This window comes from Prionailurus viverrinus, chromosome A3, assembly GCF_022837055.1.
Source record: "Prionailurus viverrinus isolate Anna chromosome A3, UM_Priviv_1.0, whole genome shotgun sequence".
Classification (NCBI taxonomy): Eukaryota; Metazoa; Chordata; class Mammalia; order Carnivora; family Felidae; genus Prionailurus; species Prionailurus viverrinus.
Genome location: NC_062563.1, coordinates 128,233,922 through 128,306,010, shown reverse-complemented (window position 1 = coordinate 128,306,010; position 72,089 = coordinate 128,233,922). Strand labels below are relative to the sequence as shown.

At 39.6% G+C, this 72,089-nt stretch overlaps 1 long non-coding RNA gene across 1 annotated transcript; it reads left to right on the top strand.

The window, feature by feature from the left end:
• The first annotated feature begins 37,515 nt into the window (after positions 1 to 37,515).
• LOC125162346 (uncharacterized) lies at positions 37,516 to 46,901 on the top strand. The gene is made up of 4 exons (XR_007151004.1): positions 37,516 to 37,755; positions 38,278 to 38,369; positions 40,085 to 40,253; positions 45,183 to 46,901. It is a non-coding gene; the product is annotated as an uncharacterized LOC125162346 (long non-coding RNA).
• Positions 46,902 to 72,089: the final 25,188 nt, after the last annotated feature.

The following is a 72,089-nucleotide window of genomic DNA, read 5'->3' as shown; positions in this document are numbered from 1 at the left end:
CTGAAGTAAAAAGCGGCTTCTCTGCCATCTGAAAATGGAGCATTGCCAGAACCAGAAGGAGTTCACAACCGGAAGCAATTAATTGGTGGTGTTTTCCTGTGTTTGTGGGAAGAAGGGGATGGGGATCTCCAAGGACCAGCAGAACAGCTGCCAAAGCTTTCGCAAACAGTGGCTCAGCTCTGATGGGGCTAGCCGGTGATCTGCAGTACCAACAGGAGAATGTGACTCACACTCAGGATGCAGGCCTAGGCCACTCCCGTCACATGAGGCACGGTGGAAGAGGCTCCCTAGCAATGGCCTTGACCGGTGGGTTGAGAAGGCACACGGGATTACTCACACTCCAGCCCTTCCTCCCGGATTCAGCGAGCGTGGTCGGTTAAATCACAAATAAAAAGAAACTATCCATTTTCTGCATGAACTCAATAATATCAAGTCTTTTATTTGCAGTTCTGCTGATTTTGAAAAGCAAATAGCAATGCCTGTGTCAGACTAAAGCAAATTAACTATTTTGGATTCAACAGCAAAGCCTACCCCTGCGTGAACAAATTATAGTTATGTCTGATTAAAATAAAAAAAAAAAAGAGCTGTTGACTGGTTGGTGAATGATTCCCTTTCTCCCAAAATGGGCCTGAAATTTTATTCATATTCTCAAAATTTGCAGCAAGACCCACTCCCTAAAAGTCACCCCATTTATTTGCATTAATATATTCACATGCTTTACCTCACTCATATTGCCAACGTGCACAAATGCATGTATGGATATATTCTCATATAAAAGTCAGCAGATTGGATCCACAACCCACCACTGTATGATGAGTGCCCATTACTAGTCTTGGCTGAGCATGCCGGGATCTGTCTACACATTAATTCATAGTGACAACTCACAAGAGTTCCCTTAGTGAACCTGTCACTTATCCATCCCATAAGGAAATCAGGTTGTCAGACCTGATAGAGGAAATGTATAACAGTATCTGTCAGAAATCTGAAGCTACCACTCTCAAATAGACCTTCCAGAAAAACAACAGCCTTCAGGCCTAGAGGCCACTAGGAAACCAAGACATGCTTTAGGTAGTTTCTTGCGGAGAAGCGCTGTGCCTCCCCTCAAGACAGCAGCAGCCTGTGAGACATTAAAGACCACAAATATCTTAAAGAAACTCTCTTTTTAATGTTTATTTATTTTTGAGAGAGAGAGAGAGAGAGGGAGGGAGCACGCGTGTGCACACACACACACACACACACAGGCACTCTTGTGGTGGGGGTGGGGCAGAAGAGAGGGAGACACAGAATACAAAGTAGGCTCCAGGCTCTGAGTTGTCAGCGCAGAGCCCAACGCGGGGCTCGAACTTACAGACCACGAGATCATGACCTGAGCTGAAGTTGGACGCTTAACCAACTGAGCCACTCAGGCACCCTAGGAAACTCTCTTTTTAAATAGCTAATTACTGATATATAATCTACACACCATAAAAACCACTCATTTAAAGTATAGTTCAGTGTTTTTTAGTGTCTTCACAGAGTTATGCATCCATCACCACTATCTCATTTTAATCACCCCTGAAAGAAATTCATACCCATTAGTAATCATATCTCATTCCCGATACTCACCCCCCCCAGCCCCAGGCAACCACCATTCTACTTTACATTTCAATGACTTGTCCATTCTAAACATTTTACAGAAGTAAAATTATACAATGCGTGGTCTTCTATCAATCACTGGCTTCTTTCACTCAATATTATGTTTTCAAGATCTATCCATATTGTAGCATACATATATTAATACCTCGTCTTTTATTGCCAAATTATATTCCACTATATTGATCGACTACATTTTATTTATCAATTCATAAATGAATGGTCATTTGGGTTGTTTCCAGTTTTTGGCTATTATGAATATTACTGCTATGAAAATTCATGAACAAGTTTTTGTGTGGGTGTTTTTCATTCTCTTGAGTATATATCTAAGAGGGGGAATTGCTGGGTCATATGGTCATTATATGTTTCGTATTTTGAGGAACAACCTAATGCTTTTCCAAAGAATTATCTTACATTCCCATTAGCAATGGATATGGGTTCCAATTTTCCACATCATAGCTCTTATTACTGTGTTTTTTAAATTATTATTATAGCCAACTTGGTGTGAAATAGTGGTTTTGATTTACCTTTACCTAATGGATAATGAATGAAGAAGAAGAATGTTGAGCCTGTTTTCACGTATTGTATTGGCCATTTCTTTGGAGAAATGTCTATTCAAATTATTTGCCCATTTTTGAATTGGGTTGTCTTTTCATTATTAACTTATAACAGTTTTTATATATTCTGGATATAAGTCCCTTGTCAAACGTATGACTTGCAAATATTTTCTCCCATTCTGTGGGTCATCTTTTCATTTTCTCTCGTCTTTGAAAGACAAAAGTTTTCAATTTTGATTAAGTCTAATTTATCTATTTTCTTGTCTCTCTTATGGTTTGAGTGCTCTTAAATAAGAAACTATTGCCTAACCAGATGTCCTAAAGTCTTACTCCTGATTTTCTTTTAGGAAATCTACTGTTTTAGCTCTTAAATTGAAGTCTCTGGTCCTTTTTGAATTAATGTTTGTGTATGGATGAGGTAGGGGAAAAAATCCATTCTTTCGCATGTGGGTAGCTGGTCGCTCTGAGCACCATTTGTTGTTTGTACAACAACAGATATGGATAACCTGAGTTCCTTTTGGGGAAGAGGTAGAACAGTTAATTCATTGTAGGCTTCTTAAAGTTTACATTGAAATTTTAAATCATATGAACCAAGTAATGGAAATACACCAATGAATAAATAATTTCTAAGCCAACAGTTGCCAAAAAAATTTAAAAAGATCATTCTAAAAGGATACAGAAATGGGGAGAAATAAAAACCAAAGAAGCAAGATAATAGTAAATAGAAGACAGACCTTAATAAAGACAAAAGCAGAAAGTTAACAGAGAAAATATAAAAGTGATTTACGAAACAAAAAAATGCTGGGTCATAAAAAGGGGACAAAGGTGTATAAAAATTGGTTTAGAAGAAAGATAAAGTAATAATAATTAATGTAAACAATTAAAAAGAAGTATAGAAAGTTATAAATGTATAAGTGATAAAATTAACAATTTTCTTGAACATTTTAAGTTATCAGAGATGACTTTAGAAGAAGTAGACAATATAGATTGACCTGTAAATAGCTAATAAATTGAAACAATAGAAAATGTCCCTCACTCAAAAGCAAAGAGGCCCATTTTACAAGGCAATGTCACTGCATCTTCAAGGAATAATCTCTCTTATATACTTTTTCTCAGCCTGAGGCCAGATAAGTGTTTTATATAAGCTTACTATCAACACCTGATAAGGCAATAGAAAAGAGGAACACTGTCGACCAACCATTTGTAAGTATATAAATATAAAATGTCTCTATGTTGACAGAAAGATCAAATGTATCACAGAAATGCGAAGATTATCCAGTATCAGAATGTCTTTTAAAAAAAGAACTAAATGAATTGCTTATTTCAATGTATGTAAAAATTATTGTAGACATAAAAATGCTCTCATTTGAACAAAGATAGAAAGGTATTTCTGTTACCACATAAAGGCTCTGCAGCAAAAATGCACATAAAAATTATATTTAGTGAAAAAAACTTTAAAAGCATTTCCATTACAGTTATGGGAAATATATGCCCACCTTCACTGCAGCTATTCAACACATGTTGTGAGGTTATAACCACCTACTAGGTGAAAGAAAGAAATGAGAATAAGGGCCAGAAAGAGACAAAAATGCTGTTATTTGCCAGATACTATTTTCTACAGGGAAATTCAAAATTCTACAAAGTACTATACTTAAGAATCTTCAGCTGGTTTTCCAAATAAAAAGTTAATAATAAAAATGCACTGTTTTTTCTTCTTTTTTTGTTATCAGCAATAACCAATGTAAAATACTGAATATTTTAAAGACATCAGAACATCAGTAAGTTTATTTTATTTTTTTAAATATTCCTCCCTTTTCCTTCCCTTTCTTTTCTTTTCTTTTCTTTTCTTTCTTTTCTTTCTTTCCCTCTTTCCTTTTCTTCTTTCTTTCTCTTTCCCTTTCTTTCCTTCTCTTTCCTTTTCTCTTTTTCTTTCTTTCTCTTTCATCTATCTATCATCAACCTATCTATCATCTATCTATCTATCTATCTATCTATCATTTGCATGTTCCCTTCTCAGTCATTACCAGGAAAGACCCTGGAATGAGCATGAACTGTGTGCTTGCCTTAGGGGATAATAGAGGGGATAATAGAACTCAGGCTCAGGAGGAGGCAAATCTCATAGGAGAGCGGGAAGGAGGCCGCAGCAAAAGAAGCACTAGGAGCCTGTGCTGAAAGCAAAGCTCTCATTCCTCCAGGACCTTGTCGTGCTCCCCCTGCAGGCCAGTCAGCTCCCTGCAATGCCTGCCATGGAGTGGATGTGAAGGAAAGGGGAGCTGAGTAGACTGTGCAGCCTCCCCTGTGACAGTCCTCTGCGTAATTCTGCCCCGACTCCTAATGAGAATTAGCAGATGGAGGCTGGGAACACATTTCCTTAGGTGTTTAATTTACTCCTAATAACCATATTGCAGACATCTTGGGCAAAAATCAATCTCCTTTCTGTTTACATCAAAACCCCGATCTCAATTCACTGTCTTAAAATCACCGGAGCAGAACTTTTATATCCATATCTCATTTTGTTTAAAAAAACCAAACAGCATAAAATCGTTTCTGCCCATGTGACATATATTTTTGGGAATATTCTGTGAAGTAAAATTCTTTAGGTTAAAGGTATCTCAGGAGTGTCTAATGTAACTAAGAGCAAAATTCAGGCCAAAAACATAGCCTCTCTCATAATGCCAAAATGATGTTCAGCAAATATTTACCTGAAAATAAGTAGATTCTGCATGTATTTTTCAAAATCAAAATCTCATTATGACCAAAATAGATGTAACTTTGGTTGAAAATGTAATCAATTATTGGCTTGACAGCAATAAAAATCATACTGAAATAGACATAACCCTATGAATCGGGATAAGGATAACCAACCTGAGTTTTATATATAGGGATCGTTAAGCAGTTATTGCAGTGGGAAAGAGAAAGGGAGGACCTGGGATTTGTATCAAGCTGCCCCTGGATTTTGGTGGTAGAGGGGATACCAATCCAGTCCTATATGGAGTAATAACTAATGAACCTCATCTGGACTCAATGTCTCCAGATGTTGCTGGTGGATTCAGGGTAACAGTCAAACTCAGAGGTCACGTGGAGAAATGAGAGAAACTTACTCGCAGTGATACTTGGACATGTGGCTAGACCTAGATCTGTCTACAGGCAGAAGGATCTCAGCCTGTGAATTAGCATTTCAATTCCAGAGATCAAATCCCTGGCTTGAGGAAGACTAACAAAGATAATGGAGTCTCTAGTATAAGCTATACTATGATCAAGAAAAACACGGGCCCATCAAAAAGACTGGGGCCACTCACCATATATGGCACAAGGTGGATCTTGAAAAAGGTAGTAGCCCCATTGCCAGATATATGATCAAGGTCAAGAACAGGAGAGATGATATGGATTTGGTGCTATGTATTAGACCGTGAGGCTGAACTCATACATGATTTTGACTGAATATGGTGTGGGGATTAGGGAAAGCTGGGAGGAAGAGCCTGGTGCCCAGGACCAAGTAGAACCTGCAACAGTCTAGTTTAGAGTCGCTTAGGAAGATTTGACTCTGTGCTTACCTTCATACTAAATGCATCAGACTGACTCTTCATCCTTTCTGAGAAATTCTAAGGTTATTTCCTTATTGACCCCTATATTTGGAAGCTGGCAAGTAGGTTCTGACACGAGGAAGAAAATACATTTCTGGAGAGATGAAGATATCAGATGAATGGTTGTTTCTCTTCTCTTCTGTTTTTTTTTTTTTTTCCACCCACCAGGGTGGGGGGTAAATTCTGGCCTGAGGAAGAAGTGTGGAGAACAAGTTTTGTCTCACTGGAGGTATCTGTGAGGAGGGTAAGTTACCCTCCGAATCTAAAAGTGCCAGGCCCATCTCCTCATCGGTGATTTTGTGGTAACAAACATTTCTCTCCAGAAACACGAGTGAAATGTCAGAAGCTGCAGACGTCAGCTATTTCTATTTCATGGATGAGTACCTTTCTATTTTATCACCTAGTAGAGAGTGGTTTCATCACTTTAAAAACAATTAGAATTCTCTTTTTCCTCATGCAGTTTAAACCTTTATGGCACAGCCTAAGAGACACCCCCTCTTTTCCTGCTCCCTATATAGCCCACATACCAGGTAATCCTTCACAAAGGACTCACTTTTGAATTCACCTATGGACGTGGAACAACTGATAAGCTAGAAGCACCTTTTGAAAGCCATGGAAAAATCCTACTGTAACTGAGTCCATTCTGCATTGCATATTCGTGGGGTCTGAGTTCAGTTATTTGAAAAGATTAAAGGTTTCCTTGCAGTATTTTATGAAGTCTGGACATTAGGGATGGGATGCAATGGATGAGCTGTGTGAGACCACTGTGGTGGAAATAGTTTTAAATGAGGTCAGAAGGCCAACTGGATGCACATCGCTGCAGAAGAAACTTCCTTGAGGATCTTTTCCTTTCTCTGCTTTCTTCACTGTATCTCATTCCACCAGGGGCATCCCCTGTGTTGAGCCAGTTTCCTCCAAGTGAACTAAAGGGAGCCCAGGTTAGTAGCATGACCTAGATACCGAAAAAACCCAATGTGTGTCTCCTAAAACAGTGTATAACTAGACTGGTTTCTGTTTTAAATCTGACCCAGCAATTTATTTTAACTTGTCAGTTTAACCCATTTAAATTTATGGTGATCGGTATATTTGGACTTATTTCAAAATCTCGCTCTGTCATTTTTGTCCCTTTGTTGAACCTAGATCTCATTTGTCTCCTTTCATGCATTTGAAAAATTATTTTTATTTGTCATTTCTTTTATTCTTCTCCCTCCAATTTAGAATTTATGGAGTCGTCATGTGATTTACCGTGTGTATTTTTAAAAGCCTGAAATTAATGAGGGTCACACATCTCCCACTGATGCTGAGCAGTATAAGAAAGTCAGGACTTTTCACTGCACTCTCCCCCAAATTTAAATTGTGCCATTTTACTTCTATGGTGTAGCTAATATTACTATATATTAATATTAATATTGTTATCTTTATTAAAAACGACAACATTCAGTAAGTTAACCCACCTATTTACCAATTTCTTTGCTCACACTCTTTGCATCTCAGAATTTCCTTCTGGGATAGTTTTTCTACTTCCATAGTATATCCTTTAGAAATGCTTTTTATGAAATTCTGCTGGTGAGATACCATCTCGTCTTTCCTTATCTAATAGGTCTTTATCTTACTTCTTTCTGTTCTTGAAAGATTATTTATTGGATACATAATCCTCGGCTGGAAATATATTCTCTCAGCTTTTTTAAAGTATTATTCCTCCATTTTCTGACTTCTATTGTTATTCTTGATTAATTAGCCATGTGTCAGTTTAATTGATATTCCTTTGTAGATGATCTATCTTTATGTTCTGGCTTTTTAAACTAGGTGTTCTCTTTGGTTTTGAGATTTTATTTAAAAAAAATTTTTTTTAACGTTTTTATTTATTTTTGAGACAGAGAGAGACAGAGCATGAACAGGGGAGGGGCAGAGAGAGAGGGAGACACGGAATCGGAAGCAGGCTCCAGGCCATCAGCCCAGAGCCCAACACGGGGCTCGAACTCACGGACCGTGAGATCGTGACCCGGGCTGAAGTCGGATGCTTAACCGACTGAGCCACCCAGGCGCCCCTGGTTTTGACATTTTAAAGTTTTACCACAGTATGTCATTGAAATTTATTTATTATTTTTGAAATAATGATTTTTAGAAAAATTTTTTAATGTTTATTTATTTATGAAACAGAGAGAGACAGAGCATGAGAGGGGGAGGGGCAGAGAGAGAGAAGAAGACACAGAATCCGAAGCAGGCTCCAGGCCCCCAGCTGTCAGCACAGAGCCCGACGTGGGGCTCGAACTCGTGGACCGTGAGATCGTGACCTGAGCCGTAGTTGGGCGCTCAACCGACTGATACACCCAGGTGCCCCTACCTTTTTTTTTCAATCTGACTATTTTAATACTTTCTATTTTAAATTCCGTAAGATATTATCGTCAATATCTATTTAGATTTACCACACAGATACCTTTTCGTTGCCTTCATTTCTTTGTCCATCGTTGATACTTCCACTCAGCGGCATTTTTGTGTGTGTGTCAGAAGGACACCTGTTAATATTTCCTCCAGTGCGTGTCTGCTGCTGATGACTCCAATGTGTGCCTCTGTCTAAAAAGTCTTTATTTAACTTCCTTTTTGAAGGCCACACAATTCTACATTGGCAACTATTTTCTATCAGCACTTTGAAGATTCCTTATGTTGCCTTCTGGTTTTCATTATTTCTACTGCAAAGTTATTTACAAACCTTCATGTTGTTTCTTTGAGGGTGGCATTACCCCCCGCCCCCACTGCATGCCTACCCTTGATTGCTTTTAAGCTTTTCTGTCTATTTTCCAAGAATTTTTATTAGATTCAACTTGATATTTATTTCTGTGTATGTCTCTTCGGTTTACATACCGCGCTATTGGTTTTTTTCTATCAAATATGACAATTATTGCATTTTTATTTTTTAAAAATATTTCCTAGTTATCTGCTGAAATTCTTAATTTCACATCTATTTTTTAATATATTAATATACATTTTAGTGTTATTAAATTTATTTTCCGATAGCTCAAATATCTGGAATATCTGTTGTCTGCTGACCATTATATGTTTTTCGCCTTGATTTTTGATGAATTTTTATCCTTCTGCATGCCCAGTTAACTTTTTTATTATATGCTGGACATTTCATTTTATATATGAAACATATAGAAATAATTTAAAGCTCTCAATAATATTATTGTTCTCTAGGAAGGATTTGTTCTTGCTTCTCACAGGCTATTGGGGTAGGAGTAGCTCACCTTGATCTAATCAACAAATGAGCTTTAATGCTGGACTTTATTTTTTATGGGGGATGGTTTACTTAACTATAAGTAAATTCCTAAACTAGAGTAAATCCCTAACTCCTTGCATCTTAACTCCATCAAGAGTCCCACCTGAAAGCCTAGGGTGTTTAAGCAACATCTTCCTTTTGGTGGGCCAAGCTTCATTATTTTCTATTTTAGTTCCATGAAATGGCCAAAACCTCTAACTGGAGTTTTAGCTACATCCATAGATGAAGGAAAGAAGAAGGAAACGAAGGAGGGAAGGAGGGAAGAGGAAAGGAAAGAAGGAAGGAAGGAAGGAAAGAAGAAAAGGAGGAAGGAAGGAAAAATGTTTCTCTTTCCACAGTATTATTATTTCTAAATTTCACTTGTTAATTAATATTTGTAAAACTGCCTTCAAGATGAAAGAAATTATCTGAATAAGAGTCATGTAGGGGAGATTCAAAGAAACTGCTGAGAGATCATCCCCTTTTATTAACAATATTAAATCCTTGGTACAATATGCCCCTTTAATATGTAAGCTGACTGATATGTCCACGTGGTGCTAAAATACAACAAGAAGATACAAGCAGCATGGTCCAGTCTGTTGACATGTGCCCAAAAGAATCAAGAAAAGACCATTATTTTTACACACATTCATGAAAGCCTTCTCCTGGGAGCTGAGGAAATAGGCAGCTATTGACTGTGACCGTCTCATACCAGGGTTGGAGAATTCATTGTCAACACTTGCAATAAGGTGTGAAGTAGAGAAAGGTCACAAAAAGTATCCTGTAAACAGGTAATTCTGTTTCTGGTCAGAGATAGGGGCAGCAGTGCCTACTAGTTCAGGAAGTTAAGTTCAAACACTCATTCCTACCCTATTTGTCTATTAACTATCCAATTCATTGTCATTGTTTTATGCTCACAAAATCTCTGACAGTTATTGTCACTTCCTCCCATTTAAAGATAAAAAATTTAAGGCTCACGGAAATTAATGATCTCCAAGTCAAACAACTAGTAAGTTCTGGAGCTGGAACTGAGCTCACACAGTGTTCATCAAAACTTTCTCTTTCATTGTTGTAAAGCCACCATCCTTCCCAATTCCCTGCTGGGGTGATTCTCAGCAGTGAGTACATAATTTTCATCTCTGGCAAGGGTTGAGGTACTTGGTTTTCCGCTTTAGTACCTCTCTCTATAGGACTGAGGACAAATGGCTGAGGAGACATGGTGAGGGGATTGGAGGCCCTCGAGAATGGTAAGAAACCTGAGCCCTAACCCCTAAAATCTTGAAATGAGTTTGGACATGTCTCAAAATGAACATATTTATACCTAACTCTTAAGAGGAAGGAAGGGAAAAAAGGATGCAAGGAGGGAAGGAAGGAGACATATTGAGAGAGACAAAGACAGAGAGAGACAGCGACAGAAAGAGACAGAGCGAACCCAATTCTTGATTTTTAGGCTACGTTTCTTGGTGAACAGACCTTTATCCTCTTGTTCTCAAGATGGTTTATAGCTTCATAGCTCCGTGAATCCACTGTGCAAGCACATGAATCACAGAACTCTTTCTCACTAAGGTTCTGTCCCTACGGAGAAATCCTACAGTAACTGGAGTTTTGAAAATAGAGCATTTAAATCATCTTTCCAAAAGTGCGAATGGAAATAGTCCCAGAGCACCCAGAACCTTCCACAAATGTTGAGACAAAGCTAACTGAAAAGATTACCAGGGAGAGTAAATGTGAGAGACGTGATTCCCCTTCCCGTAAATGCTTCTCTGGGAGAGGCACTCGTTAACTCCCACTGCAAAGTAGGCCTGCTGTCCAAGTCAGCAGTGAATTACAGAAGAAATGGTGCAGAACTTCACAGCCTGGAGAGAAAACCCCAGCTGCCCTGAAGTGGAGCTGTGAGATGATTCCTATATTTCAAGGAGAATTATTTTCTTTCTGCCAAGTCACTGAAATAAACAATCACAGTTCTAAACTGTGAAAAACAGGAAGAAACACACTTGGAAGATTTATTATACCCATTAGTACTCCCTGTAGCATAATGAAGGTAGTAAACATCAGCGCATTTCCGTAACACCCAAAGTTAATAAAACCATTTCACGTGTGTCGTCTTTAAGTTTTCCAACAACCTCTGGGAGAGAAATATTATGTTTTTTATATTATAGATGAGAACCAAATGTTCAAGTAGTTTTAAGTGACTTCTCTATGGTCACACAGATGAAAAACAAGGATGCCAGACTCAGGGTCCCTATCTTCTCAATTCTAGTCCCGGCTTTTAAATCCCAGTCATCGCTATTGCAGAAATGTCTCAGAAGCCACAACTGTGTTACCATAACCTTGACTACATTCATTCTTTACCTGGGTCCTTTACTGGCATTCCTTTAGGATTTTCCTATTTCTGTAATAAGTGTCAGAAAATATTCACTATGTATTTCCATATCTGGTATTTTACAGCACGGGGTTCTCCCACTTAAGAATTTGGGTCTTGGAGTCAGTATGTTAGAATCTAGGCTTTGACTTTCACTAGCACTGAAAACCTCACTCAACATCCACAGTCTTTGCTCAAATAGGAACAATAACATTTGCCTTAGAATTCTCCTGCATCTCCAGGCCTTGCGAGCAGTGTGTGTTCAACAAATGGCAGCTTTTATTTTTGTTTCCACTCTACATGTGATTATACATTGTACGCACACGGACCAAGGGTAGTCAACAGAGAGACTAGAAAGAGATGAGGACAGTACAGGGAAGCAGTGGTAACGAGTACCACAGCTGACGTACCACTGCCCCCCTTCAGACTCTCGCAAGTCAGGATGGGAGATAAACAACGCGGTTCTCATTGACAGTGTTAGGACCCCTTCTCCTGCACCCAGTACATCTCTCACTTCATTTGAGACCTTCTCCCCTCAATTGTTTTTGTTTGTGGTGTGTGTGTGTGTGTGTGTGTGTGTGTGTGTGTATTTTATTGATGTTTTGTTCTGTTTGTAATTCCCATAGTACTGTGAGCTCTATGAGACCAAGAATGTTTTCTTTTTTCTCTTACCAGCAGGTAGAAGTGAGCACTTGTCATATTTTTTAATGCTTCTTTTTAATTTTTTAATTTATTTTTTGAGAGAGAGAGAGACAGACAGACAGAATCTGAAGCAGGCTCCAGGCTCCGAGATGTCAGCCCAGAGCCTGATGTAGGGCTCGAACACATGAACCGTGAGATCATGACCTGAGCCAAAGTCAGATGGTGAACCAACTAAGCCACCCAGGCACCCCAGTACTTGTCATATTTTGACAGCTCAATACCCACTTCTCCTTCTCAACAGCTCTCTCCAATTCACAGCCCCCTTCTCATGTGGTATCTCAGTGGAAGTTGGATCTATGTTCCAACATTTGATTATGTAAGCCTGAGGGCCAAATGTTTCTTCTCCTTTCTGCCTTGGACACTGGGGACAGGTGTAGAGTTTAAAGTCAGACAATGAAACATTCTATCCTGGAAGTCTGGACTCTGAGTACATGTCCCAAATCCACAAAAAATATTAGAATGTATTTCTCCCTCAGGAAGTGTGTCCTGATTAGACTTGTTGACCGCTGTGATACCATGGCTTCTGTTTTGCTTACAGCCCTCCAAACAGGCACTGGTTTCTGCCTCTGATACAGTCGGGGCATCCCCACCGTAAGTCAGATTTGGTTGCTAGTGCTCGAAACCAGTGATTCCAAAACAAGAAGGTGTCAATATTATTTGAATTACATTCAGTTTAAAAGCATCACCTACCAGTTTACCAGAGAAGTTCAAGTTCTACAAACTATTTATAGTCACTTGGTAGTAGCTGGTGGAAGATTCTTTTGTATACCCATTTCTGATATCAAAGCCTCAATAAAACCAGAGGATAAAATGTTGAGTCCTAACTCCCTGGGGGTGGTTTTATCAGAAGTTAAATTAATGAAGTTCAGATATACCGCTTTGTTAACAGCTGGTCTGCTGGCACACAGAGTTTAGAAGAGCTCAGACTTGTTTAGAAGTACCATTTCCTCAGATGGCTTTTCAAAACCTTTCAATAGTGCTTTTGCCTATCGTTCCATAGCAGTCAAGTCAAAGCTGAAATTCCCTACTTAACACACTGAGTGGAAAGGCATTTTTATTTATTTATTTATTTTCTTAGGATTCTGTTTTCTCTGACTAGATCCTCTCAACTCTAACTACTAGTGTAGATCAACCCATGATGATAATTGATTTCTCAAAAAATATACACAGAAACATTCTTGTTGAGACTCAGCATCTCTCCTGGAAAGACAGCATAAATATGTTGGTTGACAAATAGTCTCCTCAACATTTGTAAGAGATGCAGGATACAGAAGCCATTCCCCTCTGCCAAAAAGGACCTTATATTAGGAAAAGCCAACACTTTATTGGTTTGGCCAAAGATCAAGGCAATAGTTTCAGGACAAAATCATAATGTGGAAAATTAAAAAAATATAGAATAACGTAGAATGTTACCAATACGAGTGAATGTAATTTCAGGAATGCACAAATAAAATCCAGAGATCACTGTGATGTTTACTGTGAAGGTGTAACAGAACCTGGTTAAAAATTTTAAAGTAAATAATGCAAGAGGAAAATATTTTTGTAACTTCCTATCATACCCAGAATGATATTCCTGGAAATATTACCAGACTAGGAACCAAGATATTCTGGTTCCAGTCCAGGATTTATTATGTGTCTCAAATTTCCCATTCATAAAATAAGAGGGCTGTACATACTGATCCTTAGTTTTCTTACACTTCCAATGTTCATAGACACATATATGTCTCATGATACAGAAGAGGACATTGCTTCTGATAGGTGCTTTCATAAACACTACTGAGAACACAGTGTGGATCAGACACTGCAATAGGCTTTATATTTACAAAACAGCTCTTGGCAAGGTTACATATTCCAGGGAAAAATTACTACCAAGTAACAGTTACTATAAAAGAGAATGTCCTGATCGCAGACATAGAGGTAACCATAGGGCATGGTAGTAGCACTAAGGAAGATCACTTACCCAGGCTCAGGGTCCAGAGAATGTTCCTGGAAGAGATAATGTCTGTGCTGAATTTTAAAGTATGTTAGCCAGGTAAAGAGGAGGGACTAGAGTGCACCAGGCAGAAGAAACAGCTTGAGAAATACACAAAGTGTGAAAAAGCCTGCTGTGCACAGGAAAAGAGAAGTAGCCCAGTGCTTCACAGTATAAAATGCAAGGCTGAAAGTGGTAAGACATAGAAGAAGCTGAGAGGTAGGTGGCTTTTCTGCATGTGGCATATTCTATCATTAAAGCAATAAGGAGTAGCTGAAGGATTTTTATAGAGGACAGCAAAATGGTTATATTTGTATTTATATTTTAGATCAGTTATTCACGTGGAGAATTGATTTGATGATACCTAGACTAGAAGCGGAAGGTCCACTTAGAAGTCTTGATGGCAAAGTCGCACCAGATGGGTGTGAGAATGATACAGAGGAGTCAGTTTCTAGAAGTTGGAGGAGTGCTCTTACAAGAAAATACAGTTGATGGTCTGTACAGAATTGATAACTACATGGTACATGGGGAAGAACCCCAAGCATATAAGACCAGTTTTGCTGAGCTGAGTATCCAAGGATCAGATTTCAGTGAATACTGAGGCATGGATGTGATTTTTAGGGCTGAATACTGAAGAGGAAAGTACATGCAGAGAAAAATCCCCAGAAACTACTACAGGGATTCCCTTGAGTCTCTGGCTAAATACTCTGTTTAGGGTTAGACTCATGAGACTAGATAAAAGACAACTATCAGAGAATGAGAAACTACTGGTGACCAGTAAGCTGGGCAAAACTAAAACTAACACAGGGCTCACAGGTGTTCAAATTTCAACTTACCAGACTAGAAGGCTATGCTGTATTCATTATGGGCCCTGGGAGAATCACATCTTATTACACCTTAGAAGTAAAAATAAACTAGGTGTAGGATGGACCACCTTAACAAAACTTAAACTCAAGTTTCGAAAGGATGAAGTTGATCATTCAGTAAATTAACTGCTTGCCAAAAACAAATTTTAATATTCTTTAAAGTAAGACAATAAAATCTAGACACTCTCAAAATCTAAGAGCATAAAATGCACAATGTCCAGCATCGGATCCAAAAGTATGTAATCATCTCGATAAAGAAAAAAAACCATATTTGATACACTTCAAAATCTACTCTTGACACAAATAGGAACAGAAGCAATCTTTCTCAACATGATAAAGGGTACTTATAGAAGCCTACAGCTAAAACCATCCTTATTAATGATAAACCAAATACTTTCTATTAAAGAATGCGAACAAAACAAGAATTCAGTTGTCTCTTTCATTTAACATTATACTCGAGGTCTTATCCAGTGTAATAAGGCGATAGAAGAAATAAAAGGAATTTAGATTGGAAAGAGACAAGTAAAACTCTCTTTCTCCCATATTTACTATCATAGACTACACCATAACCCTGAAAATATCAACCAAGAACCAACAGCAGGGTGTAGTCTATTAACTTACTAGCTTTTAAAGAATAAAGAAAAATCCTTTTCTTCATATAGATAAAATGAACAATATTAAATTATAGTATTTAGAATGTATCCTGGTAGAATATAACTATAAACAAAGACAAGATAGTGGTTACCATTAAAGGTAGACTACCGGTTAATTCTGGAGGGAGAGAGGAGAGATTGGATGAAACAATGGAGGGGCTTCTGAGATGGTTGACAAAGTTCTATTTCTTTAAAAAAATTTTTTAATGTTTATTTACTTTTGACAGCGAGAGAGACAGAGCATGAGTGGGGGAGGGGCAGAGAGAGAGGGTGACACAGAATCTGAAGCAGGCTCCGGGCTCTGAACTGTCAGCACAGAGCCTGACGCGGGGCTCGAACTCACAAACCACAAGACCATGACCTGAGCCGAAGTCGGACGCTCAACTGACTGAGCCACCCAGGTGCCCCAACAAAGTTCTATTTCTTGACCTGGCCGGTGAGAACAAGAGTATTTATCTTATAATAATTCACTAAAATATGCATTTATTTGTGTGGTTTTATGTATCTGGGTTTTCTTTTATAATAAAAATGTAAAAAAAAAGTGAAGCTAAATACAACAAAAATGTGCGTGTATTTTATTGATATTTTAAAAAGCAGAAGAAACATTTGGATCCATTATAGGTCCCAAATATGGGGAATTTTATATCTTGAACCCAAACTGTTTTATGTATTATCTCTAAATGATAATGTGTGATGTCTTAATTAATTAATTGATTTTTAAAAAATGTTTATTTATTTTTGAGAGAGAGAGAGAGAGAGAGAGAGAGAGAGAGAGAATGCAAGCAGAGGAGGGACAGAGAGAGAGAGGGAGACACAGAATCTGAAACAGGCTCCAAGCTGTCAGCACAGAGGCCAACACGGGGCTTGAACTCACAAACCGTGAGATCATGACCTGAGCCAAAGTTGGATATTTAACCAACTGAGCCACCCAGGCGTCCCAGTATGTGATGTTTTAACTACATTCATTCAACAATCACTTGATGAATATTGAGTATCTGAGGTGCAGATAGAATGATGAATGAGCATATTAAATATGCTTGTCCTCGTAAATAAAGACATGCAAATTAAAACCATACAAGACATTAAGTGCAGCAGGGCAGTACACATTAGAGAGTTATAATAGCAACTACATGCTTGAGGACACCTCAGAAAATTTACACTGATAAAATGATAGTTGAAGTGTATATTAAAGAAGAGGAACTTTCTGGGAAGATAAGGGAGCAATATTCTACACGAATGTGGTTTGAAATATCATGTGGTGCTTTTGGAAAACACAAAACATACATATAGTTGGAACACACAGTGTGTAGCCTGCCAGGGGAGAAGACGCAGCTGGTGAGAAAAATTACAGTGACAAAGGATCTTGTGTACTATGCTAAGCAGTTCTGGAACTATCCAGAAGAGAGAGAATTTCTAAAGGATTTGAGAGTCAGATAATCATTACTGTAACAATAACACCAGTATGAAAAGTGGGCTGGGTGGCCATTCGGAGGTCTACACCCGGCGGCAGCAGGCAGGGTGGAGAGGAAGATGATTTTGTTTTGTTTTGTTTTGTTTTTACCTAAGGCTTAGCAATAAGTACACTGTGGACTTAGAAGAGCTAAGACTGGTACAGTCTGAATTTTTAGTTTCCATAGTGGAGATGAAGTTTGGAAGACACAGTACATTTGGATGAAGTCTCTGTGCTACTACACAGGCACTAATACCAGAGACTTGTAAAAAGCATGACAAAGATAATGAATACCCTTTTTTAAAAAAAATGTACCATCTTTCAGGAAGAAAGCAAAAATGCTGGTCTCTTCAAGGTGTGTTTATATTTTGGTAGAACATGTATAATAGAAATAATTAAAATACTCTAGCTTGCATCTATAACAAAGAATGAATTCAGCAGTTCCCTGATTTCTACAGTAACAGGGTCTCCAAATAATGTCACATGCCTCAAAGAACTTGACTATCCAGGGGAACAATGCTACAATACAGCATGATATCGGAGATAAGGAGTTCTCAGGACTTTCAAATTAATGGAACTAGAACATAAATCCATCTGACATTTATTAAAATACACTTTCCAAAGTATACTTTCCTTTGTAAACTCTTCTCTGGTTTCCTGCCATCAAACTATCTTAATTCTCACATTACTTCATTTATGTACATTAACATTTGCCATATTTTATTCCAGTTATTGGTGTTCATGGCTAGTTCTTTTATAAAGGCACATATTATATAATTAAATGTCTATGTGTGTGTATATATCATATACATGTAAATATACAATTATATAATCATCATCATCATCATCATCATCATCATAAACAGCACCTAAAATATATAAAGCTTTTATTCTGTGACAAATATTTTTTGGAGCCACTTATTTATTTAATAGTCATGAGAACCCTATGAAAAGGTACCAATGTTAACAACTTCATTTTATAGATGAGGAAACTGAGATATAGCAAGGTTGAAGATCCTTCCCCAGATCACACAGGGAATTACCATTTAAACATAGTCCTGATCCAGAACATCTGCATTTAACCACTGTTGTATTCTCTCTCATGGTCCATGATCTCCCACAACACTTCAGAGAGTACCAGATGCACAGGGGAAATAAACATTTAATTAATAATTGAGCCATTAGCAGAGGATAGAAATTGTGGAGTCTGTCCTCGCCAGGGGGAAAGATGATAGCAGCCTGGAAGCCCTAGGTTTCTAGCTCTCAGCCATCTCCTGGGGACATCTGATATTTGAAGTAGGGATTTGCAGACCAAAGCTTCAAATCTCACCTGTCCCCCAGGGGAGCAATGAGAATAGGAATAAGAAACTGGCAAGGAAAGTTGGAAAAAGATGCTGTTCTCCATTAGCTTGACTGTAGCAGGATTCTCGCACAGAGGGATGGGACACCAAGGCCTTTCTTTCCAAGAAGTAGCTTTATTTGTGCTAGCACAGGCTCAGCAGGTTAAGACCCAAAGGTTGAACCCTGAGCGCAATGAGGTGTAGCACTTTATGCAATTTCTACTGCTTTGTCTCCCGTGTATGGTGACACATACAGTCTGATTGGACATAGTCCAAGTTACAGAGTCATGTCAGAGCTATGCATATGTGTATAGAAGTTGGCTGGGCCACGTTGCCTTCCTTTGTTCTGAGAAGGCCCCCACCACATTCCTTAGGGAAGGGCTCTACCTCTACCACATGACCATCTGCCCCAAATTATGAAAAAGGAAAGTGTTCTTCAATCCACCTGGCAAGTCACTGAAAGAGAGAGGAGCACAGGTGGCTCAGGAAGGCATGCCATTGAAATAGTGCATGTATAAATGGAACCATCATTAATGGGATATCTCAGGACAAATAATTTCCTTGCAGACACAAAGATCTGCCCCATGCCTTTCTTCCCCAGTGCAACTCAGAGGGCTCTATGCAGTCATTCTGCAGCCAGAAGCCAAGTGGATGAATTAACTTTGCCTTCCTGAAAGCTGACCCAGGGTATGGAAATATAGAATGGAACCTTGGAATTGGAGGGACTTGTGGAGATGATCTGGTCCCCATCTCGGAAAGGAAATCTACTCAGAATGGGAAGTAATGGCTAGGTACTTGGCAACGTGAGTGTGCCCTCGCTGCTGAGATTCCATGTGTACAAATAGCGTTGCTGTCAGAGAGGCTGCATCCACGCGCAACGTCCCACTGTCCCCCTCCTGTCATAACTGCCACTGGTATTTGATGGCTCTCTTCTCCTTACATAGAGGGGAAAAAAATTTTAACTTGAAAACCACTTGTGTCAGTGCTATTTGTGGGCAAATCCAAGTTTTCTGTTGCTTACCCAGTGAAGTTATTTCCTTCACATGGAGCCCAAGTTTGCATTTCAGCCATTCTGTCTTGTACTTTACAATCATATCAGTTATGTTAACTCACTTTTCCCCAATACACTCTTTCTTACCATATCCCTCTGCAGAATGTTGTCTCCATGCCCTTCCTCTTTTTATGATTGTCAAAATTGGTCTTACCTGTCAAAAGCCCACTGAAATATCTCCTCCTCTTTGAAGGTTTTTCCTTCCTGAGTGCCTTTTTCCTTCTTGACTCTTCAGTATCTTGAATCTGTAATACAACACAGCAGAGTCAAATATGTCCTTTGTTCAAGTTGTCTGCCTCTACCGGTATTTTTTTTTTCTCTTAGTGCATAGCTTGGTTTATGGAACATGGTATTGGACCAGTCAGGGTTTGGTAAATTACACTCAATTGACTCATAGTTGCTGGGAGATTGTGTAATATAATGGAAAGAGGACAGAATTTGAAATTGTAACGTCTGTATCCAAATACCATCTTCAACACACTAGTTATGTGATCTGACACAAATTACTTAGTCTTGTTAAACTTCGGACTTTTCATATGTAAAATCTTATTAAAATGTTTAACACACAGATTTATTGTCCAGACTAACCAAAATACTATTTGCAAAAAAGTGTATTGTAAACTGTAAAGTTATACACAAATCATTGTTGTTAAAAGCTCCCAGTTGATTTGCGATCATGTTTGACCAAGAATTGTTGCTTCATGGGCCAATATGCAGCTTTATGCTGTTACTTCAAACGAAACAAGCTGGCCGTATCTGCTTCCTCAGACAGACCCCCCACTCACCATATCACAGCTGGATAGAGCTTGCTTTCAGATTCAAAGCCTTTTTATAGCCACTTTGCCCGCAAGCCAACAAAACAGAACACACTCTTCCTACTGCTAATCAATGCCACATGGAGTACAATGAGCAATTAAGCCCAGAAAAAGGAAGAGGACATTGATAATAGAATGCTTGATTACTGAGAGATTAGAACCTGAAATTGTGTTTGCGTTCTCTGTTGGAAGGTATAATTTAATTAGCTAACTTGGAAAGGTTGTAGATGTGACAGAAAACTAATATTCTGCTTCTGCAATTTCATAGCCGTTTTCTTTCAGAAAGAAGAAAAAAAAGTTTCTGGATGGAGTCTCTAAACATACAGATGTTGGTACCTCCATTTATCTACACCTTGGATCCTGTATTATTATAAGAGCTCTCACCACCCTGGCTCTGACTCTGCCACATCACCAGAGCAAAATCACCCCAGGAGCATGCCAGGTTGGATGCCCCCCTTTCTGCCAATTGCTCTACTAGAACAGAGTTGGGAATGATCTTTCACTAATTGCTATCACCTGGCTCCAAAGTCAACCATCAGGCTAGCTCTTCTGCACAATAAGGACCTTTTGAGTCTTCACTTCCCTTTGTCTTTCTAAGCCAGTCCTGGATTCTGACAACACGCCTGTTGCAGGTACACTGGGTGGCCTTTGGCTAAAAGTGCAGAGTAAAAGGCCAGCTTTGCTCAACCAAATTCCTATTCACGTGGTGGGAATGGCATAAATCTTTGTTCACACCCCACATGTTAGGACTCTGGGTGGGAAAGGCCGTGGGTAATTTACCTTTCGGGGAGTGGAATGCAAAACCTATCAACTTCCTTGGGGGTTAAAAGCATGAAGTGGTTCACTTCCTGGAAAATTTCACACATAGCAACAAGTTGGCTTTGGAGAAGCTAGTTCCAAATGGCTGTTTCCAAAGGACAGGACCAACAGTCCTCAGCTTCATGGCCAGAGGCCAAGACCCTCATATTCTAGTAGTTCACAGCAACTCCTAGAGAGAAGGAAGAGAGAAGTGGGCTTGAGTTGGGTTCTAAACATTGCTAGCTCATGAACAGGAAAAGAGTCTCGCTGTGGTGCAACTCTTGCTTATGATTAATCCCATTTTATGGAAAAAAGCATATGGGAAAAGGAGCTGAGAGAACTTTATCCAAACCACCAGCTTTAGGGTATTTCATTGCTTGAGGGTAAACACCAGTAAGCCATCTTTTGGGGAGCTTACTTAGAGAAGGTATTGGGAAATCCCAAGTTTTCATTATGAAGGCCTGTAAAGAAACCCCAGAGGGTTTAATTTAGTTGGCCTTGCCCATCATAACTGATAAAGATCTCACAGAAATTTTCTGACTTTAGCAAGAATAGTCAGCACTGTCCAGCTATAAAACATCTAAATAAGGAGATCCATAAAGCAGGGTGGCAGTCGTGGGTTGGGAGTAGGGTTGCCTAAATAGATAGGTAGATAAAATACAGAACACACAGTTAAAATTGAATTTCAGATAAACAGCGATTTTTATTTTTTAGGATCAGTATGTCCCAAGTACGCATAAGACACAATTTTCCTAAAAACTATTTGTTGTTTACCTGAAATACAAATTTAATAGGGAATCTTACATTTTCAATTGGGAAATCTGGCTTCCTTACTTGGGGAAATTCTTCTGTCCCAGAAGGTTGGAGGCTCTTATACTTGTTCTCTATTAACACCTGAGAATGGATTTTATGTCCTGCCCTTATCAACAATCTCAGAGTCACTTAGGGATCAGACTTTCTGGTTTTGGAATCCTATAGCCCCAATACCAGCTTATAACTTTGGGCAAGTTAATTTTTCTGGCTTTGCTTTCTTCATCTATACAATGGGAATAATAATAACTGAGCCTGTCTTATACTGCTGTTGTGAAGATTAAATTAATACATTTGATGTCTTCTGAACAGTTCTAGGAACACAGTAAATACTCAGTAAATATTTGTTAAAAATGTGACTATTTATTATTATTATCATAGCTAAGAGTAGTAAGGAAAAGGATGTTAGTATAGTAGACCATTAGTATTCTTGCACAAGGATACTGACCTCCACATCCCATGACCTTGGCCTACCAATACAAGAGCTTCTAATAACAAACTAAGTCATGGCACCATGAACAGATATTACACTCACATCTGGAAGGAAGCTGGTGCTTCTGTTAAGGCAGCAGCTACTTCTAATGCAAAAGCAGCTGCACATCGAACAAGAAAATGGAAACTAAAGTCACAGCTGAGAGGACATGGCATGGATGGAGAACAGGGTAATCTAGACTTTTCTTTAATGGTACCATTCATTAACCACCCTTCCAGAAAATCTGAAATACTGAGGTTCTTTTTTTCTGTCTTTTAATTAAACGTGTGCAGATGATTGAGTGACTTTCTCAGCCCAGGCTGACCCCAGCAATCTCCACTCTCCCCACCTCAGGTGAGGATCTCCACTTGCCTTTTGTCTTTACAGCAGCTTCCACTTTATCCATTCCTAAAGCCAACCTGTGTAGGAGGATACACTCTCCCCAGTGTCTTGATTTAATATTATTTCTAAAGATAAGCACATATGGTCTTTGGGCTTTTAAGAATTTTAGATTAACTCTCTAGGGAGGACTGAACAACAGAGCCCTGTCGCAGCGCCACCGTTGAATGACTGGAGCACCAGAGCTGACAGCTGCAATATGGGTCTGTCATCTGTCTCTGTCACCGACCGTGATGTGCTGTGTGGCCTGGCTGGTTAACCAAGCTGGGTCTTAGTTTCTGCACCTGTGAAAGGAGCATAATTCCATTCCTGCCGCTGCCCACCGCAAGGGGTTGTTTTGAACGTCTAGTCTAATGGAATAATACACGTGGAAGAATGGTGCAGACCAGACACCAAAATGTTGTTGCTTTTATTGTTATGAACTCTCACAGCCTGTGAGAGACTGGAAGCTTGTGTGTGAGACGTTGCCATATGCTCTCTCACACATTAGATTTGGGGCACTTATTCATTGCGAGAGCAACATTCAAATTAAAATTTTAAATTCGAGAGTGAACTGTGTTGTTTCTGAATCAAATATTTTCATTTCTATGGCCTGAGTGCGATCCAGGATGTTGCCCTTGAGAGAATGCTACTTCCTCTAAGTGGATTTGCCTGGCTCATACAGTGAGATCGGAGTGACAAGTGGCTATATGATAAAGAAGTATAGAATCTCGGTAAACTGTCCAGTAAGTCTCCCAAGATGATGCTCTAATTTCCGGTGGCCAAGGGTAGCATTCCCCCAAATACCTTCTTTGACAGAACTCCCAAGAACGCTAGAAATACAAGCAGAGCTAAATCAAAATTTTAATTGAAAAAAACAAAGATTAACTTGATGACTGGTTCACACAGGCTGTCAAAACTTACTTTGCTTCTTCCCTGAGCTGCTGGCTTCACTGACACCACGAGGGTTTATTTCTTACTCACCTCCCGTTCGCTCTCACCTGTCCCAGAGGACAGCACAGCGGGCTCCTGCCTCTCTCTGTGTCTCTTCAGCTGAGCTGTGCTCAGTCTTTTGTGTCCCTTGGCAAAAACATACAGATAATTTCCAGAACTCTTCTCACATCTGTGAGATGGGAGAGACTGTAGTTTTTGCTTGTTTGTTTGTTTGTTTTTTGTTTGATTTTTATGTTGCCAATGCTCTTTTCTTTGAGGAGTCTTATTGATCTCTTTTGGAGCATTTCCTTTCCTTCTATCTCCTGAAATCTTCTGTCACTTTCTTATATTGTAATCATGGGAAGAAAGAAGGAAAGGAAGGAAGGAAGGAAGGAGGGAAGGAAGGAAGGAAGGGAGAGAGAGAAAGAAAGAAAGAAAGAAAGAAAGAAAGAAAGAAAGAAAGGAAGGAAGAGGGAGAAAAGGAAGGAAGGAAAGAAGGAGAGAAGGAGAGAGGGATGGAGGGAAGGAAAGGAGAAAGGAAGACTTGTTGGAAATTTTTGACATTCTTCTGGGGTCACATTTTGAAAAATATTTTATTACTAAAAATTGTATGTATCTAATGTGTACAACATGATGATTTGATGTATACACACATACATACACACACAGTGAAAATATGATTACAGTAAACTAGTTAGCATACCATTTCCTCACATTATTACCCTTTGTGTGGGTGATGAGAACACCTGAAATCTACTCTCTTAGCAAATTTCTAATATTCGATATGAAGTTATTACCTAGGGTAATCATATTTTGCATTAAATGTCTAGACTTATGCATCCCACACAACTGAGACTTCATACCTTTTGACCAACATCTCCCTATTTCCCCCCTGCTTCCCCCATAACTACCTGTCAATTGTCTGCTTCTAAGTTTTTGGCTTTTTTAAGATTCCTCATGTAATATCATGCAGTATTTGTTTTTCCATGCCTAGCTTATTTCACTCAGCATAATGACCTTTAACCTCTCATTATAGGCACCTCATCCATTGTGGTATTACTTGGACATAGTTCTCTGGAATACGGACTGGTTTTCCAGTGTGGCCAAAATGCAGAAGCTTTAGAAGCAAGCAAACGACTCCTCTGGTCATGTTACCATCCTTGTGCTTAACATGCTCCCATGGCTTTGTAGAGGAGCCATTCGCCAAAACAAGTGGCATAGTCAGAGGTAGGATGCTTTCCTCCAAACGTATCGTATCATTAGGTATGACACAGAGTCTTTATGGTCTGAGGTGGGTCAATGTTAACGAAGCTTGATTCTGCACCACAACCCTAGTCTTAGTCTATTTATTTCAATGGCAGATTGAATTCGACAAGGCTCCCTTCTAGACTGAACCCTTTCTGGATACTCCCAGGAGGGAATCTGGCACCGAAAATTAAAAAGCACAATCTGGGGCGCCTGGGTGGTGCAGTCGGTTAAGCATCCGACTTCAGCCGGGTCACGATCTCGTGGTCCATGAGTTCGAGCCCCGCGTCAGGCTCTGGGCTGATGGCTCAGAGCCTGGAGCCTGTTTCTGATTCTGTGTCTCCCTCTCTCTCTGCCCCTCCCCCATTCATGCTCTGTCTCTCTCTGTCCCCAAAATAAATAAACGTTGAAAAAAAAAATTAAAAAAAAAAAAAGCACAATCTGTCTCTCACTTGCCTCTCAGCACTCATATTCAGTGCTGCAATGTGACTGTCACTCAATGGATCCAGGGGGTGGGACTGAAAAAGTGGGAAGACCCTGTCTGAGTAATCAGTAAACTGTTGGTGCAGGCGTTTCGGGACACACCTAAAATTGGAGCACTGGCGGCGCCTGGGGGCTCAGTACCTTAAGCGTCTTACTTTGGCTCAGGTCATATCTCACAGTTTGTGGGTTCGAGGCCCGCGTCTGGCTCTGTGGTGACAGCTCAGAGCCTGGAGCCTGCTTGGGATTCTGTGCCTCCCTCTTTCTCTGACCTTCCCCCACTCACTCTCTGTCTCTTGTCTCTTAAAAATAAACAAGCATTAAATAAATAAATAAATAAATAAATAAATAAATAATAAAATGGGAACACTGGATTATGAAGCAGAAATTGAACTAGTAGGTGAGCAGAGATGGTGTGAGACAAAGAAGGCCTCTCATAAATTCATGGATAAAATCCCAACACAAATTTATAAATCTGAGAAAGTCAGGGAAACTCAAAGTCTCAAAAGTCATTATTCAGAGATAAGGAGATTAAAGAGCCGCCAGGTTTTTAGAGCAGATGACCGGGATTTCCGTTCTGTGTTAACAATCGCTTGGCCTATTGAGTATTTTGGAAAATGATTGCCTTTCCCACAAGAAGGACACATATGCAAGGAAAAAAAGTACATGTGGACACACACACGATATAAGGAAATAAACAAACCCATTTCACTGTCCTAGGAAAAGAGGTCCTCAGACCCAGGTGGGCTGAAACTAGGCAAACAAACAAAGGAACAACCACCACCTTGTTACTTATTTTCCAAGTGTGTGTCTTTAGGGCAGGCCTGGTTTCTAACACCTCATGCTCATCTCTTCCCTGGTTCACCTTCTGAGCTTTGAGGATGAAGTAAACATCTCACTGAAGTATGTTAACTGTTTAGTTGGCCTGGAGGGGAGGGGAGGGGAGGGGAGGAGAGGGGAGGGGCATGGGATTCTCCACAGACACAGAGATTTCCTCTCTAATGGAGAAAACCTCATTTTTATTTTGACTCAAATAATTCCACTAGCTAGTGGCAGAGAACATCTCCTGCTTCTCACTGAGCTACTAGAGATGGGCTCTCTGTGACTCTCAAAATTTCCTTCTTCCCTTTACTGGGAGAAGAGCACATCAATCACCAGTGGCAGATATTATATGATAAATTCATGACTCCCGTTTTTTGTTTTGCTTTTATTTATTATTATTATTATTATTATTATTATTTACAAAGAGTTGAATCTAATAAAGCAGAAGAGAAGCCCACTCTTGTAACCAAACTAACACCTACTTCCACTTAGCAGTCAGGATCTCCTCATAAACATCATCATGCTTAACTCATGTTTGCAGCCACTGAACTAGAGTTGAGGAAACAGTGGGTTAATTGTACCAAATGCATAATAATGATAGTTCCTTCTACTTGATCTGCCCCATATCTTCATGCGCAATTGTTAATTGTTTTTCAAGAATGAGCACAATTGGCACCTTCTTTAGGGATCTTGATTTATTGACTCTGTATGTGGGCAGAGCTCTAAGCAGCCAGGTCTCATGCTGAATGCCACAAGAGACTGATAGATTTCCAAAAGAATGGAAAATATTGCTCAGGAGAAATAGTCTTAGAAGATAAGGTCAGAGTGGCAGGCCAATTTCTCCATGGATAATGTCTTCAGTTGACACGATGGTAGAGGGTGGCTGCAATTGGAGAGAATTATGACAGGAGGCAGTGGAATAAAGTCTGGACCTGGCTTTCATGAGCTTTGTCTAAGGTGTTCTTTTGTGGCCTGCCATCATTCTGTGTGCTAGAATTATCTGTGTCTCATCTCTATATTGATCCAGAGGGAACTGTAATGTGTAATAGCTACCTGAAAAGGTAGTCTACAGATAACAAGAAATCTTCCCTTTCTGTTTATATCGTTCAGCTATGCTTGAAGTTATTCTTTATAAGGTGCTACACAAAGATTGACTAGCAAAGAAGTTGCCTCCAGACAGGGCAACCTCGCAGTCACATCTCACTCTCTGCTCTAGTAGAAAGGTGTGAAAGCGCTTCAGTGGGGCAGAATATATCTGGGCTGTTTTCTCTCTCTCTCTCTCTTTCTTTCTTTCTCTCTCTTAAGTTTATTTATTTATTTTGAGAGAGAGAGAACGAGAGAGAGAGAGAGAGGGAGAGAGAGAGAGAGGATGAGAGAGAATCCCAAGCAGGCTCCGTGCCGTCAGCACAGAGCCTGACATGGGGCTTGAACCCACGAACCGTGAGATCATGACCTGAGCCATAATCAAGAGTTGGATGCTTAACCTACTCAGCCATCCAGGTGCCCTTGGGTTGCTTTCTAAAGAAGAAACCACTAGTCCTGCTCTCTGCTCAAAGATAAATAAAACCTCCTTAAAATAGATTAACAAGACTGGAACAAGGACTTGGAAAAAACAGTGCTGGGTATTTTCATTCAGTTTTAGTAAATTTCTTGTTTCTCATAAGAAGCTAAATTCAAGATGGAGGAATTGTTATGAATGTCTTTTTATTTTTATTTTTATTTATTTATTTTTTTAATGAGCTGTTCAGCCATGTGCTCAGAGTAAATGCTTTCAAAAAGCATTAGTCAACTGGTTCATTGATTAGGAATGGAAACAAGAGTTCACACCAACACCAACCAGTACAATTCCCCCATCAGGATCCCTTCTCTGTCATGGTACCCTCTTCCTTTGGCTCCACTCTACTCCCATAATATCACCCTGGAGTCACTTGGCTGCTTTTTCAACTTTCCTCTCTCTGTCTCATTTCTCTGTGGTGAGGCAAAGGGTGAACATCAATCTGTTGTTTGTGTTTAAAATCTGCTAGCTAGGAGCCCACTTAAGGAGCAGATTAGAGGGTCTTCTGGCTTTTCTGGATCAGAGTCATACTTCTCAAAATTCTAATAGGACTTGTTTCATTGTTCAGTGAGACCCAAACATTCTCAGGAGGCTTGCACCATGGTTGGCAAATGAAGTTAAGCACAGATATATAGGGAATGTCTGAATTCCCAATCAGGGGGAAAGAGCACTGGAGGAGATCAGACTTTCTGGGGCATGACTCCAGCCCTGGAATTAATATACTGTGTGATCAGGAGTGAGATCCTTCCCATTTCTCTAAAAGGAAGAGGCCAAAGAGATTATTTCTAAGCATTATTCTAGCTTTGATATTTGTGTCTAATTGTAAGCTTCTTGGGCCAAGTCAATAACTTATTATTTTTTCTCAAATGACAGGATCTAGCAAATGGAATGCTTTCAATAAATATTTATCAAAAGAGTGAATGAAAAATGGAATTTCAAGTGATAATGGTATAGTAGCACTATCTGCCTCATTGTTAGCAATCTGATCTGTGGCCTATTGGCTGAAAATACAGCTCTGGTTTAGAGAACTGTTTCCATCCTTTAACTTTTTGTTAGCTCTTAGGGGCTACAGCTGTATATACAGATCTGTGAGGGTTAATTTTACGTGTCAAATGGCAAGTCTACTGTGCCCAGTTGTTTGGTCAAACAGCAGCCTAGATGTTTCTGTGAAGGTATTTTTTAGATATGATTAACATTTAAACCAGTAGACTTTGAGTGAACACATTACGCTCCATAATGTGAGTGGGCCTCATCCAATCAGTTGAAGGCTTTACAGCAAAGTCTGAGGTTCCCCAAAGATAAGGGAATTCTGATTGCAAACTGCATTCAAACTTGAGCTGCAAAATCAACTCCTCCCTAGACCTCCAGACTGCTGGCCCGGGCTTCAAATTTCAAATATTTCCCCCAAAATGAATCAGACAATTTCTTTTTTTTTTTAATAGTTTTACTTTATTTTTATTTATTTATTTTTTTATTTTAGAGAGAGAGAGAGCACATGCAAGTGGGGAGAGATGGGAGAGGAGAGAGAGAGAAAAAGAATCTTTAAAAAAATTTTTCTTAATGTTTATTTATTTTTAAGAGAGAGAGAGAGAGACAGAGCATGAGCAGGGGAGGGGCAGAGAGAGAGGGAGACAGAATCTGAAGCAGGCTCCAGGCTCTGAGCTGTCAGCACAGAGCCCAATGCGGGGCTCGAACTCACAGACTGTGAGATCATGACCTGAGCCAAAGTCGGACGCTTAACCAGTTATGCCACCCAGGTGCCCCGAGAGAGAGAGAGAGAGAGAGAGAGAGAGAGAGAGAGGGAATCTTAAGCAGGCTCCACTTTTAGCACAGGGTCATACGAGGGGCTCAGTCTCACGACTCTGGGATCATGACCTGAGCCAAAATCAAGAGTCAGACACTCAACCCACAGAGCCATCCAGGTGCCCCTCAGCCAATTTCTTAAATCCCCCCAACATACATTCTCTAATAGGATGTGACACATCCTATTACCTTATTGATTCTGTTTCTTTGGAGAATCCTGACTAATAAAAGCACCTGTATATTTCTGATAAGAGAGGAACAGTTGGTAAACGTCCTTATTTGAATGTCCAGTGCATCCTGCTAGCTTTAAAGGTCATCTTCAACTCCTATAGCATCTTGCTGCTATATCCACTTTCTGGTTTATGACTATGTTTTAAAGCCAATGATTCCAATATTTTCTACCTCATATATTCTTGTTTGTGCAAAATTAACAGGTCACTCTAAGTTGGAAAAGTCTGGCAAGATCCTCCCTTGAACACCAGTGACAGTGTGTTCAAGGAATATAAAGTAGGGGTTCAGTGACCTATGTCTCTGTGGTCATATGACATTTAATTCCACGTCTGCAGCATCAAGTTGCCTATGAGGTGTAGTGGGTTTCTCCCTAGACTTTCCCTTCTTCTTGCCTCTTCTCCACATTTACTCCACAGACCTTTCCAGGATAATCTCAGCTACCGAACACATAGGCTTGTAATTCCAGATACTCTTTCCATTCACACCTCTCTTAAGAGCTTTATACTCCCTAGGGACCCCCAACACTTGAATGGAGTTCATCACTACCTAGCACTTGCACAGTAAGCGAGGGCATCTCTGTATCTCTGATTATTATATTCTGCTAATGGTTTACATCTCCTGCCCCATTACCAGAGTGTGTTTTCCTAGCAGGTAAGATCGGAGTTGATTTTCTATGTCCAGGATCTAGCACAAAGTAAGGTTTATTAATGGATGTGAGATAACTGATTGGCTATATGAACTTATTATACCCACATGTTCTGAGCTTTCTTTGGCAAACAAAAGACTTAATGATTATGTATTCTAGGCGGAAACAGATTGATACATTTAATGAACACAAGTCACAGAGAGTCATGACAACTCTTATTTAAAATGTAAAAATGGATGAAGTACAGGCGTGATTATAGCTATAAATAAAGCTCGCAATTCACGCTTAAATCCACTCCCTTTGTACTGCTCCAATAAATCTAGGCACTAGATGAATGCTAAATAAAGGTACCGTTTGGGATAAATGGTCTATTATGGAAAGGGCATTTTGAAGGCTATACCTAGCTTCCCAGGAATAACCTCACCGCTCGGGAAGGAAACATTTAGCACAGCACTAGTTGCTTCATGCACATTATCTGATTTATTCTAAAAACAAGCCTCAGAGGCGGTAGGTACAATGCCCCTGTCGAAATCTGAGTTCCCGCAGTGCGAAAAGGCTCACACATACGGTCTGATACTTACCGATGGTGGGTTGGGCTCTGAACCGTTTCCTGCCTGACATCAGAGACTGAGACGGCCCGTTCTCCTCAGATGCATCATGAAGATACAGTTGGGGTTGCTGCTCTTTTACAGCCCTTGGCTCCACGGGGACATAGATTACACGCTTCTTTTGTTTTCCCTCCGTCACAGCGCTGGGCACAGTGCCTGTGTTTGGGAAGCACTCAGAAATCCTATCACACACTTCCAGGTCTGACGGACCCAGGGCCACCTTATCAAGGTCGCTCTCTGAACGCTATCACATGTAGTATTTATTTCCTATGGTTGCTTACTTTTGATACCGAACGATCCCTTTTGAGGAAGCCTCTTACATGTGCACGTGTTATCTTTGTATTTTCCTGTTTACACGTTATGTGAGCCATGCAAATCTAGCAACGGGAGCGGAAGGTAAGGGGTGGGCGACACACTGTCAGCTGGCAGAAAGTGGGACCCTTTGGGTGTCCCGGTGAGAGAATATGGAGTCACTTCTAACTCCCTTACTAAGCTGCCGGTTCTCAGTAGAGAGCAGGCTTTCCTGAACCAACTTACTTTGAATCTGACAGATTAATAACGGCCCAGCCACAAGTGCTTCCTCACATCCTTTGACGGTTACTATTCTCTCTGCCTGGAGACATCTGCCCTGAGATGTTCACGGGGCTGTTTCTCTCAGTTCATTCAGGTCTCTGTTCAGATGGCACCGAATTAGAGAGGCCTTTGTTGGCCACACTTATTCAGTAGAGTCCCATCATTTTCTTGCCCCTTCCCCAGCTTTATGTTTTGCTGTAGCACTGCCTAGGGTCTGATATATATTTATGTGCGGACTTGTTTATTATCTGGGTTCTTTCACTGGAACACAAGCTTCCTGAGAGCAGAGCGTGTGTGCCTCTCATCAGTGCATCCTCAATGCTGAAAAGACTGTTAGTACTTAGTAGGTGTTCAATAAATATTTTTATTTAAAAAATTGTTTTAATTTAAATTTTAGTTTGGTAACACACACTGCAATATTGGTGTCAGGGGGAGAATTCAGTGATTCATCGCTTATATAGAACACCCAGTGCTCATCACAAGTGCCCTCCTTAGTGCCCATCACCTATCTGGCCCATCCCCCCACCCATCTCCCTGCTGGCAACCCTCAGTTTGTTCTCTGCATTTAAGAGTCTTTTGTGGTTTGTTTTTCTCTCTCCTCTTCTCCCTGCCTTCCCCTATGTTCATCTGTTTTGTTTCTTATATTCTACATCTGAGTGAAATCATATGGTATGTGTCTTTCTCTGACGGACTTATTTTACTTAGTGCAATGCATTCTAGCTCCATCCACATCATTGCAAATGGCAAGATTTCATTCATTTTGGTGGCTGAGTAATATTCCATTGTATCTATATGCCACATCTTCTTTATCCATTCATCAGTTGATGGACATTTGGACTCTCTCCATAGTTTGACTATTATTGATAATGCTGCTTTAAACATTGGGGTGCATGCATCTCTTAGAATCTGTATTCTTGTATCCTTTGGGTAAATACCTAAGAGTGCAATTGCTGGACCATAGGTTAGTTCTATTTTTAGTTTTTTGAGGAACTTCCATACTGTTTTCCTGGGTGGTGGCACCAGTTTGCATTCCCACCAACAGTGCAAGAGGTTCGTCTTTCTCCTCATCCTCTCCAACACCTGTTCCTGTGTTGTTAATTTTAGCCATTTTGAGAGGTCTCATTATGGTTTTTATTGTATTTCTCTGATGATAAGTGATGTTGAGCATCTTTTCATGTGTCTGCATATCTACTTTGGAAAGGTTGTTATTCGTGTATTCTGTCCATTTCTTATCTGGGTTATTTGTTTTTTGGGTGTTGAGTTTTAAGATTTTGGATACTGACCCTTTATCAGGTATGTAATTTGCAAATATCTTCTCCCATTCCATAGGCTGCCTTTTAGAATCACGGTCAACTCCAGCAACCTAAAGTCAAGTATTTGATGCTTAATAACCCATACCACCACCACACACACACACACACACACACACACACACACACATCTTATCACAACCATGAATCTCCAGGATAGCATATAATACCTTTCCCTTGAGATTGGTCATTTGTAACCATGGAAAAGACCTTGAATGACATATTTTCAGAAGAGATAAATGAGCTACATTGGTTTTCATTTTATTTGACTAATACAGTGCATGTATTTTAAATTCCTCACAGTGCCCCTCATTCTCATTGGTACAGGTATAAACAATGTTGTATTGGCAGCAACAAATATGATCTGCCTGCTGCTGGAAGTCCAACTTAATTCATCATGCCTTCTTTACTAACGATCAGAAGAGGAAATCGCATTTCATGTTTAGACTTACCAGTGGTTAGGTGGTCAGGGGCTATTTTGAGTGGCAGTTTTCCAGTGCTGGAGAAATTGTAAAACTCACACAAACAAATGAACACACAAGAGGGAGGCGTCTGGCTCAGGAACTGAAGATGTGAATCCTCTCACTAGCAAAGCACTGTTTTGTGATCGATTCCCTTTTCTACATGTTCTTTGGAAGCCTAATGCTGGCTTCAATATTGGTATGGCAAATGCAGAAATGGGAGCCATCAAGGGGACCTCCTCTTAAGTGAACCAACCTGCAATTGAGTCTTTAATTCACCGGTACTGACACAGGATTCCCGTTGTAACCTTTCGTCCTTTTCATTTTCAAAAAGCAGGTGGGGGGCTCCTGGGTGATTCAGTCAGTTAAGCGTCCACTCTTGATCTTGGCTCAGGTCATGATCTCATAGTTCATGAGTTTGAATCTCACATGGGGCTCTGTGCTCACAGCACAGACCCTGCTGAGGATTTTCTCTTCCTGTCTCTCTGCCCCTCCCCTGCTCTCTCTCTCTCTCTTTCTCTCTCAATAAATAAACTTAAAATAATTAAGAAAATAAAAAGCAATGGTTGAAATTAATACTTTAACCTTTGGGAAAGCTGCAAACAGGGCAGTGAACTCATGTGGTCTGAAAAAGGGGTGCCCAGGTTGGTGCCAAGACTGGGCCATCCTTGCTTAGCTCCAGGGCTGACCTTTGGGGTGGGGCGGGGGGCCTGGCGTTTATGCTCTGAAGACGATGTGGTGTCAGGAAGACAGGGACTCTGTCCGAAACTAACACAGACACAGTGATCTATTCTAGGTATTAATATATGTTTGTCTCCATAGATACCAGATTAAAAAGACCAATTGTACAAATATCTTTTCCAAATGTATTCAAATTCTATCACTGATTTGGTAAGCCTCCTAACATCTTATTCAGTTTCTTTCCTATTTCTCCTTTAATAACATGCAAATGCTTTATTAAGCCTTTAATAGAGATTCTATGAGCAGAAATAGAATTTTGCCTTATTGTGAAGACATGCGTCTGGTTTTCTTCTGTGCGGTGAGCAGATAGGAGCATAAGGATTAAAATTCCCTCCTCATTCTAACGATGTACGTGTCTCAGAAAACTGGTTTGCTCTAGTAAGGAACACACAGCTACATATTTAGATACATTTAGATGTCAACTTGCAGAATTATCTATTCACCGACTGTGATGCATAAATAGGAACTAAGGAATTTTGAAAAAGCACAACTACCCCCCTCCACTTTCACGTGAGTACCTGCTTTCTGAAGGATGAAATACATGAGCTTCTAGTAATCGACATGTAGGCTTTTATCTTTCTTTGCTTAATGCTTTGACATGTGACCCTGAACCTCACAAATAAACCCTGACCTTTCTCCAGCTGGCCTGACACCCCCCCCCACCAGAGCCAACTCACTTCTTACAGCTTCCTAAAGCCAAAATTGGAGGGGTGCAATGCTCATTTTTCTAGATTCTCCTTTGAAGAACTGAGGTCCACCGGCCGCAGCCTTGCAACTGTTTGGATGTTTCAAAGTGCAGCGGGTTCACCAGTGTGGAGATCAAGTGAAATCATGTATTTGACTTCACTTGGGGATGAGTATTTCATCCTCTCTTATTTCAATGCATCCTTATTATGTACAACAATAGTCCCTCGAGTGTAAGGAAGACATTTCCCTTTCCAAAATGTATCCTCACATATTTTATTTTGATCTTCAAAGGTACAGACACATCATTGTCTGGATTCTACTGAAAAGAAATACGAAGTATAGGAAAATTTTTAAAAAGAACTTTACTTGGATCCACAGAGCCACTTGTGGATGGAAAATGTGCAGGTCTAGAACCCTGGCCTCTAGATTCCTAATTCTATGTTGTGTTCATAAATATCCCTTTATCTGTGTCTCATAAATGACCAGGAATTGAAGTTACAAATATAATACTATGTATTTTGTTTACAATGAATCATACATTCACGTACTTCTCAAATGTCTCAAAATATAAATGGATAAATACACTGTAAACAAACTAAAGTGTATGTGCGTGTAGAGATACGGCACACACACAAACGCACACTCGCACACAAACACTCGCCGTTCTAATTTTGAAGCTGAATCCTTTTTGAATCATTTGGAAATCCAATGAATGCTGCCTCAAAGGTGTTCTCTTTGTGGGGTAATAAAACAATATTAAAATTTCTATAGCATGAAGTCTGGATTTTTAGTCATTTTGCCCCCATTTAAGTTAACACAACACAATTCTTGATCATTTAGAGAGGAAACACATAACAAATTAATAAAAGGTCAGAAAATTTTAACAATTTGAGTAGCAATCAAGCGCTCAAATTATGTATCTGTTAGTAATTATGAGTAGGTGTCTGTAGATAGCAGCTTCCTGCCAATTCTCGAGATACTTAATCAGCTCACAAATTGGTTTTTTTTTGGGGGGGTGGGTGGGTAACATGTTAAAAATGTATTAAAAAAAAACAGGACAAAAAAGGCATCTCTTCATAGGATTATTACCTAAAAGGACCTATAAGGGAATTCCTTGCTTCATGAACCATCACTTCTAGATGCTCAAGTAAATCACTGGTATTCAGAACACTGGAATCTATTTACTTTCCTTATTGACCAGACATCTCCGTGTTTCTTGTTTCTCTATGTAAAACTGCATCCAGGGATAATAAGTGAGTTTTAATCACCTGGAATATGTGAAATATTTGTTTCCAGCACAGCAAAAAACTTTATTATTGATAGTACTATTCACGATGCGTTACTATTCATACATCCCTCATATTTTCCTGATACATACTTTCCAACTTTACCCAGAGCCATCTTAATTTTAGCCCTGGATTACCAATTCCACAGTTTGCATGAAGTCTACGTGGGTGTGGTACAATTTGGGTCCGGAATGGTAGCAAATATTTATATACTGATAGATACATAAATATAAAGATATGTAGTATATATAGTGCCAATGTGACCTAGAGGGACTGTTAATTATCAAAATGAAGAGATGTCTTTCAAGTGGAGGGCCAAACTCCCTTGTCTCTTGTTTAGTAACAACATGCGTTATGTCTGTTACCATCAGGGTGGGTGTGGAGAAGACCGTGACCAACAAATTAGCTGCTCTAACTTAGGACACTGGACAGTGCTGTGTAATGGTTAAGGCTACAAACTGAAGCCCCAGCCAACAGGTTTGAATCCCAACTTGGCTGCTTGCCAGCTCTGAGACTGGTGAATGGTTTTGAACTGTATGTCTCAGCTTCTTTATCTGTAAAATGGGAATAATGCTAATATGCACTTCAAAGAGTTATTGGATAGACTGAATAAGGTAAGACATGGAAAGGTCCAACTGTCTGAACCATGTACATCTTGTGAAGGAAGTTAATTTTTATCCAAGAGATAAACTATCAGATAACAGCATATGGGCTTGGTCTTTTCTTTTCCATTTAGAAAGCGATGGAAAAATGTTGAAATAAATTCATACTGGGAACACATCACAAAGCACAGTCTCTATGGGACTCTCTATCTCAATACCATCTCCCTCTCTGAAACCATAAAGGAGCTCAGATTAGAGGTGAAGCTGGGATTCTGAGCAATGACAGTCGCTTTATGAGTCAAAATAAAATGAACTCAGATAAACTGGGCGTTGAAGGCACTTTCTGCCACTTCAATGCCATGTGGAATGGAATCTAATTATGGGGGATAGAAGAAACCTATCACCTCCCTGCTCATGCAGGAACACACACACACACTCCCCACATACATCATAATGACCCACACTATTTTAGCAACTTTCCTTTTCTTGACACCTAGATGTTCTCATATAAATCTATTTACCAGACAGCCTCCCATTTAGAACATCCGATTTCTTTAAGGATCTTAATTCTTTATACCAGGCTGCCCTATACACACACCCTCTCCATTTCTGAAAAATGCTACTTTTTTTTTTAAAAAAAAAATCATGTTTCCTTTGGGGCTTACAAAGTCTAAGCACATGCACGACCTCAACTGATCACATAGCAACCTTATGGGGTAAACAATGTAGATAGTTACCCCACAAGACAAGCGAGGCAACTAGAGCTCAGAGAGCCATACCTTGACCTAGGTCAGTCAAGTGTTAGATTCCAGGAGTCTTGGGACTGAATCTACACCCTCTGAAACCTGTGTTCCTGAGCTTCACCCCACAGTCTCCAAGGTAAAAAACGTGAGCTTGCATTAACTTCTTCAAACTTCTCTCTAACCCAGGAGTTTCCTCAAGCCTCCAGAAGGGACTCAGGAAAGCATGGATTCTGGCAAGAACTCAATCAAGCAATGGTCAATTCACATCAAGAGGTGAGATACCTGGACAATGGTAACACCCTACTGGCATGCCTCTGCTCCAGGAAAACAGGTAAATAAACAAACAAATAGGTATTCAGGTTTGTTTTATTGTTGTTGTTGTTTTCTAAAAAGAGAGAGGATATGAAATGAGAAAGATAATCTCAATATATAATTCACTGCTTATGGTTCAAACCCCTCAGGCTAAGTTGACTGTCACAACTGCTTTCTTAACAAAATCTTGTTTTGCACCTTCCAGAATCAAAATAATCTTATCTTTCATTGCAGAAAAACAGGACACTTTGTTCCAACCAAATCTTTCTTTCTGATGCTTCAGAACACACTCTTTGTAACAGAGGGCCAAATTCCTGATTTTCAATCTCTTATTCCTCTCTTCCTCCCCACCTTGCTCCCTCCCTTCCACAACCCAGTGACCAGTCTCGACCAGATTCTACACAAGTTACGAGGTCTTGGGGATAAATGTATATATAGCTTTTTTTTTTTTAAATCACTATGCCATCATTCATGTTCCTTTCTTCTCTATCTACAACCCTACCTTCAAATATCCACTGAGATGTTTCTTTTGATTCTTCAGAGGCCCTTGCCAATGTTCTCTCCTGGGAAAATAGAAGCTCAGTAACTTGGCAAGAGAGTTTGGCATCACTGAGATCTTCAAGGAATGGAAAGGTAAGGAAAAGAAGGGTGAGACTAATAGGCAACAAGTGACAAATAACAGGTCATATCAGAGTATGGTCAGTAGATTTTCTCAGTTCATTGACTGAAAATCAATGCTATAATGTTAATGGTCTCTCATGCCTCTTATGAGAGACTATTAACATCATAGCATGGATTTTTATGAACAAGCATAAATCAGTTAGTAGGATCTTGAAAAGGTGTGTGTGTGTGTGTGTGTGTGTGTGTGTGTGTAAATCACACTATTGACACTATAGGACTTATGCCTCTGTGTAGCAACATATTACTGAGGACCCATTCCTGCCTGTGGAATGTTTGAGCAGACTACTTAGCATGACAAATGCAACCCAAATGTATCATGAAGATAAGAAAAGCTCACAATGGCTGTTTCTAGGAAGGGCCCAGAAGACACTGAAAAACCTGCTTAGTGTTTTCCCCAAGGCCCTATCACTGTAGGATCAGACAACAGTGCTCACACCTGCCTGACACTGGGTGATTTGCAAAATGCCCTTCTGCCCAGCAAGGTAGGGGCTGGTCACTCTTTGAATAGTCTGGGTCTGTGATGAGAGGCTGTCCCCAGGAGGCTGATTAATGTCCATGTTTACTTCTCACTCCAGCAATTCTAGTTGATACAACCAAGAAACCAATGACACAAAACACCCACCTGTGAAGAAACTGCAGCCCCTGCTTTGAACCCCCACATTGGGCTCACAGAGAGGGATGGCTGTTACTCCACTGATATTTGTCTGATTCGGATACATAATGTCCTTCCCATCTGGCGGGGACCAACCCAACAAGAGCTGCCTGCACGTCTTGTACACTTTGTGGGTCTCCATTCCCCAAAAGCAAATCTTCATTTGCAATTTATTAATTGCTTTAGAACATCAACAAATGGAGGATTTGATGATGTAACAATAATTATTGAAATATGCTGTTGGCTAAGCACATTCGGGATCAGATTGCTGTAGATTTGAATCCCACCTCTGGAATTTACCTACAATGAGAGGAGGCAAGTCATGTTACCTCTGTAAGCCTCAATCTCTAATATGCCCAGTACTCTCCCCACTGGAAGTCATGACTATCTGAGGATCATGTGATTACTTAGAAAACACAAAGATGTAGGTAGGACATTTCATGTTTAATGACATTTCATTATCCTTGTGAATTCAAGAGGTTCTACGGGAGAGAAGAATCTCACTGCTCATGTTCAAGACAGAGTCAATTTTGACCTATATTCATGTAAGCATCAGAAGGAGGCCCTTTCCTAAGTGTACACCATGTAAAGCATAAATGCTTATCTTTTCAGTAGCCATGTATTATTTTATGGTATCTGTGTCTCTGACAATCACAGAAGCTTAGAAGTGGAGAATAATATTGTCCTTGTTTTTGAAAGCTTAAGCTAATCGAGTTGCATTTGTAAAATGGAAAACTAATTCCCTGTCAGGTAATGAAAGCCCACAGGATAGGTCCCCCTTAGTAGAATGACTAACGTGATAATACACAGATGTGTCTGTCTCAGAGTAACTATCAAACTCTCAGGAGTCAATGGGGAGTAGGAGAGAATTCTAACGTGTCATAATCTCCCCTTACTATTGGAATGGGGACAATGGGCATCTCCTTTACCTGCTTCATGTATACCTGAAGAGACTTCAGTTAGTAAAACCTTCCTTGCATCTCTGCATTACTCCATCTGCCCCTCCCCACTGAAGGAGGAATCAACTGTCTGGCAAATCTGGAAACAGGAACAGCCACCAAAGCAAACCTCACCTCATTCTTGTTGGGATATGCCTGTGTCTGGTCTCCGCTCCACCATGGGTTACAGGACTTTCCCCCTGAGAAGGAGACCTGCTATTTCAGAGAGACAACTTTACTAGACAGGTAACTCTATCTATTTTAGGGCTCAGTAGTATCAAACTATCACTGCTAAATGTGTAAGCCATTTTCTCACAGCCAACGGTTTTGAAGCTGGCAATTTGATCTCTATTTGTCTGACTTGTCTATCTCTCGATCGATACAGAACTTGGGTGGGGACAAGAGGGACACTATTTTTTTTAATTGCCATAAAATCCAGCAAATATCGTTCTATTCTGATTTAATGTTAAAACTTTGTAAAGTTAATATGCGTCAATACTTTTTTCATCTATTGGAGGGGGATGGTAAAATGACCTTATGTACAGTTATAGGATAAATTATAAAAACCCATACCATGCATTCTCAACAGGAGTGATATTACCTGCCTTCAGCATACATCACTCACGAATTTCACTGGTCACCTTGACTAGCAGCAGGGAACTGGTCATTGTAGCCTTGTTCTAGCTGGGAGGCTGCCCAAGGAAGGAAGTTATAGAGTTATGGGCAAAAGTTTCTTCCAGAAGTGGTTCAGAGAATTCCCAGTAATCACAAAGTTCAAACCCTTCTCAAGAGGCAGGAGTTGGTCTAATCTGAGGAAGCGGGAGTTTCAGCAGTGTGGTAAAAAGGTAAGAGACAGGGCAAGACCAAGATTATGTTCAAGAAAGCTTTCCAAATGTCGAAAGGGAAATTTGAAGTGATGATGATACTGCCATCTGTGGGGATCGCGTAGTGACCACACATCTCATCTAACCCAATCTTAGGAGCTCTTTAATCTTTGCCATATTCATGACAAGGACATGCCCAAGCTGACAGGGGTTCCCTGATCAGCTGAGCCTCAGGTGCTAAGCCTGATGAGTGGTGCTAGGCCATTGAGCTGTGGGGTGGTTTCTTATGCCACCATAGCTGATGTAGAAGTGTGTAAGTGATGAGAGTTACTAGTCTAACGTTATAGAACTTGTGAGTAGCTGAGTTGAGATTCACAAGATGTTAACACTTCAAAACCAGTTCATATAAGTTCTATATCCAGACACTGGACTAGTTAGGATGAAATGCATGTTTTGCCCTTGAAGTTTAGCTGGGATACAATACAGAGGTCTCACATGGACTCCAGAAATCCAGAAAAACCAAAACTTGGATTCCCAAGGGATTAATACTGTAATGTTAACATTAACACTGTAAGCTCAGTAAGGACAGAAATGTATCTGCCTTGTTTGTTGTTTTATCCTCAGCACCTAGTATAGTGTCTGCATAGATTAAGTGTCCAGTTGAATGAATTAATGAATGAATGACATCATTCACTATATAATTTCAAGTTAGTCCATCGGATATTCTTTCCTGCTTTGTCAAATATTAGTTGGCCATACATTTGTGGGTCCATTTCTGGGTTCTCTATTCTGTTCCATTGATCTGAGTGTCTGTTCTTGTGCCAGTACCATACTGTCTTGATGATTACAGCTTTGTAGTATAGCTGGAAGTCTGGGATTGTGATGCCTCCTGCTTTGGTTTTCTTTTTCAAGATCGCTTTGGCTATTCGGGGTCTTTTCTGGTTCCATACCAATTTTAGGATTATTTGTTCTAGCTCTGTGAAGAATGCTGCTATTATTTTGATAGAGATTGCACTGAATATGTAGATTGTTTTGGGTAGTATTGACATTTCAACAATATTTGTTTTTCCTATCCAGGAGCATGGAACCGTTTTCCATTTTTTTGTGTCTTCTTCAATTTCTTTCATAAGCTTTCTAGAGTTTTCAGTGTGTAGATTTTTCACCTCTTTGGTTAGATTTATTCCTAGGTATTTTATGGTTTTTGGTGCAACTGTAAATGGGATCAATTCCTTGCTTTCTCTTTCAGTTGCTTCATTGTTGATGTATAGGAAAGTAACCAATTTCTGTGCATTGATTTTATATCCTGCAACTTTGCTGAATTCATGAATCAATTCCAGCAGCTTTTTGGTGGAATCTTTTGGGTTTTCCATATAGACTATCATGTCATCTGTGAAGAGTGAAAGTTTGATGTCTTCCTGGCCGATTTGGATGTCTTCTATTTCTTTTTGTTGTCTGATTGCAGAGGCTAAGACTTCCAATACTATGTTGAATAACAGTGGTGAGAGTGGACATCCCTGTCTTGTTCCTGACCTTAGGGGGAAAGTTGTCTGTTTTTCCCCATTGAGGATGATATTAGCGCTGGGTTGTTCATATACAGCTTTTTTGTTCTCAAAGTATGCTCCTTCTATCCCTACTTTCTTAAGGGTTTTTATCAAGAAAGGATGCTGTATTTTGTCGAATGCTTTCTCTGCATCTATTGAGAGGATCATATGGTTCTTGTCCTTTCTTTTATTGATGTGATGAATCAGGTTAATTGTTTTGCAGATATTGAACCAGCCCTGCATCCCAGGTATAAATCCCACTTGGTCATGGTGAATAATTTTTTTAATGTATTGTTGGAGCTGGTTAGTATCTTGTTGAGGATTTTTGCATCCATGTTCATCAGGGAAATTTGTCTATAGTTCTCCTTTGTAGTGGGGTCTCTGGTTTTTGAATCAAGGTAATGCTGGCTTCATAGAAAGAGTTTGGAAGTTTTCCTTCCATTTCTATTTTTTTGGAACAGCTTCAAGAAAATAGGTGTTAACTCTTCCTTAAATGTTTGGTAGAATGCCCCTGGAAAGCTACCTGGCCCTGGACTCTTGTTTTTTGGCAGATTTTTGATTACTAATTTGATTTCCTTACTGGTTATGGGTCTGTTCAGAGTTTCTTTTTCTTCCCGTTTCAGTTTTGGTAGTGTATATGTTTCTAGGAATATGTCCATTTCTTCCAGATTGCCCATTTTATTGGCATATAATTGCTCATAATATTCTCTTATTATTGTTTTTATTTCTGCTGTGTTGGTTGTGATCTCTCTTCTTTCATTCTTGATTTTATTTACTTTGGTCCTTTACTTTTTCTTTTTGATCAAACTGGCTAGTGGTTTATCAATTTTGTTAATTCTTTCAGAGAACCAGCTTCTGGTTTCATTGATCTGTTCTACTGTTTTGTTTTGTTTTGGGTTTTTGTTTTGTTTTTTTTTGGTTTTGATAGCATTAATTTCTGCTCTAATCTTTATTATTTCCTGTCTTCTGCTGGTTTTGGGTTTTATTTGCTGTTCTTTTTCCAGCTGCTTAAGGCATAAGGTTAGTTTGGTCACTCAGTGAAAGGTGATAAGACCATTAAATTTAGGTACAATTTAATGAGAATTACAAATATTATTAGATTATTAAATGCTAAGACATTTCTCAAGAGCCCTCCAGAAAAAAATTAATCATTTGTAACGTCAGGTCCTCACTTTGGCGAAGTCCTTGGAAATGAAATTGCTCTTTCCCAGCAGACTGCTCTATAAATGCCAAGCTTACTGCCTGAATTCATTCTAGGTTATGCTGCCTGAAGATGATGAGATTGCTATGTTGGACTTCTTTGGAACAGATGGGAGGGTTGCTTCAAATAGTGTTTTCTTTTCCAATCTTTCATCAAACATTCTCTTGTCCCTATTTTTATACTGAGATCTAATTAGCATTTTATCTTTGATTTCAATTTCACAAAAGACATGAGAAAGGCCTTAACAAAGATTAAGTGAAATTGTGATTTATTTTTATGTTTTGTATTTCCTTTTTATGTGCTCCATTCCCTGCTGCCCCTGACAAGTTCTAAGAGTTGAAATAACTCTATGGTGGGTTTTGCAGCTAAGTAACTGTTTGATCTTAGGCCAGTAATTCAACATACCTGGGCTTCAACTTGCTAAATTTCTAATTTGAATAATAAAAATGCTGTGTGGAATTAAATTTGAGGTCCTTTTCTTCTCTGAAGGATTTATGATTCCATGTGTGAGGGGCCACTAGGTAGAATGAATTACTGTGCTGTGAATCAACCTTGCCTTGAGGTTGAATGATCATAATTGGATTATCATTGAAGAAACGTCATGAATCAGGCACTGCTCTGGAAAGGCAGCAAGATAGACACACAGTGAGGATTCATATGGATTTGGAAGAATATCTTAGAAAGAACAAGGGGTCCAAATATTGCTATGTCTCTTGAGTCAGAAAGCAGCCTGATAGCATTTCGAGACTGGCATGTTCTAAAAGGTCCCAGAGGCTAAGCTCTTCCAGTTTGGTTAGAACAAAGGTAAACTCAGAGTGTCTTCACAAATGGGGATTCTTTGTAAGGACATGAAGAGAGAGGGGAAAAAAAGATATTCTTTCAGCAGTGATATAGCCATGCCCCAAAGGCAACCAGAATGTCATGATATATTCGTAACTCTGGCATCATGGTCTCCAATGATCTGCAAGTTTAGACAGAGTGCAGAGAGAAAATATATTAGAGCATCTATTTATGTTTTTTAGCTTACTATTTATCTTTTTAAACTTTGAGTGGTTTTCTGATAACACATATCATAAATAAGGATAGACATCTAAGTCATATACACATAAAAATATATTATTAACTGTATGTGGCAGAGAGAGTCATGCTTGCCAAATAGCTTCCTTACATTTCCCAGCCCTGTGTAATTAAATGGATTTATCTGGAAACTCTTGGAAAACAAAATTTGAGCAGAAGTGACATGTGTCATTTCCCTGTTGAAGCCATGTAAACCTCACCATAATTCTCCAGTCTCCCTTGCCTCTGGCTGTAACTGAGGAGTCTGCATGTTCTAGATGCATGTAACTATAAAGTGGTGGATCCATCTATCCACCTGGGTCTCTGAGTAACTACATACAGCAGAGCTCCCACTGGCACTGGAGAAGAAATGTATATAAGAAATAAAATACTGTTAGTTTAAGCTAGTGAGATATTGGAGTTATTTGTTACTGCAGAAAAGCATAACTTTTCCTGACTAATGAAGGATGCCTATTCCCATTTTGGGGGGGGGGGATAGAGTGAAAAATTTATATAATTTGTTTACTTTTGTTTTTGCTAACACTGTCTTTAGGTTTCCCAAGTGATGCAACCTGACAAGTTCTCCAATCTGTAGATGCCACTCATCTTTACTGCAATTAACTGCGGTCAAGGTACCAGGCTCATGAAATGAGAAAAGTCCTTTTTGTGATCACTTCTGCCATTAGGGGGAGGGACTTTTGGGAAGGGACATGTTACCTCAGGAATTTTCAATTGAACATGATTCATCAATTTCACACAGAGACATCAAGTCCAGGAAGAGAAGCTAACAAATAATCTTGCACTCAAGGAACTTATCTTTGTCAACTCTGTGGTCCAATTTCTCATAGATCTTAATCAGCAGAAGGCCTTTAATAAGTGATTTGTGAATGAATGGAAAGTCTGGATGAAGAAATATATGCTGGAATCAGTGGCTTTCGCAAGAGGAAGGTGGCAGTGTATTAAGTACGAGGGAACTGTCTTTGGCAGAAGGCCAATCCTTTGGGAATGAGGTCTTCTTAATGAAAAATTCTGCAAACCTGTTTCAATTCACACATTCATTCAACAAATAGTTATTGGGTGCCCTTTAATGTTCTCAGGTCACCTTCCCAAAATAACTGCAATGAAAATGTTTTCCACTTTTTCCTCTTCATCTAGAAAGATCTATTTTAAACGATGGGATTGTGGATTTGAGCACTGCTTTTTGAACACAGTCACGAATCCAGGCATTTGGTCCAGGCAGTGCCGGGAGGAGAATGGGTAATGATTTTAACAGAGCCTGCTGCAAACGCCTACTCGTTCTTCCACAAGCAACTAATCTTAGGTCTCAGCAATGCAATATCCCAGTGAATAGAGGGATGAAATGGACTAAGAGGTGAAATGCTGCCAACAACAGAAGCCAGAAGTACCTCACTCTTCAAGGATCTCTCACTGGTGTCAGCTTGGGTCAGAATGGTGTTGCAGTGGGCTGGTGCTGGGTGCTACTCTGACCTCTTTGCCAGGGGCCAGGATGAGAGCTGGTGCTGATAGCTCTTAACGTAATGCCTGGGCAATTTCCTTTTGAATAGAAAAGGAAATGGGTGAAAATGCTCTCATATGTGCTTTTAGTAATGATGTGCAGAGAATTTTAAACAAGACTGTAAAGGTTTAACTTTAATAATTCATCAATCAAGACACCAACTACATGCTTGGCAGTAGGTAAAGACCCAAGCGAAATCAACACAGGACCCTGTCTTTAAAAGCTTTACATTTTTACTGGTGGTTACCAAAGAAAATGATCAATGGATAAAAAGAATCCAGAACAGAAAAATGGTATCAGTATTGACGAGCAGAAGAGTATAGCAGACAGGAAGGCAGACTGTGGAGGAAAGTGGCTGAGTAGCCTGGGTTCAAATCTCAGCTCCAGCACTTAATAACAAAATAGACCAAGGCAGTTTATTTAACCTTTGTGCAATTTTCTCATTTAAACTATGAGAATAATATGAGTACTTCAAATCAGAACAGATGAAGTGTTTAGAAATGTGAGTAGCATGTGGTTAGGAATGACTGTTAGCTATTATTAGGGCAATTGAGATGTAGAGGGATATTATTTTGGTTGATTATTTTTTCTCATCAAATAGTCTTCCTGTATCATTATCTTCCTGTTAGAATTTGGTTGATCTGAGGAACTTTACTGAGTTAACATAATCTGTTATGGTACATCAAGACCACTGGTCTGGAATTCTGGCAGCAGGGATTCACTATCTCCATGGCCTCCAGATAGATGAAGAGTTGTCCCAATGCTTAGCTCTCTCCTGGGATCACAAATTGTTCTTTTGAGAAAGAAAGAAAGAAAGAAAGAAAGAAAGAAAAAAGGGAAAGGGTTTCTTTAATGAAGGGCTAAAACCTTCATTATGCACCTCCTTCTATCCTCTTCAACCAAAATTGCCTCTCTTCTCTCCACTGATCTAAATTCTGTGTGTCTCAGAATCCAGGGGTCTATGCAGGATCTATATTTAGGGATGAGGTGGAAAAAAGGAGTGAATTTTTGAGTCATGAATTATCTCAGTGAATCTCTATATGCCCCAACCCTTCTGAGAGTTTTAGTTAGAAGTGAAAATCTGGTCCATTCAGAGCATGAAGCCTCTCTATGTCCCGAAGATTCTTTCTGATGATAGATTTATCACTGGTTCAGCTTCCTCATTGGCCAGATCAGCCTCAAGGGGAATTGTTAATGAAGGCTGTCTGTGTCCCTGATCTAGTCCTGCCTATCAGCTACTTCTTCGTCTTAGGGCTTTTGATTATTCACCAACTTATGTGACCAAGGCTTGCTCACCTGACACAGTTCACTCATACTGATGATGGCCACCACATCCCAGTGTCTATTGTCTTATTTGTTAGCATCATTGGTCAGGACGACTCCATCCTTCATGTAAACCCTTCATAGTATACCAGTGCACTGTCTCCTCTGTTTGACCTGCTGCTTGAAGGTCAGTGGAATAATCTCTCTTTAGATTTCTCTGACTTCATTTAACAACTCATCTGATAAGGTTGGGACAATCTCCCCTTTGGTTGACTCGAAGCCAATTGATTGGGGACCTTAATTACATCTTCAAAATCCCTTGAACTTTGCCATGTAAAGTACGCTACTCATGGGAGTGATAAACCTTCATACTCACACATCCTGCCCATATTCAAAGGGAAAGGATTATACAGGGCAGGAATCTTGGGGCCATTTGAGATTTCTGCTTACAACAGTTTGGAAAGATCTTTAAACAAGTATGAAGATCCAGCACATTTTTCCATTTCATTCTCATGAATACTTTTTTTCAGTTTTTCACTTAACCATGCAAATTATAGTAGGCCTGGCATGTGGACTAAATTAAAGCCTAGTTTGCACTGTTGCCAACCACAGCCATAAAATGGAGTCTAGTCTGGGACGCAGGAGATTTATGTTTTAGTCACATCCCTACACACTGATATGTAGAGTATTCTCAGGGGATAGGCTGTATCTCACTGAATTTCCATTTCTTCCTACTTGTTGGACACTATTACCAGTTATTCTTCCAGCTCTTAGGTTCTTTTGTTCAATAATCTGTAGGTATAACTGTTTGATGACAAATCCATGATGAAAAGTTGAGTAAGTGGGAGAGGGTAAGATGAGCCAAAGACCATCAAAGATAAGAGAAACGAATAGAAGATGAAAAGCCTGGAGTCAACTCCTCAGCATTGTCCAGAAAAGGCAGGCTCTGCTTAGGCTTTAGGAACCTGGGTCCTCCCCAGAAAGGTCTTGTGAACATCCTAGGAAGCCAGGGGAATATATATGTACTCCCAGGCCACAGACTTGCCCTTTAAGCCTGAAGCCAAAACAACATTTTTCCTGCTGGTATCTGAACTGAGAATGTGAATGTTAGCTTTGCCATTTTCATGGTTAAATGGTTTTATGCTGGGAACTTTGAAGCTAGAGGTTTGCATAAATCAAATTTAAAGACAGATTAGATATCCCCAACTCCCATATGTACAAACCTCAATCTTCAATTTTCAAAGGGCAGTAAAATTTCTTAATCAGCCCACATATCTCCATGGTTGGAACAGTTCCCACAAATATGACAGCAAGAGTTTTCTATCAAAGCTGAATCTGTCTGGGGGACGATCAGTTTGCAGGCTTTCCTTCAAGTGTGGTCAAGCTTCAGTTAGGATAAATGGCAGGGGTTGGCCCTGGGATGGGTGGCCGTGTGATACAAGGGTAATTGAATATGGCTGCTCCAAGCCTGAGATGGTTTTAACAGACTAAGAGCTCTGGAGACAGCAAACCTGACTCAGAAGTTGGCTGTGACTTTATGAGCCCTGGGACTTATTAACTGACCAGTTTTTCCCTCTATAAAATAAGGGATAATTATAACTACAAATTGCATGGCCTTACAGTCATGGGGTCACTATTGCCCAAGGCTGACCCTCAGCCCTGCATGTTCTAATTACTCACTAGGGTTGCCATGTTCTTGAATAACCATTGAGGTCAATAAAGTAAAAGTTAATAATCATTGAAGCCAGTCTGTGATGTGTCAAGCACTGTTTTAAGCACTTTGTATATGTTTTCTTTTATACATAACCACATGTTATAGACTGAATTGTTTCTTCCCCCAAATTTGTATGCTGCAGCTTTAATTCTCAATGTGAATATTTACAGACAGAGCCTTTAAGAAGGCAAATAAAGTTATATGAGGTCACAAGGTGGGTCCCTGATCCAGGAGTACTAGTGTCCTTATAAGAGGAAGAGACACCAGGAACGTGCACACATAGAGGAAAGGCCATGTGAAAACATGGTAAAACACAACCATCTATAAGCCTGGAAGAGAGCTCTCAGCAGAAACCACTCTCCAATACCTTGATCTTGGACTTCCAGCTCCAGAACTATGAGGAAATCATTTCTGTTGTTTAAGCCCCTCAGTGTGTTGTGCTTTGCTGTGACACCCCTTATCTAACTAATACAACCTTCTAAGATAGGTGACATTTCTATTTTACAGAATTGATTGGGGCTTAGACAGGTGAAGTCAATGGTTTCTCATAACACAACTCATGGCCACTTTACGAATATATACAGGTAGAGGCAAGACACATGCTTCTTTTTGTACATGGAAACCACACACTGCATACCTCCTTCAACTTTCAGCCCAGGGTCTGGAACATAGAAATAATTTCATCAACAAGAAATGAAGTATTCCTGATTCAACTTTTTGATCAAATTCCTCTACACTTAGGTTTATGTGGTTGGCAGCCAGCTCCTGGTAACTTCACAAAGAACATGCGTGAAGAAATTCCCATTAACGTTGTCTAGATTTTGTTCAGAAAACTTCTTTCTGTATATTCTGTTTAACTATTTTTATTTTATTATTTTTTTAATGTTTATTTATTTTTGGAGGGAGAGAGAGCGTGAGCAGGGGAAGGGGCAGAGAGAGAGGGAGACATAGAATCTGAAGCAGGCTCTAGGCTCCGAGCTGTCAGCACAGAGCCCGACATGGGGCTTGGGCCCACAAGCCGCAAGATCATGACCTGAGCCGAAGTCGGACGCCTAACCGACTGAGCCAACCAGGCGCCCCTCTGTATATTCTGTTTCAATCAACACTTGGCTTAATAGTTTTCCAAAGACTTTTTTTTATATAAGCAAAACATGGAGGATGTTCCAAAATTTTCTAAGAAAAAAATCCTCTGGATTCAGGGTCTGCTTTTCTCTTCTTTGCAAAGGACAGACATTACAAAGGGGTAGGGAACTGAAGGACGTGTTTGTCCCTTCCTCCCCCATTATAGGGGCAAATACATGACCACAGGGGTGTACTAAGGCCTAAAACAATGGATAGCACTTGGGCACTAACCACTTTATATTTTCATGTCACTCTGCTGTACCAGAGACAGTTGTATCCATCCTTAGGTTTCAGGCAAAAGTTATAGAGGTCTAGGAATGCTTAACTTACCCTAGCAGTCTCTCCTCCCTTAGTTTTCTACCATATCATACAAAAGAAGATTCTGCTTATTGAAAGATTTCTTCACATTTGAGAAAAGCATTTTAAATAAGCTCTGGTTTGGGGTTTCTAACATTTCCCTGTTTATGCTGCAATTTTGAGAAAAATCCTTTAGACTTAATATCAAGTTGCCCTTCATTGACTTGTTGATTCTGTTTTTTTTTTCTTTTTAGGGGGAATGGTTAGCATTCAACACATGGATCTCTAAAGAAACTTTGTAGGGGCACCTGGGTGGCTCAGTTGGTTAAGCATCTGACTTCAGCTCAGGTCATGATATCATGGTTCACAAGTTCAAGCCCCATGTCATGCTCTGTGTTGACAGCTCAGAGCCTGAAGCCTGCTTTGGATTCTGTTTCTCTCTCTCTCTTCCCCTCCTCTGCTCATGTGCTCTCTGTCTCTCTCTCTTAAAAATAAATATATATTTTTAAAAATTAATTAAAAAAAAACTTTGTGCAATCATGGCCAGGACATAACTGCTTGATTGGGGAAAGAAAATGCAGAAAAGTTGACTGTTGGGAGGCCATGTGTTCCAAACACTTTGAGATGACTTAAGAGTTCCCCCTTCAAAAGTCTGTCTTTAAATCACGATGGGAAAACCATTTATCAGAAATACCAATGTGCTATATGCTCAGGCTTGAGTTCCTAGAAAAATTGGAACAATAAATCATCTTTTTTTTCCTATAGAGTCTATCAAAACTCCCATATAAATCATGCCATGCTTAAAAATTATATGTGTAATGAAGTATTCTGAAAATGGCAGTTCAAACTCAGATCTCTTAGTTATAAAGCTAAAACACCACTAACACAACCAAGTGATATATCTGTTCATTGTATCTTCCTTAAAATGTCAAAATTTGATACATGCAGAATAAAAGGATCATTTTAAAAGGTGTATCACATATAATTAATAATCAAAATATACTAGAATAAGGATATAATTGAGTCATCTGCTCATTCTGTACCCTTTTCATACATGAGCAGCCCAAGACTCTGAAAATTTAAGTAAGATACTCAAGGTTGCACAACTAATCTGTGGGGGAATAATGCTCTAGTCCAGCTTCCTTGTTGCTGTAGTCCAGCTTCTTTATGCCTTTGGGTATCAGAGGTTTGGAGGGTCATGAATTCTCACTCCATGTGACACCGAGTGCTCTGATATATAGCTTACTGATCTCTCTGGACATATCTTAGCCAAGCAAACCTAACCAATATGCTATATTTGACAAAAACACAGAAAGTATAAGAGATAAAACTATTTTTTCTAAACAGTGTCTATTATACTGAAGATAGTTAAATCATAATAACTAGGGAGGCAGGAAAATTGTATGTGGTTTGCTTTGATCATTTCCATGGTCTGTGTTGTAACATTTTAGGACAGTTCAAATGCAATAACAGCTGAAATAAAAATGCATTAATATGAAACCATTAACAATAATCCTGAAAATCTGGATTGCAAATATTAACTATAATTTTACTATGTTCAGAATTTTTCCCAAGGAAATGTAAGGGTCTAAAGATGACTAAGAAATAGTTCTTCCCATTGAGGAATGTCTAACCGAGGACATAAAAGAAATCTATAGAGAACTAAAATCAAACAGAAAAGGATACAGGCCATAGACTAGATGCAAGTTCAAGGTGATGGAAACATCAGAGAAGAATGTTATCAACATCGATTTACCTTATTCATGGCAAAACTACTCAATTTTCCAAAGAGCTTTTCAACTGACTGATTTTGAAACTTTTTATTCTCCAAGCAATATATCCCCAGCTGGAGCAACACAATAAAAATAATTGATAACAGCTTTTCGGCACTGCAGTAAGAGTCCTGTATCATAAACTTACTTAATCCTCACAACTCTATGAGGTATGTGTTCCTAATAACCCCATTTTTAAAGAGGAGGAAATTGTGGCTTAGTGTAGTTTAGTAAATTGCCCAAATTTGCACAGTTATTAAGTAGGGAACAAAGATTTGAACTTAGGCAGTATGAATCCTACACCCACAGTCTAAGCCCCCCACTGTACACACCAGTACTAACAGTCACAAAAGATTTGAGTAACTCGTTGACTTTCTATATGTTGTTATTAAAAAACACAATAGTTAAAAATTAGTGGCAGCTCTCATGAATAATGGCCTTTGTTTTGGGCAACTTGATTTGTAGACCCCTTTTCTAGCATAACTATGGTAGCAATTATTGACTATTTGATGTTCTATGAATGTATAATAATAAAAATGTAAAATATGCATATAAGAACTCATTTTGTGCCTATTATCTGGTTTAAAATAGAGAACATATGTCTGGATCATTCAAAAGTGATAACCTATCACTAAGAAATGTATTTCAAATAAAGATAAAGCATTTTCTGATACTTTTACCTGATGGGAGAAATTTCTATTGACCCTGCACTCTTTTGTAGTCTGAAGATATAAGTTCCAAATGAGTAACATCAGCTGAGGGTCTTTATTTGAGCTTCTGAAGCTCAAAATGATATGATCAAAAATGTCTCCAAGTATTGCCAAATGTTATGATTCCTGTTCATAGACAAAAGTCAAAGGAAAATCCATAAAACTGAGTAAATAATCTCATGTTGCTACTGACAGCTTTCTCCACACTGAGGTATTTAGGTATTAAGTGTAACAACGGAGAGTCATAGAAATATACAGATTCTGTGTCTTCGGTTACATTGTGACCTAGAGAACAATGACCCTACTCATACTTACAAACATACATATTTATTGGGCAAGAATTGGCCTGCAGTTATACTGCTATAATCTCTACTTTACATATGAGATTACTGAGGCAAAGAGAGGTGATGTGACTTGTCCCAGACCACTCAAGTGTGCGTTCGTGTGTGTGCCTGTGTGTGTGTGTGTGTGTGTGTGTGCGCGTGTGCATGAGTTGCACAGTGAGGAGAAAGGAGGAGAAGGCAGAATGCAATATCTGGATTTCTAATGAAATGTTTGTTTTTCCTTTTTTTAAATTTATTTCCTTGGAGACACACATATTTATGGTCCACAATGTTGCAGCTGTAAAATATGGCCTAGTCTGCTCCTCTGATTGAAAGATGAGTTAATACAATGGGACATACAAAATCTGAATTAAACATCTCCATGACAAGGTCACAGTGATATATACAAGTTAATTACAGCTGAGCCATCAGATAAATGCTACTGTCTCCTAAGTTTCTGTAAGATCCCCCTAAGAACTAGATTTCTCTTTAGCAGGACTGCCTTCACTCTCCCATGATGACTGGACCCTTGAGGTCCTCTGACAAAGAGAGGTGTACCTATATTGCAACGCTTCTCAACAGCTGGACTATAGACATTTTGGACTGGGTAACTGTTCGTGGTGGGAGACTTTATTGTGCATTGAAGGAGATTTAACCATTATCTGGCCAGTTTTCACCAGATGTCAGTTGTGATGATCAAAAATGTCCCCAGGTATTGCCAAATGTTCCCAGGCATGATGGGGTAGGGGGAATCAGCCATGTTGAAAACCTACTTCACCACAATACGATTTTAAAAGTTGAGCTATGGTTCCCATTAATAGTCCTAGCTATGTAACCTCAGGCTGGATTACCATTGGCTGAATCATACTTTCAATCTAATATCTATAGAGCAATGAACAGGTATTAGATATGGTGTACATTCATATGTTGTGTCTTGCCCTTGAAGAACATTTTACATAAGTACATAAACTTCATCACCAATAATGAATGTAGTTTTTACAAGTTTGTAATCTACATAAATGTATGTAATTTTTTCACCGCATTAAGTCTTAATTTTTACTCTATATTACAAGGATTTTTTTCATGTTTTGATGTGGCCTATATAACCTTTATTTTATGAGCCATCTCATGATACTCCATTAGACAATGATTAATGTCTGCTCTATTTTAAAATATCGATCATGGTTCCAATTATTTACTATCGTAAGTAATACCTCAATGAACACATTCATATTCATGTCTCTTTGAGAATAGTCCCAGAGCTAATTAGTAGGCCAAAGTGTGAAGATATTTAATAATATGTGATGCAGAGTACTGTGAGGTTTCTAAGGAATATAGAAGCTCTGAGTTCAACATAAGCATCACATGGAAACACTGGTTTTCCTCCACCTTCTAAAGCACTGTTAATAACCATGTTGAGTACTTACTATGACAGTGCCCTGTTTAAGTACTTTTCATGTGTTGCTCATTGATACTCATCCTAATCAGATATAGTGGGTATTGTTATTAGCCCTACTTTACAGAAAAGAAAACTTAGCAAGCAGAAGGTTAACTATCTTGCTCGAGTTCACACAGCTAGCTTGTGGAAGAACTGAGATTTAAACCCAGTCTGGTTTTAAAACCTTTGATCTCAGGGGTGCCTGGGTGGCTCAGTAGGCTGAGTGTCCAACTTCGGGTCAGGTCATGATCTCAGCATTTCGGATTTCGAGTCCCATGTTGGGCTCTGTGCTGACAGCTCAGAGCCGAAAGCCTGCTTGGTATTCTGTGTCTTCCTCTTTCTTTGCCCCTTCCCTGCTTGTGCTGTCTCTTCCTCTCTCTCAAACTAAATAAACCTTGAAAAAAATTTAAAACCTTTGGTCTTAAATGTTCTGCTATAGAAAGATCCCCACACTGCTCTCTACATTTTGCTCACAGGAAGACTATGCAGACAGGATGGCAAGATCCTTAAAAATTAAGGTTTCAATCTATAAAATTAACATGTAGTGAATGAAGTAAAACTTATGTAAATGCCAATGTGAAGGTAATGTCAATAGATATTAACGTATGATTTAGGTATTGTAAGATCCTAGATATGAAGCTCAGATTCCTAATCCCAGATTTAGTTCAATAGTACAGAACAGAAAAAAAGTCTCCTACGATCACTGTTGGGCTTTTGCTCTGGGATAGATGTGTACATTAAAACTTATCCTTTCACTTTAAAATGTTTCTAAAATTTCTAAATGCATTTTCTTAACATTTTGTATAAAGATGAGTTAATAACAACCTAAAAAATTAAAGCCAATATTGTCATATATACTATCATTGTCCAAGTTGGCTCATATATAATATTAGAACCTGGGTTTATTCACACATTTTATCACATTTACACTAAAATACAAGCTTCATGAGTGTGGAAACTTTCTCATTTTTATTATTCTTTCTCCAGTATTTTACACCAGCCCTGGTACATAATGGCTACTAAGCAAATGTTTTTTGAGTGAATCGATGAGTCCTTGTCCTATGCCTACATGATGTGCTTACTGAGGGATACACCCATGAATAATGTTCCATCTTCACTCTCAAAAGTCTTATAGTTTAAAAGGAATAAGTATGCAACAAGTGAGTACAAAGTATTGTGGAATATATTAAAATAGAATATGATAATACACAAGGTTCCAAGTAGTACAGAATGTGGGATGATATACTGGGAAGAAAGGATTAATCAATATTGCAGAGCTTAGGCCTGGATGGGAGTTGAAAAGAAGAAAAAGTTTCCTGAGTTGTCAAGGAAATACAGGGAGGATGTGGCCTGGAGATAGAAGGCAATGGATAAATGCATGGAAACATGAGATAGAATGGTGTGTTCAGAGAATTCTAAGTAGTCCACTCTTACAACCAAATACATTGCAAAAAAAAAAAAAAAGATAGAGTACTATATGGATTAAAACATGACTTGTCTAATCAATGGCATCAGGAAGAGAGCAGGTTGTAAAATTTCATAAATCAGTGAGGAACCTATTTCATTCTTTAATTTGCAAATATTCATTGAGCGTCTACGGTTGAAGGCACAAGCCTAGACCCTGCGGAAACATGAGTCTTGGGGAGCAAGACAAACAGTATTCTATTTGCATGGAGGTTAATTTCTAGAAGATGGAGACAGACAAGACAATGAACAGGTAAATAAAAGTTAACAGTAATTTTCAGTAGTCAAAAGGACAATGATGAAAACAAAACAATGATATGTAAGAAGACAGGATTCTTCTTTAAATTGGGTTATATGAGGCCTTCTGAGAGGTAACATTTGAGCAGATCTCGTTATTTGGAAAGAACCAGGTACACAAAGATCTAAGGACTCATGATTCTAGGTAAAGACAACAAAAAGTGCAAAGCTGAAATTAAAGGTAAGGTTGAGCTTGGCATATTTGAGAAAAAACAGAAGAGAGGGTACCCGAATTTTAGTGAGCAGAGAGAGGGAAGAAAGGTAGTAAATGAGTTCAGGAAGGCAGTCAGGAATGAGTTCAGTTTTAGGCCTTAGTACGGTATTTGAATTTCTTTTTCTAAGTGTTCCTAAAAGTCACTGAAAGGCTTTACACAGGAGACTGCACCATATAGAACAGATGTAATGCGTAGTACCAAAATCAGAGAGACCAGTTGGGACATGATTTCCAGTAGTCCATAAGAGATGATGGCAGTTTGGCAGGATGGAGATAATAGATTTGGCGAGTGGTGGCACCAGTTCGTGGGACTGATCAGTACTACTGACCGTAGGCAAATGCCTATTTGCAGGACTGTTCTGGTCAATTAGTTACAGACAGATCCTTCAGAGAAAGCCGGTTTACTCACTGTCTCCCTTTTTTCTCTCCCCAGCACTGAAATGCCGGGCAACTATGCTCTCTGAGAGAATCATCTTCTCTGTGACCTGGTTCTGCCTTAGGAAAGAGAAGCTGACTCTCAGAATCTTACAAGAACAATTACACTCACAGAGGCTCTGGATTTTGCATTTCTACGAGACATGGTTTGACTATATGGCATAGGGTAGTGCTTACCTCAGGGTCCTGGTGGAACGCCTGGCATACTGATTAGGACACTTCGCAGTGATTCGGCATCTCCTCCAGCCTCTTACAGGCCTCTGTCTTTGGAACACCTGCAGACTTTGGTTTAGAAAAGCACAGTGATTAGCCCCCAGTGTCCTTTTCAGGCAGAGCTTTACTTAATTAACCCTCTTATAATGTTTGCCTTATAATATTGGCCTGATCCTCACTCCTCCCGACTCAGAGGAGACAGTAAATGAAGAGACAACAGTGCTTTGAGACCTCCCTGTGGCCATTTCTTCATGCAGGCCTACAGGGCTCTTCCTAATCTTCGCAATCCCTGAGAATCCAATTTCCATGACATGTCCCTGGAAATCCTTCGTAGTCCCAAAATGCTCACCATTTCTCAGAAAAATCTAAAACTTTGGTTATTCTATTTTTAAAAACGTTTTACTGTAACATACAATACATGCATACAAAAAAAAACCCCTCACAAAATGCATTGCTTAGTCAGTTATTAGAAGGCATACCCAACCCAACCCACCAAGCACAACTCAGGTCAAGAAAGAGCACTTTGTCAGCTAACACAGGAGTCTCTTCATATACCCTGACCCAAACATTACCACTAATCCCATCTTTATAATCACTTCTTTATAGTTCTATTTCCCAAGTGTGCATCCTTATGGTCCATAGTTTAATCTCCCAGTTTAAAAATGTGTCATGTCTTTTAAGTCTATTTTAATCTACAGGTTCCCTCTACATCTCTTTCATTTCCTTGTATCTGGTGAAAAAAACAGGGTCATTTTGCTTGTAGAGTTTCTCACCATCAAGGTTTTGCTGATTACATACTCCTGGTAGAGTTCAACATCTTCTGCCCTCTGCATTTCTTGCAAATTAGCAGTTGAATCCAGAAGACTGATACATTTCATGTTCAATCACTTTGGCAAGACTAGAGGTGGCATAATGCTGTTTTGTCATGAGGCACAACATGTGTGTGTGGTCCCTCTTTTTATTTTGAAGTTTATTTATTTATTTTTGAGAGAGAGAGAGAGCACGAGTGGATGAGGGGCAGAGAGACAGGGAAAAAGAGAATCCCAAGCACACTGTCAGCACAGAGACTGACTCAGGGCTCCATCTCACCAACCCTGAGATCATGACTTGAGCCAAAATCAAGAGTCGGAAGCTTAGCCTACTGAGCCACCCAGGTGCCCCGGTTTTCACTATGATATCAGCAAATGTTGATGCTTGTGCCTGCATCAATTAGTTCATCGGGGCTTGCAAAATGCTGATATTCTAACTCTGGCATTTCCTTTCCATTTATTAGTAAGATTACTTTTATAAACAGAAAATGTTTCATATGTTTTTTGTGTACTTTAGTGGCACAGTTCATGTATAGAAGGTAGAATAAATATTTGATTATTTCTTTCAACTTTTAGAAAGAGGTGGGGTTCAGGGTATTGCTTCACAGGGCTCCTCCTGTCTTGTCTCATGCAGTTCACAGATACAGCAGTCTCCTTTCTGAGACTGCCTGGTTTTGTCCCCCCCACCCCGCCTTTATTTAGAATTCTTCTGCCTTTTCCTCTTCTATTTCTAACCTGCTCACCACTGAATCTTCTCTTAAGCAGTTTCTACTCAGTGTGGGGCCCTGTCCTGGAAGGGAGCATTTGGTGACTTAGTTTTAAAATTTTTATGGCAGCTGGACTGCAAAGCCCCTTCAGGCATAACTATAGACTCTGTTACTGGAGAGGACAGACCTACACTCAACTTCCACTGCTGCCCTCAGATCGGTTCACAGCATTTTAAGGCAAATGCCTATTGGCTAGTTTGAGATTCTAGTCTCAGGGTCCCTCTGATACCTTGTTGCTTCTCTCTGCTGATGTCAACACAGATACGGATGCTACTCAGGTCCGAAACTGTCGCTGGCTTGTCCTCACATGCTTGTACTTGGGGATTCATGGAGATACCTGTCACTTAGTTTTGTCGTAAATGTTGTCCATGGTTTCGGTTTTGCTATCTAGTTTTTAGGTTGGTTTCATGTGGGTATTCAGAAGGATTAATAGACAAACAGAAAAGCTATGTCTCTGCTACAGCCATCTTCTCAGAACTCCCTCCAATTAGTCTAAGTTTTAGTTCATACCCAAGCATCACTGCTGAAGTTCTGGATATGTTAGATTGGTGAATACCAAATATGTAATCCTGATATTCCACATGTCTCAAAAGTCATCATGATACTCTCTTTAAAAATTCCTCCAATAATAATTCAATTAGTCAACCAATTTAACTAATCAGTACTCATGCTATGAGTGATGTAGAACCATTGGGTATTAAAGATGGAAGAAAACAAAGTAACTTATTTATTAATTCATTTACTTATGCATTCTTCCATCAAACATATGTGACTAATTACAGACAACATACTGTGATCTAGGACAAGAAGAAGATATGGCTCAACTTTTTCACTATGATAGAAATAGTCCCTTCGGCACCTATGTTGTAAGTGCAACCGCTGTGTCATCTTTTATGCTGTGTCCTGCTCTAGGGTCATAGTGAATGTAGAAACTCTGTGGCCACATCAGGATTTGCTACCTTGGGAGCATCACAAGGCTTCTCTGAGTTATACCCTCAAGATGTGCATAATAGTACTGTTTACCTACAGGTGTTTTTTTTTTAATTTTTTTCCAACGTTTATTTATTTATTTTTTTGGGACAGAGAGAGACAGAGCATGAACAGGGGAGGGGCAGAGAGAGAGGGAGACACAGAATCGGAAACATGCTACAGGCTCTGAGCCATCAGCCCAGAGCCCGACGCGGGGCTCGAACTCATGGACCGCGAGATCGTGACCTGGCTGAAGTCGGACGCTTAACCGACTGCGCCACCCAGGCGCCCCTACAGGTGTTTTTTTTTAATGTGTATTTATTTATTTCTTTGAGAGAGAGAAAGAGAAAGGGGGGAAGAGCAGAGAGAGAGAGGGAGACACAGAATCCTTAGCAGGTTCCAGACTCTGAGCTGTCAGCACAGAGCCTGATGCAGATCCCACAAACCGTGAGATCATGACCTGAGCTGAAGTTGGATGCCCAACTGACTGAACCACCCAGATGCCCCTACCTACAGGTGTTTTTAAAACTTAAATGATGTAATAGTTCAGGAAGCATTTTAAAAAAATTGTTAACTGCCTTCCACATGTAAGATTCATCAATTTAGTCATTTAATAAATATTTAGTATCCACTATGTGTCTGGGGTTATATTAGGCTTTGAGGTTACAACCAGTGACTGAGAAAAGATTCTTGCTCTTGCTTAGTGTCCATTCTTATGGAAGAAAGACATTAAACAAATACATGATCAAAGTCTCTTAGGTGATGAGTGCCATGATACATTTACAACAGGATGAGGTGATCAAGAGAAACCAAAGTGCTCCTTAGGCTCAGTACTTATGCCAAGTACTTTGTTTTTCTTCTGAGACTTCAATAATAAAAAAGGAAACTGACATGCTGAGATGATGAGGGTATAGAGTGTGGTAGCCAGAGGAACAGTTGGTTTAAGGCTCAGTCAGGAATGCATTCAATATGACCAAGGAACAGAAAGCTGGTGGGCATGGCTAGAGAGACTAGGAACCTGAAGCAGAAGATGAGGTTGGAGACAGGCAGCTGCTAACTGGATCATGAAGGGCTTCCTACTTCAGAAAGAGAAGTTGGATTTTTTTTTTTAAGAGAGAGATAGAAACCGTGGAACACTTGAGAACTCAGAATCACTTCAATAGTCCAGATAAGAAATGATAATATGACAAGAGAGATGGTAGTGGCATAGATTGGGACCATAGCAGTGGAAATGAAGAAAAGAGGCTTTATTAGCAAAATGTTTTGGATATAGAATCAAGAGGACTTGCTGATGCATTGTGTATGAAACATTATATAATGTGAGTAATCAAGGATAACTCCAAAGTTTTGGCTTAAGAAATTGGAAGGATGGGAAGCCATTTACTGAGCTAGGGAAGAACAGAATGGATGAAATTTGGGAATGAGCAGAAGTAGCACTTGGGGAAGAATCAAGAGCTCTGTTTCAAATATGTTCATTTTTAGATGCATATTTGACATTTAAGTGGATATGGCAAGGAGGACTTAGGTATATGTGTCTGAGCCTCTTGGAAGAGGTCAGAGCTGGAAATATAAGTATTAGATCACTGACATGTAGATAGTATTTAATGCTAAGTGAATTGAAGAGGTCACCTAGGGAGAGAGTGTTAAAGAAGAGGCCTCTAGATTACAAGGAGTAAAGAAATTGGAGAAGACTGAAAAAGAGGGGACACAGAGACAGGGACGAAACAGAAGAGTATAAGGTCCCAAAAGCTAATGGAATGATGGATCTCAGTAAGAATGGAATCATCATTATAGAATGTTGTAGAGAGTTTGAGTTGTAGGAAATCAAATAGCTATGTCCTGATTAAGGAGATTATAGGGAAGGCATTATACTGCTTTCTGGCCCTGCTGAAAACAGTGGACTGGTATCTAGTTAATGCATATAGTGGGGTTGGGTCTTTGCCTGTGTCTTGAATTCCTTAGACCAGGTTATCTATGGAATATCTTATCTTGTTCTCCACCCTACTTTTGGCATCTGCTCTTGGTATTCTTGGGAAAACCTTGGTTTTTTTGCATGCTTTCTATACATTTTTACTGGCACTTAGCCACTGACATATTGTGCAAAGTTTTCCCTATGGTGTATGCCTAATAAATGTTGGAGCTTGAGAGCGGCTTGGGGAAACTTCCCTTAGCTTCCTTCTCACCTCTCTTGACTTGTGGAATTTTAAGTAATCCTTTCTGCCATCCCGGGCTTTGCTGGACAAAGCCGAAAGCCAAACCCACAAAGTCGAGTGTTGAACCCACAACTGGTGTCCCTGACGTGATAAGCCAAACCCACATTGAGTAAATTAAGGGTAGAGAAGTGACGATGTGATTTCGCATCATTGAGGTCATTGTCTTCAGAGAGAGCATTACAAGCAGCAAAACCAGTGACAATGCAGAGTTTAAAATTAGTATGTGTCCTCAGACCCTTTCCAGATGTAGGGCACCAATTAACTACTTCCAAAAGTAAAGGTTAACTTGGCTTAGAATTAATATTAATTTCTAGACAGCTGTAGAGGGCAGAAGACCAACAATCTAGATCCCTTACAGATGTTTTGTCCAATATGGTAGCCACTAGCCACATGTGACTGTTTAAATTTTAAGTTAATTAAAATTAAATGTTATTAAAAATTACTCATCACATTTTAAGTCAAGTGACTACAATAGAGGACAGCACAGATATAAAATACCTCTATCATCACAGAGAATTCTATTAGCCAGTCCTTCCCTAGAGGATGAGGACAGATCCCTCTTCACTGACATTGACTGCTAAAGGAAACAGGGGCTTTGGTGATTTAATTAAGGAATTACAGAACAGGGAATCTGACTACATCTCAATCGTCTCTGCCTGCTCACAGATTTGCGAGATACACTGACCACAGCATAGTCCTGCATGATTTACAAGGATGGTGGCAATGAAGAAAGAAATGCCACAGTGAAACAGACCAGCAGTTATGAGGGACCATTATCCACAACACAAATGAGAATTATATCAAGAAATTTATCTTGACCAGCTAGGTGTGCCAAGGCACTGAGACAGTTGGTGCCAAGCCACTAGCCTCAAGTTCCAAGTAGAGTCCCAAGAGAGAAAAGAGAACAAATTGGTTCCTTTGGTCACATTAAATTGAAAAGTCACTCATTACATGGCTCTCTGTATGCCCTTGTCTTCTCCTGAGGTGTCCTCTCCTTCCCTTCTTATTGCCAACACAATCAAATGCTTTCTTGTGCATGAAGCCTCCCATGATGCCCCTCTTCATTGTGTTTGCATGCCACTTGTATAAGTTATGCAGAACTTGACATACTGTGGCTTTTCATGTAGACTTTTGCAAATGGAAAGAGTTTAGACTTTGGCAGAAAGCCTTGGATATGAATCCTGATTTTACCTATCAACTTGCATTGTGATTCAGATAAGTTACTTTTCTAATCTAGTTTTCCTCTCTGTAAAACTGGAGCATTGAGGCCTCTTTGGAAGGACTTTGAAGTTTTAGATGAGATAATGTGTGAGAATGTCTGCAGCACCATGCCTGACAGAGTGTGGAGGCTGCAGAATCAGATCAACCCTTCTGCCGTATTTCTCCCTACAGCGAGGGATGGCTAGGAAGCTAACACTGCTCTTTGGAACTCCATATCACAAGATTCTTTCCAGGCTTTTCATTTGCCATACTGTATAACTACTACCTGAGAAAAGCACGAATTACTTCAGAAGTTCACAGATATGCATGAGGTAGAGATTAGTCTTGGCCCTCAAACGTGTATATAAAGAAACAAATGATCCATCGGGAGCTTCAACTCAATTGGGACCGAGGTATGTGTTTATTCTTCTAATGTATATCTGACCCAATGACTCGAAATTAAGTTCTAAAGAATAAGCCTCAGAGTAATATCTCAGACTCAGTGAATGCTACCCAATAGAACTTTCTGCAGTGATGAAAATGTTCTGTATCTTCCCTGTCTGATACAGTGGCTGCTAACCACATGTAGCTTTGGAACACATGAGATGTGGTTAGTGCAAATGAGAAAGTACATTTTTAATTTATATTTAATTTTGATTATTTGAAATTGAAATTAAATAACCACATGTGGCTAGTGGCAAACATCTTGGAATTCACAGCTTTAGGATATTAGGATGGGGAGGCTTCAGAGATCGGTAAGTCCAATCTCCAATTTACAAAGGTAGAACAACAAAAGAACAAATATTTCCTGAGTGCTTGTCGCATGCCAGACCCTATACTAAAGACTTTCATGTTGTTGCCTTTTAAGATTCCCGATGGCCTCATGAAGTAAATATCACCAACATTTTACGTTTAAGAAAATTCTCTTAGAGGCACATGGTGATGCTTATTTCAGTTAGTCTAGGCTAGTGAGGATAGAGAGGTGTGTGTAACTGATGTGGATCACCCTATATAAATTTCAACCTCATGCACAAGTCAGTCCCTGCCATACAGAAGCCTACAAAGAATTGAAAAGTGAAATGAAAAGCCAGTATCAACATCATGACAGTAGAATAAGTGAAGATTCCTCTCAATCACCTTCACTCTCCTGTCTCTTAACTTTCAGCCCCAGGAAATTTATCTTTATGCCTCACCCAATTTCCTGGCAGCCATGCCTGCCCTAATTATGTAACACAATTTTTACTGCTAGCCTAAGCAGGACATAATCAGGTGGTAGGACTGCTTCAGAAATATGCTGATCGTGCACGGGAAATTAACAAACCATTCCTCTGGCACCAGTCAATCCCATTAGCTGGACCGCAACTCCCATACGCAAGGAAAATTGAATGCTGACAATTCTATCCAACACATTAGAAAGTTTCTTTCCATTTATTCTTATGTCAACTCTTGGGAACTCAAACCGAGGTGATTGATTTGTGCAGTGTATTGTTGTGTCACCTCACTCTTCTATCTGACACCTATTCCCATATCCCTTTTCTCAAGGCACAGTTTGAATGATATCTTTCTCCCCAACCTCATAACCCTAACATTTCAGACTTTCTAATTGTCTTGGCTTATAGGTGGCAGACTGTGGGACTTTGGGGGCCTCCAAAATCACATGAGCGAATACCCATAACACATCTCCTCGTCTATATTCTATGGGTTCTGTTTTTCTGGAGAACTCCAGCTAATGCAATGTGGTTGTATTAGAAAATGACATAGCTTGGGGCACCTGGGTGGCTCAGTTGGTTAAGCGCTGCCTTCGGCTCAGGTCATGATCTCACTGTTTGTGAGTTCGAGCCCCATGTCAGGCTATGTGCTGACAGCTCGGAGCCTGGAGCCTGTTTCAGATTCTGTGTCTCCCTCTCTCTCTGCCCCTCTCCCACTCATGCTCTCTCTTTCTCAAAAATAAATAAACATTAAAAATTAAAAAAAAAAAAAGAAAGAAAATGCCATAGCTTCACTCTACTGTCGAGAAGCCACCTCTAGTCCATCCTGTATGGATTAACAGGCAGAGAAGAGCCTTGATGGGAGACCACGAGGATGATTTCCAGGGGGATGCCTTTCTTCCAGAGGACAGCTTCAGGCTCCCCCTGAAGAAAGAGAAGAGGTTTTGCCCAAAAAGTCAGAATTAAGAAGTCTTAGCACCACAAACACATACTCAGAATCAAAGGAAACATTCCAAGTGTGAAAAAGATAGTTCATTCACACTAAACAGATCAAGAGGCTTCAGGAGTGGGAAAATGTTCATGGTGCTGAAACACAACATATAAATACTGTTCCTGGAAAGAGAACACTCAAGGCTCTCATGGGCATGTCTGGAAAGGTGTTGAAAAATCAGGGAGGCAGAGACATTGCAGCTGCTTTGAGAAGTAAATGACCATCTCTGAAACCGGAAATAGGGAGCATGAGAGCAGAGTCAGGAATAGGTTCAGAAGTTAGAGCTACAAGGAAGAAGAAAAATGTTTCCTTCTTACAACCACTGCTGACACACGAAAGGTGGTACCTTAATTGTTGTCACGTCATGACAGTGGAACAGCAGAGACACAAGAGTTTGCAAGGTTTTCACTCAATGCACAAAATTCCCAGGATGTTTGGCTTTTCTGGAACCCCAGGACCTGTATCATGAGCAGCCCTCATAGCCTCCCTGCCCTGTTCTTAAAGGTCAACAAGGCCCACAAGGCTGTGGCCCCAATCCTTCCAGATGCTTCTCCATGAGAAAGTTGGAGACATGTTACCATTGTTCTGTTCACATATTGCTCTCCCCACAGTATATTAGGGTGGCCCAAATTATCATGTTAAGGTTTAAGAGGACCCAACTTTCATAAAGAAGAGATTTATATAAGATCCAAGATAATTCTTACCAGAGCAAGGTGAAATCTGTCCGCATGAATGCATAGTCAGGCATTTCTCAACAGGCTTTAATATAAAACAGTGAGAAAGGCCAAATGAAGGAACACCTTATCCGCATGCTTATGGGATTAGAGCTTGTTATTCACACCAATTCCCTCTCATAAATTGGTTTCCAGAGTCTGATATTTTAAAATCAAATCAGGTCTCCAAAATCCATTTTAGGTTGATAGTCTCAATAGCTGACTTGAATTGTTTTCTGATCTAGAAATGGAAATCTTAAAGACTCAGCCATGCTCTGCTTAGGTTGCCTGGAAACTTCACCTGAATTAAGATTCCCATGCCTCTCCTTTGGACAAAGTACTACAGAAGATCTACACAGGGTGAATGTCTCCTTTCCCTCACATCCTCATGATTTATCTTGGCACATCAGGAGAGTGCATTCATGGACACAAGGAGTCCAAAGATCTGCTTTTTTAAAATTCTTGATGACGTTGGGTTGGCAGAGAAGTTATTTCCAATTTGCCTGAAGAATAAACCAGATGAAGGGAATAAGAGTTCTGAAATAAGTCAAGTGGCTACATCCATCTTAAATAGCCCTGCCCTGGAAATGGGGCCACGAGAACTGGAAATACAGATGCCATAGTTGAGGGCAGTTTCCACATTTACACAGGAAGATCTAAATGTGGTATACAAAGAGATACATGAACATGGACTCTCAAGCTGAACTTGATTAGCAGTGGGCTAATTACACAATCCCTGTACACCTCTATTTCCTCATGTGTACTTAGGTAAAGGTAGCTCTAAGCATTCTTATGGGATAAAATACACATAAAATATTTAAACAGGACTTTGTAAGAGCAACATAAATATTAAGTATTTGATTTATCATTTTTATTGTTGTTGTTACATGGGACTTTCTAAAAATACCTGCTTAAAATAGTTTGGAGCCGTATTAAGACTTTGTCATTAGCCAACATCTTTATTCCACCACTGCAATCCTAATTCTGTTTCTGTATGTTTTTCCATCTTTTCTGTAGTGTACTGAACAGGAAAATGCCTGTATACACTGAGACACAGGATCTAAATTTTGGCAAGATGTTGTACTGGTTCATTCATGTAACACTTTTACAAATAATGTTTTAGAATGGATTATGTGCATATCACTGTGCAAACATTCTGGGGGTGACAAAGACAAATAGATGTGGTTACATTTTCCAAGTGTTTATAGTCTAGATAAAGGACAATAAATAAATAAGAGAAAAAATATACCTAGCACTACAAGGCAGGCCATGCCTAATGTCAGGTGAGTGGAAAGGACTTTTTTAAAAATATTTTTATTTATTTTTGAGACAGAGAGAGACAGAGCATGAGCAGGGATGGGGTAGAGAGAGAGGGAGACACAGAATCCGAAGCAGGCTCCAGGCTCTGAGCTGTCAGCACAGAGCCCGATGTGGGGCTTGAACTCACAGACTGCAAGATCATGACCTGAGCTGAAGTTGGATGCTCAACCGGCTGAGCCACCCAAGAGCCCCTGGAAAGGACTTTTAATGCAGCCTAGATCAGTGCTCCAGCTGGACTGTCCTGGCCCTCAAAAACTGGTAGAATATGAATGAGTAGGTGATGGGGTGAGTACAGTCCCATTATAGTACTTTTAAAGAAACATCCCCGTGAAAATAGCACAATATGATGGCAGGTTAGTTTAATTTTTCCTTCTTTTTTTTTTTAAGTTTATTAATTCACTTTGAGAGAGAGAGAGCACACACAAGCAGGGAAGGGGCAGAAAGAGAGAGAGACAGAGAGAGAGAGAGAGAGACAGAGAGAGAGAGAGAGAGAGAGAGGGAATCCCAAGCAGGCTCCATGCCACCAGCATGGAAACCAATGTGGGGCTCAATCCCATGAACCATGAGATCATGACCTGAACTGAAATCAAGAGTCGGATGCCAAACCAACTGAGCCACCCAGGTGCCCCAAGTTTACTGTTTCCAGTAAAATAAATTTCAGCTTCATACTTTCCTTTAGTTATTTAGACATGATTTATTTCAGTCATTTGAGCATAGACGTAATATATGAATTACAATCTTTGCCTTATAAGTCCAATTCCTGTGTTTCCTTAAGGACAGTTTCTAGAGAATGCTTTTTTCCTGTGTATGGACCATACATTCCTGTTTCTTTGCATTTCTCATAATATAAATTTTTTGTTAAAATTTATATATTTAAAAAATATGTGGCATCTCTGACTTATTTATATTTATAAATATAGATTTATATTTCTTCTCTCCGCCTTGTTTATTGTTTTTGGTTGTTCTTATTTCTACTGTTTGTTTACTGTTTGTTCTTTGCTGGGTGTAACCACTAAAGTCTTTAATCTACTTAGTGATCACCAAATCCTTGGACAGAGATATCTTTTCATCTCTTGCACCAACACATCTAACACTTTGTTATGAGGCTCTGGGTTTGTTGGGATGTGTTTTCAAATCTCCAGCTGTCAGTTTCCAACTCTGCTTTAGCCTTCCCTTCCTGCTCATCCAAAGCCTTCAGGTCAGCCAGAAGGGAGAGATTAGGGCCTTCTCATATCTTCCTAGGCATTTGCACCGCCCCTCACATGCATGTGGTGGATTGCCAGATTCTCAAGAATATGAGAGGCTTGCAAGGCTCGCTATGAACACTACATTCCCCAGTTTTTCCTTTTTAAGTTCTTTGTTCTGCCTGTTGTTAGCCACAGCTGGTACAGTTGCCCCTGCCGCCCACAATGTAAAATTCCCACTGAGTGGATTCCAGAGAAGGTCCAAAGGAAAACAATGGTTTGCACTGAGAAAATAAAGATGTGCCCTGAGAGTGGGTATGAGATGTCAAATATGGGTCCAATCTTGATAGTTCCCTGAGGATGGGATATTGGAGTGAGCTTCTGGTCTGTTCTGTTCCCTGTGGTGGCCGACGTGCTGCTAGTTTTCACAGCTGGGGTCGTTGTGAGGTTGCCAGTCTTTAAGGCCATCACAGAACTGGAGAAAGGGGAATGGAAACTGGCAAGTTAAGTTGCCAAAAAGCTCACTATTCTTATTGAGATCCAGTTTTTCTTCCCAATTGTTTTTCTTGAACAAATAGTCTTTGGATTGTTGCAAGCTTTTGGTTAATTTCCAGAGTTATAAAAAGTTGCTATTGACATTTTGGTCCATATTCTAGTTACTGGTATGCAGGAGCATATTTTTTTCAGATGTCTTCTCTGTTCCATCTCAGACGTGTTGCCGATGGTTGTATATTTTGTTTTTTCACTATTTATGCAAATATATTTAATTGTTTTAATGCCACAGTATAGTTTCCATTTGCTGTTTATAGATACTTATGTTGCTTCCACTTTCTTTGTTATCATTATAAAAAATGCTGAGATCATCATCATTCATACCAGACCAAACTGTCTTACCCCTTGAACACATCTCTGTTCTTGTCATTCTGATCCAGCAGCTGGATCCAGCCCTCCTTCTTTGACCCTCATGTGCTGCCACCTCTGCTCTGTGACCCAACCCAATCGTTACTTCCTCTGCAAGATCTCAGGGTTTTCCACACAGTATTTGCTGCCCTTGCATAACACTTAGCTTTAATTTCTAGTACAACATTTATCGCGTGGTATTGTACCGACTTGTATGCATGCTGATATCTCACCTAGACTCAGGTCTTTGAGAACAGAGATATTTTCTGGTTTATTCTTTACTCTGAGTCCTTAAGGGTATTAACTTTCTGTGCTCTATCATCCTCTTATTCAAAAACTGCTTCCCAGAATTCCATCCTTGTCTTTTAAGAATTTATTTAATATGTGTATTCTGGGCATTGTATGTTTAAGCCAATGCATTGCCCAAGGGTGATTTTTAACTTACCAATAAAGCCAGGTAATGCAGACTGTTCTATATGGTTCCCAGAATTCTCTTAGCTTATCCCTAGCCTGTATCATTTTGGTTTTGGCCTTGTCTCAATTCCTGATCCCAGGATTTCATTTCCTTTTATACTTCCATTTGAACATGGTACCTAAGGTGTTTACTGTCTTGAACCATGATCTGGGTCTCTATATTCAATGCCCAATCCCATTCCTGCTCTCTCTGCCACCCTCCCTCTGCTCTCTGCACTGGTTCACCACAGGAGACTAGAACATTCTATTGCAAAATCAATTCTATGGCATACTGGGAAGAGGAGGAGTTCCACAGGGTGTTGGCAAATCATAGGCACAGAATTATAGCCCCTGGAGAAGGACATCAAATCTAACCATATGGTATGTCAGATCTTTTCCCGATCTGGACAAGGTATGGAGAATCAAAGGATCCCCAGATAACAGACCAGTGACAATTTTAGAAGTGCAGGGTGGTAGGGGGTGTCAGAGAGAGAGCCAGGATGTCCTAGAAATCTGGTCTAAAATAGGGCATGGAAAAATAAAAGAATTCAGTCTTCTGAGTTTGACACATGGCAGGGTCAAATACACTGGCAAGTTTCCGATGGACTATCCCTCTGGCCCCTGAACAATGACGTCTACTTTGTTGAGGCCCAGGTGGGACTCCCACCAGCCTGCATTGCCCTGTAAGGTCAAAATTCCAGACACAAAGGGAATTTTTTCACAGGGTGTTCAGGGGGGTGTAGCTCCCTGGGAACCATGGAGACTCACTGGGACCTTGTGCCATCAGACATAAAATAATAACTGCAATTTCAAAACCCTTTAGGTTTGAGTAATAAGTCTCTCTTGTACCCTGACCACTTGACTTCCTCTTAGTGCCAGAGTAGCTGGCAGGTAGGTATCTGTACAGGAACCGCACAGCATTCATTAATTTGCTCATCTGCCCTTTATATAAAAAGTGCTGCTTGTTGGACAAAATGTAGAAGAGAATATAGTCTGCTGATTTGCTGTGGAGAGAGAAGGGAAAAAAAGATTTAAATATTCTCTGTCACTTGGCAGTTTCAAATGCTTCATTGCATCTATTCACAACAGAAAGAACTGAATGTATCTAACAAAAAGGTGCCTGTCCTTTGATTACTGGTTCTGGAATGGTCTATTAGATTTCCTGATGTGGGCACTTGCTTAAAATGCAGAAAATAGTGTTCATCTATTTTCTTCTTGATGTTCACTGCAGTTTGGACATAATGTTCTTTTTTTTTTTTTCCTTTTTTTTTTTTTTTTGGTATGATAATTACATCAGGCCAGTCAGCCCTTTTATGTTTGATGGGCAGGTCTGAGCACTGAGGCCAAACATAAATATTTTGAAAATGAGAGGACTAGATAGCCTTCTAGAGTAAAGATAGTCCTTGTAACTATTTTATTCAGGAAATAATGAGAAAATATAAGGTCCTTGAAGTGCTGAACACTATTGTTTATTTTTTTTTCCCTTTGTCTACTTTTCCTTCTGACACAGATGGTGAAGATAGCATGAGAAGTGTTAGCTGTAGATCTTATTTTAAACTGCCCTTAGAAGAAATGTAACTTTTTCTGTTATTGACTCATATATATCTAATCTATATCTATATCTATATCTATATCTATCTATCTATCTATAGATATACATACATATATTTAAGGGGAAAAGTATCTTCTCTGAGGAAGCAGGTTTTCAATAATCTGAGGTCATTTTTTTGCGGCTTAAGGTTAATTACTGGAAAATCAGTGGGATTTCAATCACGGATAGGATTTGGTTATCATAATAAGTAAGACACTAGAATTTTCTGAGTTCTTCTACAGGAAGGGGATTACTGGAAAATAAGTCCATTCAACTAATAGACCCGAAACAACCATGTCATCCCCCAAATGTTGGAATTTCTCTGAGAATACTGTAGCATGATAGAGTAAAACTCCATTTATTC